Below are 59,646 nucleotides of genomic sequence, written 5' to 3' on the forward strand. Positions count from 1 at the left end.
TATTATGTTTTGGAACTAGGTCCATTTTACTGGCGGGAGACAAATCTAGCGACCGGTTACCACCATTAGGTGGTCCTTCATTTGAATTCTATGAAATGCTTTAGAATTTGTTTGGAGTATCACGTAAATAAATGTTGATGTATCAGGCATTGCATTCCCAGAATCCTCTTGCCATTGATAAGGGTGAAACTTGAACGCCCCACCCCCGACCCCACCATTCTCTTTGGTGGGGAGAAACTTGAACCTTGACAAACCTACTATGGAAACATGAATTTGTATTAATAGATGGTAGCTTCTGTTGCTGTTAGGAAATCAACAGACCGGAGAGTGGGGCTGTAGCCATTACAACCTATAGCTATCAACAACTTGATATCTGTCAGGTTATTTTGTTAGTAGATTAGATTTTGTTAAAATAGAATATGGTTCATCTGCAACCATGCTCTGAACCGGTGACAAGGCCCAACCACTAAGAAGGAAAGGTGACAGGTAGGGCCCTACTCGAGCAGCTTGGGCTTGACTTGTCAGAGCTCGGCTCAGTTAAGGAACAAGCTGAGCTTAGAATATTTCAGAAAAGCTTATCTTATGGTGAATTTGTATCTGTTTCTCCTATTTTGTATCAATATAACCACTAAAAATCACATACTACAATTAGTTGCTATTACAGAAATATTGAAAATATATTACATTTTAAGAAACCCAAGTATGATGGACATGAGAACAATCTATTAGAATGTTGCACAGCAGATTAATATAAAGAATAGAATCACTTCTAAATGATAATTCATCATGAATAGATAGACTGCATGCATATAAAGATAGATGTATAACTGCAAGGATGGCAGGGTAACAATGAGAGATGGCGAAGAAGATGAAAAGAGGGATCTCTATGTATCAGAGTACTTGCATCTGACAGGCCCTCCAAAAATTACCGAACTCCTCATCTCAATCTCCCTATTCTTCCTCCTCATCCTGTCTCTCTCTTAGGATTACCTACACATTTTCTTGCACACCTCTAGCCATGACACTCTTTTCTACCATATAATTTCTGTGATACCTCAACCATGTGCCACCTCCTCTATCTATAATAAGAGGAGCCACTGCCACCCTAGGGTAGAAACCCTAAGATATTTATGCTGCCACCGTAGATATAAACCCTAGTAGTTGCGGCCACCTAGGAAGACTAGGTTTGGCTGACCTGAGGCTTCTAGAAGCAATTAGCCACCTAAGGTTAGCCTTAGGAGTAGCTTACTCTAGTAAATCCTGGTGTAGGGTGAGTTTGGCTCCTTGTTTGAAATACCAACCTAATATTCTCCTTATGCTGGCTATATGAACCAATCTCTAGATTCTGTTGTTCAATTAAACTAAGTCTGAGTATGGGGAGAAAACAAGAGAGACTTGAGAAGGTTAAGATTGATGGATAAGCGTACGACTCCAAAGCCAACTTGGGTCGCCCATCTAACATGTCCCATGCATCTTACTGAATGGATGTGCTATAGTAACAATAAAATAAGGTAGATCAGCCTCCTGTTACATAGAATGTATAATTGTGCCTAATCTCTGGCGGATAGAGTGGATAGAGAAGTCTCCCTTCATGCATCACAACTGTTTCTAAAATTTATTGCCTCCACTAGAACTCTAGACAAAATAGACACCGCATAAAACGGATGCATGAACAAAACCAAGTTTAAATAATATTTTATTATATGCAAAATAAATAATGATTATATTATAAGAAAATGTTTAGCTAAAATATTGGTGGTATCAGGACTCCTATGTTTGATGTGTCCTTTTTCTAGTATGTATGAATTGCGGTAGGTGGATTTCTTGTTAGAACAATTCTTACTTTTTATAGTGACAATATAGAATAAACTACTATACTCCTTATCAAGGATATATTTCCAAAATATTATATTTGGACACAAATTTATTGAACCAAAATCGTAGTAAGTAGTCATGTCCTTGGGTTAAGGAACTACTTGCATGTTGTGCATATGAGAATAAAACCTCTAACTTTGAAAATGATTTTCTAAGATATGTCTTGTGGCTTTTGACCATTTAGTATGAACCATACCACCAATATAAAGTCAACTACTTTAATGACTATGGTGAAATGGTCACTCCAATACAATATCGGACACCATATACAATGGTAGCCATATAAGTGTGCTATCTAACCTCACTCATTGCTATGAACTATTTTCTAGTATCTAGAATGATCCAATTTTCTCCACAAAAAAATATTCTATTCACTTGGTCATTCTACCCAAACAGTGACACTAGTGGACTCTTCTCTAGCTTTAAGGCCGATGCATAATATGATCTAATACTATTTTATGACTGGGTAAAGGAGACTTCCATGATTTCTTAATACATTTTAATGTTAAATATACAAATAGTTTTTAAGTCAACCCTACTTCTAACAAAGTACAACCACAGAATATCAAAGCACAAGCAAAATTAACTATGATTACCTCTTAAGAAAGGGCATGAATTGCGAGATCGGAAGGGTTTGGGAGTTTCCACTAGTTATTTATGGCTTTAAAACCATAAAACTTGAAGAAAATCTACAAACCTCTCCTAGATAAGGTTGAAGGGTAATGTTAAGGAAGGTTTAAACAGTGAGGTAGTCCTACTAGCCCTAGACACAAAGATCTAGGCCCATACTTCCTTATGTTGAAGGGCCTAGGGTGCACCCGCCATTGACATGGATAGATGCATGACTGACATGGCTTAGAAATAATGAATTCTCGCCACCCATACACCATAAATTGTATAAAAAAGGCCTTCTAAAGGATAAAAAGGAGTACTGGACTTTATCAACAGATCTACATGCTTAGAATGAGATATCAAAGATCTACAATCAAATAAGTAAACATAAAAGAATTGAGCTAAAATAAGCTAAAGAACAAAGGACCAGTGTGTATAAGGGCCAAGATAGGAGTAGGTCCTTCCATAGGATTTGGTAACCATACACAGGAGACTTGTGCAAATTTAGTAACTGCACCAATAAATAAAAAGAGGCATGCAAAGCAGCAAATAAAGAGCTGACCCCATAATTATGGAGCAAGTTATTGGCAATTTTAAAAAAAATCCTAAAATTCCCACCTACATCTTATGCAATAAAGACCTAAGGTTCCTAATAATAAACCAAATCTCCTACATGATTAGTTAGAAAAGGTTTGTGAAAAGCACTTGCAGCAAATGGTCATGTGAACCAAAATCCTATTAATAAATATGAACAAATTCCCGCTTGTTCCTAAAAAATATGAATTTGCATCAAATTAGAATTAGGAACTAGTCCCAACATGGTAAGTATTGGCAAAATTTATATAAGCAAAAAATCTCAAATATCCTTGGTCTTAGGAGTTATTTCACAAAAGCTTGCTATGTTAATAGAGTAGGGGGAACATGCACACTTGAAGAGTGCAGTGCAATGAAGAGTTGTATGTTGCATTCATGAATGATGAATCACTATCAAAAAACAAGCCAATCTATCATCAAGAAACAAGAACTTTCACTGATCAATAGCAAACTGCAAATCTAGCATCAAGATTGTATGAATCAAAGCAACAATAAAGAAAAAGAGAGGGGGTGCGCTTCTCTAGGTTAGGTTGACTCACTTCTAGCATGCTCCTTTTTCTTGAAAGAGATTTCCTGGGAGATCTTTTCTAGCTTGTACTCTTTCTTATTTTAAGCCTCCTAGAATCTCATATGAATTTGCTCCTTGTGTTGGGGATCTAAATATAAGGAAATTAGGGAAGAGAAAAAATAGAAAGCAAAAAGGAAGAGCTAAGGCTAAGGGGAGACTAAAGGATCAATGAAAGGAACTTTAAAAATAGGAGAAGGATCCAATTCTTTCATTCAAGGAGCTATTTATTACTGAAGGAGAGAGAAATCAATGATAGAGTTTGAATTTTTTGAATTGGATAAGTATTGAGATGATGTCAAGCGGCATCCAATCATTAGCTTAAGGAGAGAGCCACAAATCAAGGCTTGGTTCAAATGGATAGGATAATATCTCATAGATCTGTGGCTAAATACTTTCCTCCTTTTAACTTTGAGAAGGAAAATTAGTTAGAGCTCAAAGTGTTTGATTTGTTTGAATTTCTCACCCCTTTCTATTTTTTTGCAATTTTTGGGTAGATTTTTAGATATTTTTGGGATGATTTTTTTATTAATGAGGGTAGAGATATTCAAAAGTATGAAACCTTAACTAGGGTACCTATTGTTATAGTCCCATATTGACTAATAAAAGAGATGCCACATGGGTTTATTAGCATAGACTGGTCCTCCTCTCAATTGCTTAAACTTTTGGGCTATGAATCCTTGACAAGTGGTATCAGAGTCAAATATGTTGTGCCTCGCAACTTTTATTAGTCACATGAGCTCCTCACTAGGGTATACTAAGGTCGAGGAGGACAATATATAGTGGCGTAGGGGGATTGAGATGTGGTGCGGCCTAGAGTATGCAGCAGAAATTTCTTACTCTATGTTTCCTTGTGTGATGGCTATGGTTTATGGTTATTGGATGTGAGAAGGAAGGGATGAAGGACCATGAATTAGATTTGAAACCCAAAGGATTATGGTGTGATGGTTGGCAGGTAAAAGAGGATTCAATGGTAGATGCTGCAGTTTGAAGAAATGAGATAAATATGATAAATATGAGCTGAATAGAAGAGTCTCACCTCTACCCAAAACCCAAGGGGTGTTCCTGACATCTCACTAAGAAAGAAGAATAAGAGCTTTTGGAGTCTCACCAAAGGGGAAGAAGAGAAGCCTCTCACTTCTAGATCACAAACAATTTGCAAGCCGAAATATTATGTGTTGATTTATTCATCATGTTCACCTCATTAAATAGATGAGTCGTGGGTTTACAATGAACCCGTTAAGATATGACTAAACTCTAAAGTTTAAGGCTAAATAGACTTCCTAAGTAACCTAGGATTCGGCCTAAGTCAAAACTTACTAAGGCTTCATGCCATGATCTCACACGTGGAGGGCTAAGGGAGGTCTCCATGCAGATTGGACCTAGTCAAGGGATTGCCACATGACGGATCAATTCCTTGGATCAAGTTAAAAAAATCCTTCAAGCCTTATCCTTCCATATGTGGGGACACATGGAAAAGCCTTGACCAAGTCAAGGATTTATCCCTTCTCCACGTCACAATCTTCATGGCGTGAAAAGGTTCAATCTAGGCTTTGACCAATTCAACTCCCTCTTCACACTATGACATGAACCCTATGATGATGCCACTTGGCATTCAATTACAAGGACTCAATTAGATGCTACTTAGCAACCAATTATATGGACTCAATTGAAGACTCAAATCAACAAATTTACAACTCAATTTAAGACTCAATTTAGGACCCAAATTCAAATTAAACTCCTAACCATACAAGGACTCCTTATGGCTCATGTGCCATACTCCTGCATCATTATAGGGTCAAGTAGGACTTGGGCCGACCGTGTACTCCTCTCTCTTGAGTACAAGCTAACCGTGATGAGAGCATCACAAGATTTGGTGGGGTAGATTATCATAGTCCCACACTGACTAATAAAAGAGGTCCCACATGGATTTATTAGCTTAGGTCGGTCCTTCTCCCAATAACCTATGAGCAAGTCCATGACATTATTCTATGAAAGGAGGTTATGCTTCAAATTTGAATCCAATCTGAACCCATTTGAGTAGGTTTCAAAAATCATAAGATTAAGGCTAAAAAGTGAATTGATTTGGGTTCAGTCAAACTGTATATGTAGAATTTGATCAAATTAGGCATAGAGAAGTTCAATAAGAACCTTAAATTATTAATTAATATAGAGGAAAGGTGAAACTATGGATAAATGGGAAGGAATTGTATTGAGTTGGTGAATTAGACTAAATTGAGTGAATTCGGGTTAACTTGTTCATATTATTTGATGAAATAAGTGGGAATCTTGTTTGATTGAGCCTATAATTGGTTAATTGGTGATAGAATTAGGCAGAAAAGTGCAACTTGGATTGACTCTAGGTTGGTAAAAATGGATCAAGAGGGGTTAATTAGGGTTCAAAATTTAAAAAAATGGATTAAGGTATAATTAACTTCAACTAAATGTGCAATTGACCATGTAGGAGTAGGATGAAATGGGATGTGAAGATCTAAGGCTACTAGAATTAAGAGAAGAGGGTTAGTAGGATGAAAATTCATCAAAATTACTAACTTTTTGATTTAGAAATATGATTACTTATTGATTTTAGACCATGAAGCTTGGAATATGATGCTCACAGATATTTATAAAAACTTATAACAATACTGATGGACCATGTAAAACACATATAAATTGATATTGTACATATCCATTAAATTTCGCAAACTATTCATAACTGTTATTGTAGTTTCACTCTTGCAACTGTATTGTTCTAATTATAGGTTGGATTTGTAATCATCTATTGAAAATACAAATACAAATATATGGAAACCTAGTACATTTGTGAAATGATCTAGTGCAAGAAAGTTTACTAGTATACTAGTAGATCTTGAATAATTACTAAAAATCACATACTACAATTACTTGTGGCTAGGAATATCTTTTCAATGATGAGGGACTTTAGGAAGCCACTATATAATAGTACAAGCTAAGAAACTAATGATGTTTGCTAAAGCATATTGGATAAGCATGTATAGATTCTGTACAATTACTAAAACATATCTAATTATTATTGTATAGATGGAACCATGAGGTAGTCAGAGATATTTTTAGGAGGCTGGAGGAGGTGGAGGAGTCCATAGTTGAGCTTCAAGAGAGGGAGAAGAGGTTGGGTGGGCTGCCAGAGGCCAATCTGGGCTTGCTGAGGCAGCATCTTGCCACACACCACTCCCTATTGAGGTAGCAAGAGGTGCTCTAGAGACAAAAGTTCTGGAACCAGTGGATGAAGGAGGGTGATAGGAACACCAGCTTTTTCTACCAATCGACCATCATCAAGAGGCAAAGGAGTATGATCTGCTCCTTGAGGGATAGGATTGGGCAGCAGGTGAAGGAGGAGGGGGTAATCCGTCGCGTACTGGTGGACTTCTTTAGATCCAGATGGATGGAGGATGGCGGAGTTCGGGGTGACACCCTGCTCTCACGGTTGGACACCACGGTGAGGGTGGTGAAGAATGTTGTCTTGGTTGGGGTGGTCTCCGAGGCTGAGATTAGAGGGGCAATTTGGGCCCTGAGGGAGTACAAAGCCCCAGAGCCTGATGGCTTTCGCTCCTTCTTGCGAAAGTACTGGGGTATTGTCGGGAGGGCAGTGGTGGAGGCCGTCCAATTATTCTTCAGTATGGTAGTGATGGCGGACGACTAGAAGGCCACTCTAGTTATCCTGATTCTGAAGCAGCGAGATGCGGCAGAACTTTGCCACTACATGCCTATCAGTCTGTGCACTATCCTTTATAAGGTGGTTGCAAAGATTCTGGTACGTAGGATGAAGCCCTTATTGTCTGGTCTCATCTTTCAGGAGTAGGAGGTTTTTGTTAGAGGGAGGAGTATCACCGACAATGTTAAGATCATCCAGGAGATGATGTGGGACTTACACCGAGCTCCAAGGCGGCACTGCTTTATGGCAGTCAAGGTTGAAATAGAGCGAGCATATGATAGAGTCCGTTGGTACTTCCTAAAGCGAGCGATGGAGAGCTTCGAGTTCCATGAGAAGTGGATTGATTGGGTGCTTGGTTGCATGCTAGGGCCGTCATTCTCGATTTTGGTTAATGCCACTCCATTGTCGTTCTGCCGGTCGACCATTGGGTTGCGCCAAAGATGTCTCTTATCTCTATACTTATTCATTATTTGTGCTGATGTTCTCTCTTGTGCTCTGTAGGCTGCTTGTAGAGCGCGAAAGCTAGAAGCTTATGTTCCATCCCCCCGGGCTCGCCTGATCTCCCATTTCTTATTTGTTGACGATTGTCTTCTTTTGTCTAGGGCTAGAATGTGGGATGCTCGAGCCCTTAAAAGGGTATTGGAGGATTACTGCGAGGTGTCTAGTCAGAGGTTGAACTTTCACAAGTCCACAGTCTGTTTCAGTCCAAGTATGGAGCTACGAGTTCGGCAAGAGATCCGTCCACCTTTTGCTATGAGGAAGCAGGAGGGGTTCTGGTCTTACTTGGGTGTCCCTATCTTTGGGAAGAGGCTATGAGTGTCCGAGTCCCTCGACGTGGTGCACATATCCAAAAGCGGTTGGAGGATGGAGAGCAACCTCGCTATCCATGATGAGTAGAGTGATCTTGGATAGGTCGGTCTTGTGCTCTATGTCGGCCTACCTCATGTCCTACACTGTTGTCCCAAAAATGGTGCTGGCAAGGATCGAGTGGCTCCTTAGGGAATTCCTCTGGGGATCCCTTGGTGGGGCCGCGGGGTGCACCTTATGGCTTGGGAGTCAATCTGTCAACTGATCCATGCTGGTGAACTAGGAGTACAGTCTCTCTTGATGAGGAGAGAGGCTTTTATCGCTCGAAATGCGGCCAGATTCATCTTAGAGCCCCAATCTTTTGGAGTTAGGTGATGGCAGTCTAGTATGGTCCGGCTCAGGCTGGTGAGATACTGACTAGGGTTCAGAGACGCTCTCTCTTATGGTGGGAAATCGGTAAGTATGTGCCTCTCATTTTGTCTAATTGCATGTGGCTTATCGGTGACGGGCAGAACATGGATGCAATGGAAGATGTCTGAGTGGATTTGCTCTCGATGAGGCATTGTCCGACCATGGTCAATTGCGGCGCCCCAGAAGGGCTGCGGGTTTGCGACCTCCTTCGTCCCGATGGGGCAGGTTGGGATACTACCCGCTAAGCCTAACTATTTGGAGACCAACTAGCTGAGAGGATCCGGTCAGTGCTAGTTCCAAGATATGCCAGCCTCGATGTGAGAGTGTGAAGCTCATCCTACAAATCCACAGTTAGGGTAGGCGATGTCTACAACCTTCTCCAAAGTGTGCAGCATTTGGGGGTTGATTGTGCCTGGGTCTGGCTCTTTGGTCTACATCTTAGGGTGCCCTTATTTCTCTAGAAGGGTGCCTGGGGCTGGCTCCCAACGAGGCTCGTCCTGAGTGCAAGGGGCCTAGATATCCATTTTCAGTACCCCTTGTACCAGGCGGTTGAGTCTGTAGACCATGCCTTATTCTAGTGCTAGCGTGCAAGGAGGATTTGGCAGTTTGCCATGATCACATCCGGGGTTTGGTGCGACACAACATCATTTCTGCAGGTGGTCAAACGATGGGTGATCACCCCACGATCCAGGCAGGTGGCTACTATGGTGACCTATATGGTATACCAGCTCTGGCTATTTAGGAATGCCTGGACGTTTGGTGAAAGCTGCCCCACACCAAAGTTCGTTGTCGAGAGGGCCCGGAGCTACGCAACTGAGCTTTGTCAGTCACATATGTTGGATGGACCCTTGATAGCTTGGGACAGTTGGGGCTCCTCTCTTGCTCGTGGAGCGTCTCGCACGGTGTTCTTCACCTGAGAGCCCACATTCCCAAGCTTTCTCAAGGTTAATTTTGACGGATGTGTACTGGACGACGGAAGCAGAGGAGGGGTTGTTTTCATCATCAAGGGTTCGGACTCCAGGATGATTGCGGCTGGTGGTTGCCAGATCTTTGACATTTCGATTTCAAGAGCAGAGTTGACGACAACTTGGACCGGCTTGAGGTATGCTTGGCACGTGTTGCAAGCCAATGTCATAGTGCTTGAGGGCGATTGGCTACAGTTATTGGCTGGATCCAGCAAAGTGTGGGAGGAGTGGGCGATTACTATCCGCTGCTTAGGGATATCCAGACTATGGTGAGAGATGGGATGACCTTGCAGGCTAAGCATGTATATCGAGAGGCCAACGAGGCAGCAGATTGGGTAGCTTCTTATGTGGCTAATCATTATGGGGAAACCTTTTGACTGAGGGAGAAGGGATTACCTAGTGCGCTCCAGGACTTGTTATTTTTTGACTTTTTTGAATGTATTCGTACCCGTTATGTATGATACATCCGTCTCAGCAAAAAAAAAAAGAAAGTGTAAACGACCCTAGTACCATAACAAAGCATCAAGCTAATAAAACTTATACCAAATATTAATGGATCTAGTAAAGGCACGCATAAACCTTGTTTGATTACTAAAAACCATGTACCACTATTTATTATTGTTGCATGGATATTAGAAATATATTTACAATATTAAGGGACCCTAGTACAACCAAAAAATATCATAGTATAAGCTAAGAGAACTTATAATATATACTAATGGACCTCACATAAGTAGTGGCTATCTACTGCAAACTTCTTCATGAGTCTCTTCTTGTGCTCTCACTCTATCTACTATAAACTTCTTCCCTTGCTCATATGGGTCGCCATTGAGCAAGCGAACGAATCGAGCGAGTAGGAGAGCAAGTAGGAGAGGTGATTCCGAGCAAAAGGCAAGCAAGGCCGATTGGCAGAATTTCTACCCTTGCTTTTCAGTTTTAAGTCATTTAACGAGCAAGATAGAGGTCCTTTTTTCCCACTTATCCCGGACAGGACATTCAAATCAAGGATAAGTGAGGGTAAAATTATCCCACTACCATTGATAAAACTATGGAAATTCTCCTTGCTTAATAAAAAGTAACCATAAAGTTAATGATAATTTTGTTTTTTTTCAACAAAACAAATTTATTGTTGCTGTTATACAAACTAATGGTCATGGAAATAAAATTTATTTATTCAAACAAAAAAAGAAACACCTATTATCTCATCTTATCCCAAGTTATCCTAGAATTAGATGTACCCATTGAGGATAACCTCGACTTATCCTCATTATGTGCCTCCTACCATTGAGATAGGATGGGATGTATCGGTCCAAGCGGACAAGGAGACGGGAAAAAGGAAAAACGCGCTGATGTTGTTTTCTGCGGCGGCCGGAAGCGGCGTCATCGCCCTCTGCAGGTTGGTCTTGGTGGGATCGCCACTGAGATCGTGGCCAAGCTGTGCTGCGCCTCGCTCTCGCTCGTCGTCGTCGATCGTCCATCGCTGCTCGGCGGCCCTCCAACCCTCAGATGTGCCTCGCCTTGCCGAAACCGCCCGCATCTCTCTCTCCTCGCAAGAGGTACTCTACTTCCCCGCCATTAACTCCTCAACTCTATCTCGCTCTCTCTCGATCCTCCATGCAAATTTCTCAACTTGCACATCCATTTTGCTTCAATGCTCAGATATTTGCCTCACCCTACGTCCGTTGTCTTTTCCTTATTGTAGGTAAAAGAGTTTGAACCCAAGATTAGACAAGTCATAGACTGGTATGTATGAGGATCTTAATAATACATATATATAATTGTGGAAATACACATGCAAGTGCAAATATTTGTTTAAGTTTTGATGATTAATAATGTCAGATTATATGCGCTCAGATAAACATAAATGGGTTGATACATTTTTGGGCTTGCTAATTTCTAATGACCATTTGCTTATCATGTAGGGATTCATTTATGCTAAATTACAGGTGATGCCCTAGGCCCCAGAAATAGCATTAAGTTGAAATTAAGACTATGTAGGAGCAAAATTGGGTTGATTTTGTTTCTCACATTTCAATTGTTGATTTTTGTTTAAAAAAAAATTCATTGCAAGAAGGTGAGAGGACCAATTTCTTAATCAATTTATTACATAAATCTAGTTATATGAGTTTTAGAGATATTATTTGTCAGTAAACATGTATGTTGTTATGTTAAAATATAAAAAATAATTTTAAAAATTAAGATTATAATATACAATGTGCAATCTACATACTTAAGATCGCAATACATGGAGGTCACGACGTGTAGCTTATGGATGCAGTACTGTTCATTGCAAAGGAAGTCTAGAATTGTAATCAAAACCATTAACATTGTTCGAGGTCCTTTATAGCATGTTGCTACTCTGATCCATGAATTCATCTAACCTTGTCACCGTTCCTAGGCCTTGCTGTAGTGTGCTCAAACTGTGGCCTTGTACCCTTGTGTATTGCTTGATATCACGATGTCATATTTGGAAGTTTTGCTATCTAAGTGTGGTTTTGGGGTGTAAATAAGTGTTAAAGAGTGGCATGGTGTTCCATATAGGTGTGCTGAGAGAAGTGGAAAAGAGCTTAAGGGGGGTGGGAAGCTTATTGGAAACTGTTTGTTTTTTTATATTTTTGCAGCCCAGAAAAAAAGGCAGGACATATTGGAGCATAGGATTAAGTTTATGAGTCCAAAAAAACTTGATTCTACCAAGTCCTATAGTTCTATATAACATCAGTGATATTTTTCAAATTTACTACTAATGCTTTACAGGCATCTCTTTTGTTGTATTGCTCATGGATCAATTTGTTAGAGGTACATATCACTTGATTCTTGTATTGTATTCTTTTCTTTATATAATAATCCTGGTGGGCTTTGTCTTTATGCTTTTTGAGGCTGCACTTGAGGGCAAAGATGAGGGAGAAAAAAGGAAGGGGTGGGGGGGGGGGGGGGGGGGGGGTACTTTCATACTAGAAAATATAGTGACTCTCCCTAATATCTAAAATGTCATCTTCACCCTGATGTGTTGAGGGAAACTTAACCCAAGGTGTTTCTTGCAATTTAGCTTAAATATTTTCTAGATTGGTTAATAAATGGCAATAAGGTGAGGAGTTGTATGTAATTTCGATAAATGATGGGTCCATATGCAAAAGACTCTAAATCAAAACTATTTTAAGAGAAAGGTTTATGTATCATTTGATGTATATTATGCACAATTTTAGTTTTTAGGACTTGCAGTGTTAGACAATCCTTTTGCGCTATTTTGGGTAGGGTCAACATGGTGGGTTATTGAGTCTTTAGCGATGACGTGAAAGTAAAATTAAGTTTCAGATTAATTGATTCTTGAAAGTTTTTTGTGTTTGAATTTCATAACCAACAAGATTCTGAGCACAGGTTGGATTATTTGAATAATCCAGGTATGAAACTACATGCTAATCTCATTTTCTTTACTATGAGCTACATCTTCAGAAAAAGATGACTCCTCATAAGGGTGCTATATCTAACATTAGAAAAGTTCATATGCATTGCACATATGCTAGATATGTAGATATCATGAAATAATGTTTGATTAAGAAATGGGGCCATGGATTCATTAGGTAAATGCTTAACTTAAGTTGAATTTAAAAAAAAAGCAAATTATGAAGACTATAATTCATCATAAGTCAACAATTTGTTAAAATAATGCTCTTTTGATTTTAGCATGCTAAATATATCTATGTGCCATCTTATTAACCTAACAAAACCACCATAATAGACATGAATCAAATACTTATAGTGTGATTACTTATGATAACTATCACATAGGAAGGTATCTAGAAGGCAGTTCATGCATAAATGAATGGACCGAAGGAAAGAATTGTGAACAGATGGGAGCATGAGGTTATTAAGGTTGACGGAAACAATTTAAATCGCTACATGAGGTACGGCACCCGATATTGGTTCAGCGGATCGTGGTTTCCATTAAGGTTGATATAGGAGGAAATCATGGTTTTCCTCCATTTGCTCAGAACTGAAACTTCATCTTTGTATATTTAAACAACAGAAAGTAGGGGAAAATGGGAAGGAGATGGGAATTGCATTGGAATCTAGTGTGGAAACATAAGTGGAAGAGGACCAGGAAACTTTGGAAGGCTGTTGCAAGATAGAGAGGTGAGGCAACATGCAGAACCCGATGAGTGTTGGGGTTGAGATTTTTTGAAAGAAGAGGATTGATATTTATGCATCTTTCAGATTATGTGTGCTTGAGGATCCAAGATAGGAACTGTATGTTGATGGATGTTATTTAGAAAGGATTATTACTTAGAGATAGGATTGGGATTAGGAGAGTAACTATTTGCCATCAGGCATGACAGGGCATGCCACTAATCCTATTTCATTACAACCATCAGAACATGACTTGGAGCATGAACATTAAACGCCGGTGTGGCTGCAGAGTTGATTTTCCTTCTTTTTTTTTGTGAATATTGCTAATCTGTTTGGCCTAGACTTCTATGGCTAGGGAGTTTTAAGGGTAGTAATTACCTAAATTCGTAGAAAAGGAAGAAAATCAACCATGAAGCCACCTAAGGTAAAGATTCCTAGATCTCCTTGATGGCCCTAACACACTAGCCTCACCTTTAACCCCTATCTCACAAAGGCCTTTCACAATTCCCCTCCTCTCTTGCACCTATGTTTCCCAGCTAGGTTTTGACAATTCCTACTTCTCATCCACAATTGTCCATGGTCCCATTCCTTGATCAAAATATGTATTTTGCATCACACAAGTCTTAAACTTATGTAATGACATTTTAAAAACTTATACCCTTAATCTACCCAAATTAAGTAATGCAGGGCCTATAATTAACTTTTTCTTTGGGGGGTGGGGGAGGGAAGCTTATCATTGATCGACCAAAATTAAGCTTGCTGAAACTAATTTAGTTTCCCCTAAAATCTTCCTACTCATGGGAATATCCCAGATATATGATGCTCTATTTGTAAGAGTGAATCGAGGTTCATAGTACCAGTGTGTACTATCCTATACCAAGTGTACTGTGCCATGTCGATACCAAACCGATACTTGGAACGAGAGGTGTACCGAGTGTTGATATGTCGAACCAACTAGGCATGCACATACACTGTACCAATATGGTACTGATATAGTGTCTAATACCGAGATTGCGAACCTTTGAAAAAAATTTTCCACCTACAATATGTTGATGCCCATTTTCGATGAAGATGTCCAAAATAAGTATACATATGCATTTCGCATACATGATGAGTCTTTTCGTGAAATTCGATAAGGTACCATATTAGAACTACTGTTACTGAAGATTTTTTTACGACTTGCTTAGAGGAGCTTATCTTTGGCAATATTAAATAGTATCTAGTATCTTGGTTTCTTCAAGGTTGGGAAGAGCCAATGACATGATTCCAGCCCCAGGTAGAGAGGTTGATGAAGATCAGCAAGATGGTGTAGTAGTTCTTATTGAATATTAATCTGGTTGATCAGAAATTTTTCATTGTATTACTTATCCACCTTTTACGTTGTAGGATTTATGCTTAGAAAGATTATGAGTAATTAAAAATGATTTTGTGGATGGTAGGTTGAAGAGCGAACCATATAAGTCTAGAGTGGGGGCAAAAGCAAGGATAGGAAAAATTTGTAAACTATATTCTCTTTGGTATTAAAGTTTACATAGGAAGTAGGACCAGAAAAAATGAGCAAAAGAACTATTCCAGAATTGGTTTGACACTATAATTAGCAAATTCTATATTGTCAATGGAGCTTACTTTGGCTGTCTCATCAAATGATGCAGATTTCGTAAGTCCAAATGGCATTAGAGAGCTTAGATATCTCTAGTCAGCTCATGTAGATGAGTAGATCTTCAGAATTAAGTTTCAGACTAAGAGTATGTGAATAAGATGGTTATAGATTGATAATATAGAAGAAAATAGTAATGCGGAGCAGACATTATTAGTGTGGTGTCTAAGATTTGAATGGTAATCTAAATGTGGGTCCTTTAATTGAGAATAGGACAGGATAATCAAGTTTAGATTTCCTGTAAATTGTAATTACATTCTCATCCATAGATTTTAGCTCGTCTAGAAATTTAATTATAATTTTATAAATATTTAAAATCAACTTTGAAAAAGTTGATTCAATAACATAGGGTTTAGATGCAAAATGACATGCTGACATTTCAACACGATGCCTATACTTTGCCATTCATAACTCTCAGTCAAATTGCAATGCTAATAACTGCAACCATAACAAGACTGCAAGAAGATAGGAATATATGCTCCATGATCTTACTGTGGTTTCTCTTGGAAATTAGTTTGACAACCATTTCTACTGTGTATAATTTCTCCAAAGAAAGATATATAGCGCTTCAATTGAGTTCTTTAACAAAGAATATAAAAATTGAGCTTTCATTAATTTCTGCATATGTTACTTACGATGAGAACTATGATGATGATCAATCATCTCTATAATAATATTTTTTCCTGTTCCTATACCTTATCCAAGTTAAAGACATTCTGATAATGAACTAGTTAAATATTTTCTGAAATAACAAAATTTGGATTCCATTAGAGCTCGATATGTGCAGACAACAAACTATTATAAAAGATAATCTTAATGACTAAAAACTTTTTTAGCTTAATGATTAACTAAAATATGTTTTACACACTAAAAAGTTAAAAGTGTGACCTTAATAACTGATGTTCCTATAGTAAATCCAGTATGGTTCTCTGGATTGGTTTTATTCTTCTTAGTCGTCGTCCTGTTACTCTTTCCCAAAACTTCGTCTAATCATAATTCCACAACAGTGCAATTTTGCATCTCATTTGGCATTTTCATGATTTTCTATATCATAAATATTATTAAGCAAATTTCTGTAACAATTTTCCAAATCTTAATTGGTATTTTAGCAGGACTTGGTGAATTTCGAACCAAACGAAGACATATCCAACAACTACCTTATGGTTGCTCTTTTAGATTTCTTTAATATAACTTCTTATTGAAGTCCTTATTCTGTTGCATCTGAAATTAACTTCTTTGTCTTACTCGTCTTGAACGATATAGATAATCATGACCATTAAAGCCTTGTCCCAGTTAAAATATTGTTTCTGGCCTTTTTTTATTTTTATTCATAATACAATGATAATATTGTAAAATTACTGAAGTCATATGTTTCCTTAGTAACAATGAAGAAAGTGTTAGTAATATATCACCAGAAAGAGTTTATCTGATTCTTCTCAGATTCTAACATCTCTGCAAAATCTTGTAAAGTATCAGGAATTTTTTCAGAAGACAGATTAGTTATTACAGTTTTTATAACCAAATTCTTTAAATTTTTCCTCCTTTTTGTTTGGTCTCTTATAAGCACATAAAGTTGATTCTCCATGTCATCATTGTATCGACAAATTTTCTACTCTTTGTAATTAATATTGCACACTTTTAAGTAAAGTGGGTCTTCACCCACTCCTTGCTCATCACGCACAATAGCCGCGTTATGTGATGTTATGTTGCTTATAGGGGATGCCCTAGTTAATTCTTGCCCATTTATCTGGGCAACTAGTTATATTATGGCTCCATTGATAAGTGGCAGCAATACTGATGATTGATGAATAATGTTCATTAATTCCCTCCAATAATTTGAGCTTCTGTTTGTGTTGGCTAGCAGCCTAACTTAAACTTTCCACCTGTTTCATCACATCTGAGCCAGCATTGGGACCTTTTTAAAAAAAAATCATTACAGAGACGTATTAAAGTTAGCATAGTCAATAAATGAAGTGATATTTTTGCACTAACAATGGTTTTGGTAATTTAATTTGCAACGGTGAAGCTGTGCATATTTTGCATTAATAATTTTGAAAGTTCATCTGTAGTTTTCTCTTTGTTTATATCATTCAGTCATTGTCTATATATAATATTAATGGTCATTCATGTTAATTTTGTTAGTTTCCATTTTAGTGTTCTTCTTCCTTAATTCACCATGCTAAAGCTTCAACTGGAATAAGTTGTTTTACTTTTTTTGAGAAAAAATGCATTGTTTTACATGAATAAAACATTTTTGGATTTTGGCATGTCAATATTTTGAACATAAATATGCAATTTGGAGTCGAAGTCCCTTAATTATTTTCACATTCTTCTAAAGATTCATATATAGTCAAGCATTATCTAACTATCTGGGTCCATTTAAGAAATCCTCATTTGCCGATTATTCCTATTAGATGCTACTTTTGGTGTTATTAGGAACTCTTCAAGTTTCTTTTATATCTACCACCCATCTTACCTGAGGGCTTTCCATCCTCTTTCTGAACTATTTATGATTGTATGTGAAAGACATGTGTTATTCAGAATAGATTGTTTTTTTTAGTCACAGTTGCTTATATATCTTTTAATTCCTCGTCCTTTTCTTTTAGGTCGGAAGTTCTTCTTCTAGTATACTGTTTCTTCAATTTCTTGTGATAATTGGAAAAATCTTATGCTTATTTTTGTTAAGTATTGTCAAAAACCTTCAACATTTTTCAGTTACTGATAAATTATGTTATTTTTGTTAAGTATTGACAAAAGTTGTGTATAATTCAAGAGCTGTTCTGATTAATTCTTGCCATGCTAAAACCAACTCCTGTTGTGTGTTCATGTTATGTAAGTACAACAAATGTAAACCACAACCCTAAGGGGATAACTGATGCATCATGTCATGCAAATTTCTATTGCTGCTGTCGTTGACTGATCCACACAAGTGACCTGGTGGACCTTATTATCTGAATGAATGTCATCCTTACTGGCTTAGTTCTTCTTTCATTTTCTTGAAAGTCGTTTGTCAGTTACCCACCTGGCACAACAGATGTGATGTTAGGTACCATGTCAGTAGGGACTGGCACTGTATGATACTTCGATCCATGCTTTTGTGTCTGCACGCATGTATGCAAGTGGCATGCATAGTTGTGCAAGTACAGGCTTACTTTCATGCGTCAATTTAGATGTCTTGCATATAGTTGCATTCCAATTGCTTCCTGTCCGCTTAATAGAGGCTTTCATGCAGACTGGCTGATGGTTGTGTTCTGAAGATTTCCACATTGATCATTTGTATGATCGCCATGTATTGCAGGACTATATGTCTATCTTAGTATATATTTTAAACCACTTATTTTCATGACAAATTAATTTTAAACTCTACAAATTAAAAAAAAATAATATCTGGAAATTATTCCTTGTTAACACTTCATGTATACTCTTTATGGACCCAATGCATCTCTTTCCTCTCTCTTCATAACAGGTTTGGACAACTTCAGGCTGTCAATCTGGAAAGCATTGACCCCTCGCTTCGAGCTGGTATGTAAAGATCTTTGATGCATTTATCATTTGCTGCAAGGAGTTGGTCAGTGTAAACCTTAAAACGAATCATCAGTTATGAAGTTTCTAGTAGTGAAGCCTAAACACTTTTGCTCAAATTTTAGGATACTTCGACCCATTTAGATTATATGGAGGTACAAATTACTTTGAAGCAAATTGTTCCTTTTGTCCTTTAACATTTTTTGGATCGCTGCATGTCTTCAAAGCTCATATGGAGCCTTCCAATCATCTCCAGGTGCTACAAATGATTTGCACTAACGTATTTTGCGGTTACATTTAAAGCATGCAAAGAATACAAACCCCCATTAAGCACGGATGCACACATCCTTAATCTAGCGTATGTTCCATGTGGTCTCTTTGGTTCACCCATACATCACATTTGCATCCTTTATTTGTTCTATCACAATATTTTGTTATTGCTACTTAGAAAGGGTTTTGCTCTCACCTTTTTTATGAATAATTATTGTGATGATATTAAATTACTACTACCCCCACCAGCCTCTCCCTTGAAAAGAAACACATGCATGAGAGAATTTACATTCAACTTGCATGCACATCATTTACTTGATCTGACCATAAATTACCCATGCTTTCAAGTGATGTGCTTGTGATTTTTCTCACCAAAGATTAAACGTGAAAATACAGGATATGGATGATGGCTAACACCTCTTGCAGTTATAAAAATAATGTTATATCATTATGTCAAGTGTAAGCAGTAGTATTTGGTGGCTTTGGCCTCCTTGTTCATAAAAAAAAAGGTGTAAGCAGTAGTAAATGATAGGTTATTGTTTATTCTCCTGAGAAAAGAGAACATAGAGAGTACAGCATTAGCAAAATACACTACGTAACTGTTTGTAAATTGTAGCATGCTTCCTCTGCAAAATGCCAAAGGCTGGCAATAAATCTGAATGATTTTAACATAAAAGAGGTGAATCTGTTTCTTGAAAGAACCAACAAAGTATTTAAAAATGCTCCTTGAGTATACTCATAACTTGTTATATGTCATCTCAAATTTTCTGCTGGAAGTTGGTCAACTTTTAGGATTTTCTATTAAAGAGGCATCAAGCTGAATTATGTGATGCATGCTGCAGCTGTTCTGGTAAAAGTACATGCAATCATTATAAAGCAGGATTCTAAAAAATTATCATACGGAGCAAAGGAACTCCTTAGAGTAATATATATTAGATATATCATGATCAAAGATTAAAATCTCAGTAAAGGATTATAATTTCAAGAGTTACAGTAGCCCTTTCCTTGCAATGATGATACTAAACTACTTGTCCTCTAACTTGATCAGTAATAAAACTTAAATATGCTTAATAAAGGATATCACAAGGAAAACAAATTATCCCTGCTATATTATTGTATAGGTTAAACATTAGATGCACTGGCATTATTCCAATCTTATGCATGAGTTCGCACTGGTAATTAGGTGTTTGGTCTTTTCTAATATGCTTTAGTTTTGAACACAGATACTGAAGTCAGTGCCAGTCCAAGAGAAGATTTTCCAGAAACATTTGAGAACAGGTAAGAAAGAACATGCTTTTAGCTGAACTTGCTTTTAGTTCTAATCGTACACTTCTCATCTTCGGAGGATGATATGCATCTACTGAAACCAACTCGTTGGCGTTCATGAATATAGGGAGGCATTAATATCTGCTGTTCCACGCTACAGTGATCCATATATTAAAGTTCCGAAAGTCATAAGCAAGGAGTGAAATTTAAAGCTTCTATTCTTTATAACATATATTTGCAAGCTGACTAGGAATTCATGAGTATTTTATCTGCTCATCTGACGTTTTCCATGAAAGCGTGGGGTGCAGCTACTGCAAAATTATGTGCTTGCCTCCATTAGCGTTCAATGTCAACTTGCCCCACTTACGTGCCATTATTGAACTTTTCCGTTTGATGTGAATATTGTAATTTCCTTGTCGTGTTTAATGGTTAAGACATTGGTATAAGCAGTTTATTTAATGTGATTTTGCTACACTTATTTGTAGGCCTCATAAAAGCGTACATGTAAATTCAAAGGATGACTCTAGATTTGAGCAACTTAGTGGAAATCTGGAAATGATGTGCCAGGACCATGATTTAGAAGGTCACGTACCTTGTTTATTAACTAGGCTGATCTCACAGCCCATAACTATTGGAAAATCTATTATTTAAATTGATGTTATATTTACGCGCTCTGCAGATTATATTTTAAGAGTACCATGGAAGGCTATCATTATAGTTATCGGTATCGGTAGGATGACTTGCAGAGTTTCAATTCTTCAGACATTTGAGTACATAGCATTTTGGATTTTTTGAGGCCCTTCAGGGAAAAAATTTACTAACATGCCAAGTTGATGACATGGAAAAATGAGGCAGTGTTCCTTGCAACTCTACAACAAATCTATCTATTTGAAAGTAATAGAAATCAAGTACAAGTGAGTGGTTAGCGCCCACGTCCAAGCCATGCATATCATGCATAAAAGTACAAATGACCTATGATTTGTAGTATTTTTTCTAACCTATTGAATCTCTTTTTATTGGGGATGTGGAGTCAAATTGCTAACCGCTAGGCAATCATAAAGTGTCCTTACACAGCTAAGATTCTGCAGGCATTTGTTTAGGAGTTGGGGTTCCATGTAGCAACTATCATTTCAGCCATCTCGAAAAGAAAATGTAGTAGGTAAAGTGAACCCTGTTGAGGCCCTCTCTGCATGCGCTGGTTGTATACTTAATCTAGTCTGTTGGTAGACATGTTGATATTGCACAAGGATAATTATCGGTAATCAAAGGGATTAAGCCAAGAGAAAATAGCCTTGGGGTATATTTGAGTACGATGGATAAAGATTTGGATTTTACCCATGCGAGCAAAGTGGTATGATAGCAACTTTATTTGGCAAGATATTCTCAATTCGTGGAGGGCATTATTTCTTTCATGCCATTGGTGGAAGAACATCCAAGTTTTCCTTTCAAAAAAATTGACATGTTGAGGTCAGGTACATATTATTTCTTTAATGAAAAGATGCAAAAGAAATCCAGTGAGAGAGTGAACATCCTGTTCGTCGTATGAGGTCATCCCATCTAGAGAAACAATAAAGGGAGAACAAAAGGCATTTCACAAATTTCGCCGAGGACGGCCACCATTCATCAAAATTCCCATTATGTAATTCGATTAGACCTGTCAATATCATCTCTTTCGTGTTCAAGCACGGAAACAGACCATTGATGACTTGCGTAGGCCTAGAGGAGGGAGTTTAGAGATAAACACGGAAGAACAAAATGCAGGAAGTTCTTGTTGCATCAACATAATCTCTCCATACACGACCTGTAGCTTATGGATTTTAAGGCCTGGGCAGTTTGTTTATTTATTTATTTAATGCACAAACCAAAACTTACATATCAAAAGACAGGATACTATATGCATGCTGAGGATAGTTTCCTCACTAATCCACATGGCCACATCCACCCTGAAGACAAGCTATACGCAGTTTGAAAGCGCAGCAGGGCATACCAGATCTGTATGCATCACATCGCCCCTCGCATCACCTCACAATTTGTATACCCAGTTTGAAAGAGCAGCAGGGTATACCAGATTTGTATGCATCACATCGCCCTTGCATCAACTCACAATTTGTTGATATGGGAACAAACGGCAAGGCACAGTACAGATCCGAGTTTGAAACAGTACGAACCGTTTGGTTTCTTCAAACCTTGAGAAGTTGATTTCACAACAATTTTGCCTCAACAACCTTCACTCTTATATTTCAATGGAAATGGAATAAATTAATTTAGAAAGATGATGGGAAGCCACCAGCAGAGATGATAATAACGCACTAAGGCCAAACTGCAGAGCGAAGTTCCATTTACATGGTTCTGAACCAGCGGACACCAGTCACCCCATTATACATTTCCCATTTTCCCTACATTATAAACTAAAACTAATATAAAAAGAGAATATAACAAGGCAGGAACAAACATGAAAAAGAAAGATGAAATCAAAAAACTATACCCTGTATACATCCCCTAATCCAAAATGTTGTTAATTACACTGGAACGGAGGTGACCTCTATCTGGGAGCCTTCACAAGAATAGAAAGGAACCAGAAAGATCATACTGTTAAAAAAAAAAAAGGAGAGAGAGAGACAGGATTATGCATTCTGTGAGAATTCCCATAGCTGGTGGCGTAATGAACTACAGAGCAACATATTAGGCTGTGAATCCTTGCAACCACATGTCACAGTTGATTCTCAGGTTAACTCTAATTTTTCATCCTCATTTTCCACCGAAGGCATCTGATACCAGGGTGCCTCGGTTGGAGGTGAAGTTATTCTCTAGTTGTAGATTTTTACAGGCTTCTCAAAAGTGTGACGGTTCTGCAGGCATTGAAAAGTCATCACAATTATACCAGAAAGCAAAAATTTGGCTGTGCGAAGTCAAAAAGGAAAATACAGAGAAAACATGCAATCTATAGTCGTCCGTGAAGGTACTAGAAAACCACTAAATATCCATCAGAGCAACCCATGACCCAAGACATCTACCATGGAACTCTGAACAGAAATAGGTAAACAGAGAGGCTGAAACATTCATCGCTTTACCTGATTAGCTGTATAAGTCCTTCTCGGAGTTGTGTCTGGGTGCTCCAACCCAAGATACTGTTCCCACGCTCCATAAACATCCCTTCTCTAGAACGTTAGGAATCAAGAAAAGCAAGTCATGAACTATAACATTTGGCATGAAATGAATTAAAACCAAGAGTGAACAGCATTGCGTACCTGAAACCGATTGGACACAATATCTGAATCTTGTAGGTATTCAGGGCGCCCAAGTGATAAAAATGCAAACTTCCACTAATCAAACAACAAATATGAATATTAGAATTCAAGATATGCTATATTCAGGTGAAGCAAGCAATGCATGTCATCGACTCAGCATAAAATGCAGCAAGTATAGGCAGGAGCAGTTATCAACAATGTTGATAGAAATTCTTTTGCAGCAATCCAAAATTTGACTACAACTATAAATTAGAATGTGACTATCCACAATATAATTATCTTAGATGTTTTGTTTCAGCAAATTCCAGGAACAAGGTCCAATGCATTCTGCAATTTGTATCTGATAACCATATGCAGGCATTTATTTGAATGGCTCCAAAATCAACACATTGTCATTTGTAATTGTGAGAATTTGATGCATACAGAGTAAAGCTAATATGTGGGGGCCCACACAACAGCTGAGGACAGTCCTGACTAGACGACCACAGCCTAGGCACCAATGATCTGAGTTGTTGGACATGATCCACTGTCACTAAACTGCTTACTATCTAAAAAATCATGCGATTTAGAGAACCCTGGCCTACGCGTCACCTATGGGTCTAGTGGTCACAAATGGATGGTTTAAATAAAATGAACGATGCATATTTCTTAACCATTGGATGCATAGACTAGAGATCTCCATATCACATGGTTTTTTAACAGCAAGCAGTTTAGAGATAGTAGATCATATCCAGTGCGAAACATTAATCGTCCCATCAAAACCAACCTTATTCAGACTATACTGTGGGTCGCCTACATATTATTAGCCATTCTCGCATAAGAACAGGTTTCCAAAACATATAACCTTCTGTAGAGCAGAGATTTAGTCTTCTAGATCATATTCAGTGGCTTATGACTTCAGTTTTTCAACCACCAACATTGAATTTCGCAAATGGGTGACATTTCTCTTTACAAAACAGGGATTATATCCACACCCTGACAAATATTTCAAAAGTGCAAATCTAGTACATAATACTTGGACCTCAATCTACAGGGACCTGTTCCAGCCCAAACTGCCAAGGAAATGGATCAGGTTTTAACAATCATATACCAGAAGCTGATTTGGGTCAGAGAAGTATTGAGTTGGACTGAAAACAAACACTACCCACCTACATCCAAAGATATCCAGATGTGAACTAATTTTGGTCATGTTAAATTAGGTCCAATCAGTCATGATCTGGTTGAGTTTAATTCTAACAATTCATATCCAAATGTGTTGAAGTCCAATTACATAATAGGATGCATAGATAACCCACTAATCTGAAACTGGGATGTGCACTAGATTCAAAATCAGAACAAATACGGGTCAACCAAATCAAATTGCTTTCTTATGTACAAATAATATTATTTCTGAGAGGTGAAAACAGAAATCAATATAAGCAGAAAATTTTTCCTGTTATCAGCCATAACTAGGTTCATTCAATTATACTAATTAAATCAGAAAGAAAATGGGGGGAAAAGAAGTATTTTTAACTTGTCAAACTAATCAACTATTATGAAATGTCAATAAAATAGTTTTTATTGTCTTTGAACATAGAAAAAAAACAGATTTAGATGGAAATAGTTAAAACAAAATTAGAAATGATTGAAGAAAGAAACAACCTTTGAAAATTCATCATCTGGAACCTGCAGTTTCTTCTGTATGCGGACTTTGACATCAGCTAGAGTCTCTCCTTCGCGTATAATCAAGAAAAAAGGATCTCCAAAGTTTTGAACTTGCTGATAAAAAGAAAAAGATGAAAATGTTAAAAAGGGATGCACAGGCAACATCAATATTATTCAAAGGAAGATTTATTGCAAGTAATTCAAAGTAAAAGAAAAAAAGTAAAAGCTGATAATTTGGGGAAAAAAAGGGGGACAAGCCCAAAAGGAAAGAAAGATGGATGAAGAAGCATACCCAAGAGCAAAAACGATAGGTAACAGCTAACAATGTAAAATAAAGCATTTCAAATAATAGCAATCATAGCAAAGTGTGCAATCAAGATTTTCTTTATATGAAATACTTATGCAAACTACCAAGAAAATAGAAGTGCCAAACCTGATTATTGTTCATAGAATATTATTTTCAGATATGAAACTCTTTCATTACTTCAAAGCACCAACAATTATTTTACTATATATAAGGAGGCTGCAAAAGCATTGACGTCTATTTTTCGAGGGAAAAAAGAGGATTAACAAGTCAATAAGCTTCAAGTCTGCATTTACCATCTGGTTCTGAGTAGGATCTCTAGTAAAGTGATAAACATGAATCAAGCGATCATGGGGACCAAGGTTCTTCTCTTCTTCAGGAATCTGCAATCATGGACAGATAATCACCTAAGTACATGCAAACTCTGAACGCCAGTATATATATATATATATATATATATATATATATATATATATATATATATATATATATATATATATATATATATATATATATATATATATGCCAATATCATCTAGTAACTATGCCTTGAGATGACAAGACCTGCTAGGTCATCACTCATCAGAAAATCCTCAATGTGTTAACAAAACCATTTATGTACAAGAAAATCTGCTTTTACAGTGAATACAGAAGAGTGGCAACTTACCTCTTCTGCACGCAACGTCCAGTATTGATCATTTATATTCTCTATCTTCTCATTAGGAGGGAATATCTGCAAAGATGCAAGTAAATATGAATAAAATGTTGGAATATACAACTGTAACTAGTAAAATGGTATTTACTCAGCCATAAGTGCTTGTAAAAGATTGTAGATTTCTATGGTTCAAACTTGCAGTACACCTGACAGGTAAATCAGCAAGACTAGTTTTTTAAACAAATATTTCACGCCACTAACAAAACTGAATTTTGACTGTGAAAAGCCATCAAAATGCAACATACATGCACAATCTCTATCAGAGATTGCATGTATGCAAATGATCTACTGAACCACCACTTATAAAATGAGTTGACTACCATGAGGCATAAGTTCCTTCATAGAATATCAATCCTGGAAGGAGTATTACATGTCACCCTTTATCAGTACCAGTGGTTAATCTCAACTCTGTTGAGTTCAAATATGCCTTTCAGGAAGCCTAACAGCATGATGAAAACCTAAAGTAGTAAGTGCATGTGCTTCGCACAATGTGTAAACGTGCTTGTCATACAAGTTCAAACTGGAATAGCACCATATATGAAAAATTTAAATGGCCAAAACAGTACCTTGTAGATCTTGTGATAGAACACCTCAAGCAATCTGAGTTCAGCATTAGGATGAGAAAGTTCAACCTAAAAATAAGAGCATGCAATAAGATATTTTACCAGATCTAGTCATAAAAGAAATTTTACACAAGTATCTGCAAGCAAGGCAAATATCAAATTCAAAGATTTTTTTTTCCTACAGTGACCAAAAGGTTCCCCAAGACACTTCAAAAAACCTAATTCAACGAATAATGATAAGAAAGTGCAAGCAATGTAAAATCACCTTTGTTTTCAGCTCATTGATCACATCACCTACAGTGCTATTTTTGGGGAGCCGGATACAATGAACTGCGACCTGATAACAGCCAAATATGCTTCTGACAAATAAGCCTAACCAAGCATAATGATAAGTACAGAAGGAATGATGGCCAGCAAACCAACCTCATCCTTTGTAGCATGATGGAATGCAACTTTTAAAGTTTTTAGACCTTGCAATTCCGGCAAAGGAATGTCCAGCACTTCATAATACAATATGTCAGTAGTCTGCTGCAGACGGAGTCATTAGAACTCAGAAATTCTCCACAACAGCTTCATATAAAAGAGATTTATTTCTAGGTTTGAAAATATTGTCAAAGGATGAAAACCTGGTTGTAATGAACAAGCATGTCTAAAAGATGCTCTGCACCACGGTACTTAATAGGCTGGGGTTTAGGCTGCTGAGAATAGCAGTTGTGAGAAGTAAGCCGAATTTTTGACGAATCATCAACACCAAGTTGACGAGCAACTCTCTCCACAACATCATCATAGGTGAAAAGCTTTGACCTTCAAAAAAATGAAAGAATTAGAATAAAAGAAATATTATATGGTACATGTAATTATTGACATGGACAACCTATAGTATTAGTTACCAAAAACAAAGTTTTTAAAATACTTACAGTTCCAAACAAAAATCATCCTCCTTTGGCTTCTCCAATGAGCGAAAATGGACAACCTATGTCATAACATCATACAAAAGCTCATATAAAATGCTTCCAGAGTCAAGATAGATGAGGAGAACTACAACAGGCAGAGAACAAGACTGAATAGAGAAGATTCCAACATAGATATGCAGTATCGAGATAACAAGTATTTTGAATAGTGCCTCTGAAAACCAGCAATTGTTTCAATAAAATTTCCATTATGAAATAGAAACATAAGAGCAAACTGTGAAAAGCAGAAGATTGTAAGTCAGCATGTTTTCAAATAATAAGTCCAGTAACTACAAGCCAAGTATTGCATATTGTGACCAACCTCAGAAGCAATTGCACGCTATTTCAAACAGTTTTAGTAAATTGCAACCATAAAAAACCATCTGACTTTTTGATTTTCAATTCTAGATTCCATGAATGTCACAAACAAGTGAACATGCAACAAATCTGTCTGCCTATCTTAATCCTCAAGTTGTAGCTGAGAGGTGCCAAGTTAGTAAAACATGATGAACTCACCATGCATATTAACACTAGCTTTTACACAGACTAGGTAGTTTATGACAATCTCTCAGCACCTCTGCATGCAAATTTGCAGCTAATAAAAGCACAAACAATCTGATTTTAGAAAGGGGGGAAAACAGACAGGCTGCTGAGCCCGCAGCATAAATCTCTTGCATCAACCATATTCAACTACAGGACTTGTCTAGCCATACCATGGATTTTCATATTGGACCGTGCCAATAAATTCCATGATCGCACTCGCTATCGGCCTTATAAAGAGGGTGAGCCCTGGAGCAACAGTAACATTGCTCCATTATGACCTGGAGATCATATTTCATAATATTGGAACAGCCTCTTCGGATGCAAGGGTATGACTGCATACATCTGAATTTTCCCAGACCCCACAATGGTGGGAGCCTCTTGCATTGGGCCGCCATATTGACCTTGTAGCAGGTTACTTGAGTTTGACACAATCGGCATGGACTGGCACAAACAGGTGTGTGGCATGTTTGACAAGCTTAAGGATTTCAAGCATTTGTTAGGGTTTTCTTTCAAAAAAGTCAAGTATGAGTTTTAGAGGAGGAAGGTATTCTCACTAAAGGAAGCCACTGTTTCATACTTGTACCATCTGCATCTCCTACTAATGAGGATGGTTTTGCAAAGATATTAATAACATTAAATAAAAAGACAAACTATCAAGATCTGCAATCTCAGTATCAGCGATTGTACCAGTCAGATGCTAGTATGGTAGGTACGGAGCCAAACCGTGCCAACACTCAATAAATAGATGCATAGCAGTTCAATACCAGTTCACTATTTCTTTTGCCCTTCTATGTTTTTTCAATTTTTGGGTCCAAAGAGACCATAGTTTAATGGATGCAATAATAGTAATTAAACATATATATGTATCTCAATATGCAGATACATATCACAGTATGCCCTACTTTTCGTCGTCTACGTCTTTCTTTCAACTACATACTAATGCATTACCATAGGTGCATGTCAAGGTTTTTGATGATAGATACAGTTTACCACTTCAGAACTTGTGCCTGTATGTGGGGAGGTGTGGTTGAAACAACACTTACAATCTATAGAAAGAATTCTAAAATAGTTTAAGTTTAACAAAGAACCCTTAAGCATATGTATGATCCAATTCCTTTTGTTCCTGTAAAAGGTGTCTATATGCATATGATATGCAAAACATAATGTTTTAAAACCAATATGCAAGCGATCAAGGGACCACAGTGCACATAAGGTATGTAGGCCACAAATAAAAATGCAATGCAGTTACTAATTTTTAGCTATCTAAAAATAAATAAAATATATTAAGTATGATAAAAACAATCCTGATGAAAATAACTTTTTATGGATCGATAATAGCAATATTAACAACAATAACAACTAACTTAACAGCAATAATTACAACATAATCAATATTTTAGTAGTATTAATACTCAGATCAGGACCACCTAAAACCATATCATACTTAACCATCAACTTGAACTTGAATTACCAACATGGGCACACATAAGAGCTGTACATGTAGCTTTAGAATGCTAAGTGGGCTCATATATGCAACTGTACGATAATAAGAATGCCACATATGCTTCCGTGCAATGCTGTGTGGACAGCCTTTTTGGTCCATGTGCAGTATGACCATGTATAATATTGTGTAGGCAATGCTAAAAGGTCAAGGGACCGGATACGCATATGCCGGTGCACATGCAGCAATATGCACTGCATTTTTAAATACTAGAAGGACATATTGTAATAATGCCAGCGGATCATGAATCATTACTCAATAACCCCCATCCATGAGATGCTGATAAACATTAATGCACAACTTGAGATATAATTTCAAAATCCTCTTTGTTCAGAGTTTTTTTACCTCACAACCCATCTAGATCCAAGAAAACTAGTATAATTGATGTCACAATACCTCAAAGCATAGTTTGGTTAACAGATACCAGTCAGGATTGGTTCTCATAATTTGTCTATATGTCCAGAACTTCAATACAATTTTTTTCATGTTACATTAAAGAACTGAGAATTCAGTAGACTACATAAGAAAAAATCTCTGATTTTTTTTGATGCAATAAGAAAACTGCAGAAAATGTTACAGATATATCTACTTCGGATGCGAAGGGGTAAACATGATCCATGTGTATGCCTTTTGTTTTCACACAGTCATCAAAAAGTGGACCGAAATTTTAGGATTCTTCAAGAAAATTTGATACGATCTCTCATAGTCTCTTCTTGAATTTTATTGAAAATGAAAAAATATTCCTTCTTAAATCTTTTGTTTTCCTTTATCAGCATCCAATGGCAATTAAGTATCCCATTTACAGACGCAAATGCCAGTCAGCATAGCTGACAAAGGCACAATACGCACAATGCCAGAGTCTCAATGGAAAGCCACATTGGGAGAGCAATGGCTGCGTGCCTGTGTTCAGCATGCTGCAATGCTTGTGCATTCCAAGAGCAAGCACAGACAGATAGGTACTGTAAGATACAGGCACAGGGTGGCAGACCACTGGTAAGCAATAATTACTAAAATGTCCCCAGAGCCATTGACCAAAGGAGAAAGATCGGTGACCATTTTTACTCCAAGAATATTAAAACTTCTTTAGTGCCTGCTGAATACATGTCTTTGCAATGGACATGAAGCTCAATTGCTCTACTCCTATGGAATGTGAACAACATTAATCAAGGGAATGAAGGAGAGTAAAATAACACCATTGGACATCATCTGTTGCAAAAAAATAAAATTTCAAATGGAGAGTAAAATAACACCGTTATTACATTGCAAAAACAAAAAAAAAGAATCATGAGTTATAATTTTGAAGCTACTTAACCTTGATGAAAGAAAAATAGGCATCCTACAACATATGCAAACAACAATTCCAAATACCATATGAATTTATCAGCAAGAAGCTGCATGAGCACTTCTTATGATAGCATATAAGGTACAAGAGCATTATTTGGAAAGATATATAATACTAGAAAGAAAAGAGGAAAAAACTGATCTGAAGAAAAATGATTACTCATGCAAGAAACAAGAGCATATTTGGAATCAAGTCTTAGAAAGACAGAAGAATTATAAATAGCATAAAAAATCGCATCAGACATATACCTGTCGATTATGAACATATTCCAGAAAAGTAGGAACATCTGGATAACGATACTGGTCTTCACTATCTAGCATAGAAGATTTTTCGTAGCAAATGATGTCCCCATCTTCAAGCTGTTAAAAAAAGGGTATGGTAATAACCAATACTATAGAACAAGATATGCCATAGCCATACTAATAAAAAATCATGCATCAGATACCTGGCTAGATCGAAATGGGATCCTCTTATCAATGTGTTCACACATCACACTTGGTTCAAACTTGATCTCCTAACCATTATTAAAGAAATGATCAGAACATTTCAATAGAATAATTATAAGAGCCACAAACTTGGACATGAAACAAGGACAAATTTCTTAGGGACAAAACAGGAATACTACGAAACAGCTCAAGACAAAAAATTAAAGCCAACCTCATAAAGTTCAATTTGTTCATTTTGGGGGAAACCAGCCATTTCATTCAATTTTGACAGAATCTCAGACGGCTTACCGAAAGCCTTCACAAAGAGCCTTCCCACATATCTACATTCATTTACAAGAAAAATTAAGATATTACATCGAAGTTTGTAACAAAAGATTACAAAGAACATGAGTTATAACAGAAACCAACAAATACCGCAGCTCTTCTTTTTCAGGGTCATAAAGTTTGAAAAAGAGCAGTATATCCTCCTTGGTCTTATCTGGCGGAGGAAGAGGGCGAAGATCCTAAATTATCAACAATGACACCCATCATGTTAAGCACATAAATCTATTGTTAGCATGACAACTTATGACATAGAAAACGAGAAATTCAGAGACTTGACTTAAGACTAAACCAAGTGTTTAATTGCAGCAAATCTGTGAAATAACTATTACCAGTCCAAGCTCTACTTCCAAGAAGAGCCTCAGTTCTGCATTATGTGCCTTGTTCGATATCTCCCTTAGCTGTCCGACCTACAAAGTGACAGTGTAGCATTAACCCAGTATTTCAAAAAAAGAAATGCATGATACAAAGTGTAACCACATCAATAGATATGCAAAATTCACATGGATAGGAAATAAAACGAATCCCCAAAGAACTATTCCAGAAAGCAATGCTTAGCATATAAATAGACTGCCGTGTGACATTATGTGATTCAATAATATTACGATTAGCTTGAAAAATAGTGCCAGGTCCACTAAATCCAAAATTGAGACATTAAATCACCTATAGAGCATGAAATCGTATCAGTAGATGAATGAACATGTAATTAGCGGACAAATTAAAACCGGCATCATCACACACACAAAACAGTATTAGAAAAAGAAATTTAATTAAGAAAATAACAGCTACAACATCCTCATGCAAAAGAGCAAGTTATAACCAAAAAGTTAATTAAAACCATATGGCAAGCATCAAATGAGCATGATTGCTTAGGAAATGTTATAGTAACTTCAGCAAGAAAGGAAGGTGAGAAATTGTCAAGCAAATTCAAATAGTTCTAAAACAAGAAATATGCTAACAGCCCATTCTATACAGGATGGATTAAGTTTGACAAGTATGTCCAGTTCTATCTAAGTAGTTTGAATTACTTACTTGGTTCTTTTCATTTAGGTCCGATAATGTCTCAACTTCGCTTAAACAAAGTCAGCAAACCATTTGCTTGCTTCATTTTAAGTTGGCAAAAAATGAAATCGACAAATGTTTGCTGACTTCTTAAGCGAAGTCAGTGAATCATTTGCCTACTTTAGTTCAAAATTGAGAGAAAAAGGTGGTACATCCCAAAACAGCACAATATAGATCCGTACTATATCGTACCGTAGTGCCAGCCGATCGACATACGGGTCCCACTACTGATTCGGCAAACCTTGATTCCAAGTAAGTGAAAAGAAGCATCCTCATTGTAAAACAGTTTAAATAGAGTCAGGTTATGAAAGGCATGATTTATAAGCAACATGCAATACATATTGGAAAAGCCTGTACCTCGATTCTCAAGCCCAGAGTCCAATGAAAATGTACGTCATATTCAAGACACCACATTTAACATGACAGTCATGGTCTGGTTTCAGGTAATTAGCATAATAGAAGTATACGTGTAACTACAGCATCATGATGGCTATTAAACATGCATAGAATATATGGACCATATCCCAACAATGTCATGTATAATTCATACAGCTTTTTTTTTAATTGGACTCCATAAAAATCAGAAGCAAAAACTATGGCAAAGTCATAAATTGAAAGCATGACTATCATTATAGAATGAGAAATAATTAACTACTAGTGGTCGAAGAAAATTTACTCACAGACTGTATTTCCTCTTGAGGCATCAAAGGCCGGTTGGGACGGTACGTATGGTTCTGCCGCTTAGCCCATAGCCAGAAACGCTGAAATTGAACTGGGATACCAAATTCTTTGGCGACCTCCTCCTGTAGATCCCTTTGTTATTCAAAAACTAGCAATACACCAAGAAAATTTTCAATAATGATAATGCTGCTATACTGAATGCATAGTAATGCTTTAACAAATACACGGGAGATGCTGGCACCAAATATTTGCATATTGCAGGAGGATTAAGTTACACCCAACAAAGCCAATAGAGTGGTCCTATAATAAGAGGTGAAAAGAATGCCAGCCTAACATGAGTAGTAGTTAAGATTGACCCATGGAGGATATTTTACATAATAAAAAAAATCTTACAATGGTAGAATGTTTTCATTTTGTTGATAACAAGGCATTGTGTCCATATGTTGCTTCTGTCCAAGAAGCTGAAAATGAAAAGAGAGGTTACCATCATGGTACCCTGTACTGGTTGGTATTAGGTGCACCGTACCATATTGGTATCGAATGGTATGCAGTACAAGAGGCATATTGACTGCCAATACGCTAAATCAACCTCCGTATCGGGTGTACCAACTCTGTACCAGGATGGTACATGTATAGGGTTCGGTAACGAGATATGAAACCTTAGTTACCATTTTCTAGCCAATGGAGAAGACAAGATTGATTTAGTCTTTGAAGTTTGACCATTTTTGGGTCACAATGCGGGATATCACTTTTCGAAATCATGACAACAGATATTCTTCTAAATAATCAAGATGAGAACAATAGTTTCATCTAAATCTGACATTGCCCGTCTTTGTTCCACTGCTGAACCATTTTAGAGCACACTAGATAACAAAGTTGACATATCCTATTTCACTAATAGATAACAATAAAAATTTACATGCAAAAATGGCTTGTGTCTTTCCTATTCTCTCAGTATTGTCCAAGATCTAAATTGTTCAGCTTCAAAGAAATTTGGCTAGAACTGGCCAGAAAGGAGGGAAGCATCTAAAATACACTGACCCTAAAGTCAATGAGTTCAAGTGGAAACTTCAGCCTTAAACAGCAGTATATTAATGGAAACTTCACAGAAGGAAAACAAAATCAAGAAAAATAATGAACTTTTGCTAACTACTTTCCCATACAACCATGCAGCACATGGAAACGCATGGCAGTAAACCAAATACACTGACAGATTAAAACTTTCAAATAAGAAAAGAAAACTAATTAATAAAGATAAGAAAATGATAGAACTGAGGCATCTTACATATACAGCATTTTGAAACTTCATATCACAGACTAGGTTGACAAACATTACCTTGAAATGGTTGAAAGGCAACTGTTTCTGGATACGAAAACTGCGGACTTTGTCATGATCCACAAGATCAAAATATATCTCAGTTCCAATTTGTTCTGCCAAATCCTCATCTCGAGCCACCTGGACGCACCAAAAAAAAAACATAGTAAAATCTCCTGGAGAGGGAAGCAGAGACACCTAGAAATTCAGTCTCAACTCAATGAGGAGAGAACTCATGTAAAGACCTTTATGATAGTATAAAGGTGAGCCTCAGCTTTCTCCTTTTTCTTCTGCTCCTTCTCTTCTTGTTCTTTCTTCAATCTTATCTGAAGAATGGTACTTATTTAAGTCTCAACTGATATTCAGCATCCAATGACTAAAAATATTCAGCAAATGCCTTACTCTAAGGTGTTCAGCTATGTCTTTCTCATCCACATTGCATATTATTTTCTCCTTGTCACTCTCACGAATATATACAAGCATATACGCATTTGAATACTTTGTAAATTTAAATGGAGTATTATTGAAGCCAGGATTTGTCTGAGGTAACTGTAGGACACAAGTAGGCAGTAAAATAGACAAAAGAGAAGGGTCAGAAGATGTGAAACAAAGAGGAAATAAAGTGAATGCTTGATATTGTTCCCATTGCATTATATAAACCTCTTCTTCACCACCATATTGTTCCTCTAATGCCCTTTTCATGTCTTCTTTTGTTACTCGCTCATCATCAAATTTAAACCTGAAAATAGATTAATTTTAAATTGTTGTATCGACTTAAAACAACTCCCCGCTGTTAGAAATTTATTCTATAATCAAACAAATAAGAAAGATGCACATAAAAGCAGTACTGAATATATATATATATATATATATATATATGAATAGAAAGGCTACTCATGATCAAACACATCACAAAACAGACCTAGGTGTTACACACACAGAGAGAAAAGAAATCCAAGGCAAAAATGTAAGAACTATTGTCAATAATATATGCTGGTTGGTCCCCAAGAACATCTTCATCCATGCACTTACTTCTACTAAAATAGTGAGGCTGCATAACTGGTAAAACACAACAAAGGAAATGATTATTCAAGAGCAAGGTTTAAGATACTGGAACTATAAAAGTATAGCATCGGCACACTCAGGATGGACCAAAACAGATAAGAAAACATAGAGAAGGAACCAGTATATATCAACTCCTGGGACTGTCAGTACACAACCAGTATGGTCGGTAGACCGGTTTTGGCATCCCACACCAGGTATTGGTGATGTTTCTTCATTGAAAAGGTATGGGGCTGGAAATGCCATCCCATTTTGATGTTACCTAAAATGGTGTTCAAGAACATCCTGAACATGGTTGCTGAAAACCTAACAGTTCAGAAAGAATACCATCCCTGATAACTTGGAGCCTTATACCTTTTTGAAAAAATTGAGTATGTTCAAGACCTGCACTGAAGACCAAACTACTGCTATAAAAGTTAAATTTTGTGGACAAGATGCACATACATCAGCTTAAAGTGGAGTAGACTCCCAACTCCTATGAGAAACATCAATATTCCTGGTCAAGGCCATTCTTCAACATGTTTTGATTGGATAAGAATGATTCTCTGCTTAGCATATGCATATTATTTATAGAATTAGACAAGTTAATCAAACAGCTCATATGGTGGCCTATTACTGTACAGCTACAACTGACACAGGATGTATTTGGTGCTGCTTAAAAGATCTTTTGCAACTTTTAAAGTACTCTACAAAAAATGAGTGTGGTAATATCATTTGAGAATGTTTCTACAAGAAGCAGGAAGTCGAAAACACACTTTTAGGAGAAGCTAAAAATAACTTCTAGATTCTTTTTTGTGAAATTGTCCTATACCTTTCAAATTTATTAAGCTCATCCATAAAAGGTAGTTTGTCCTCTGATTATGAAATATCATATATATATATATATATATATATATATATATATATATATATATATATATATATAATATCAACAAGTACTTCTAATTACTTAAATAAAATTATCTTTTGAAAATGACTTTTGAAAAAGCAAAATCAACACCAAATAGACTGAATGTGACATCTACTAAGACAATGAAATCAGATATTTTTCTGCCCCACAACTGTTGGAGGACATGTGCCTTTGAGATAAATGGATTGGACTTCAGCCTCCGCCAAATGTGTATGTCTAAACTAGTATTTGTCACATGCCATGAACATAAGTAGGTAATGGGCATGGATAGCTATGATTTCTCCAGTAGGCCACATGAAGCTGAATTCAAGGCCTTCAAATGGCAACGCATAGGGGATGTGAGCTCCATGCCTCCAGGTTTATATTTTTAATAATATGTCACCAAAAAATAATATGTTACAGGAGGCATCACAAAACTAAACAAGGCTCTTGAGTTGAAATTCTTTCTCTCTCTGATACTAAGGAAATACAGAGCCTTGAGGGTTCTTGTTATTAAAACAAGGTCTCTCATCAAAGATTTCAGAGACCATCTTCACTTGGCCGGACCAGGCCTTCACACCATTATAGTAAATATATAACATGTTGGCAGACTCTTCTCTCTCTCTATCTATCTCTTGGATATTTAAATGGTACAGGGCCTGTGAGGGTTCTTATTGTTAAAATAAGATAAGGCCTCGTGTCAAAGAGTTCAGAGGGCACCCTCACTTGGCCAGACTCCAAGGCATTCATATTATTATAACAAACATAACACATTGACCATGAAATTTGCAACTACATAACATGTGGCCCCTTTGGAGACTTTCCAGGAATGTGCAGAAAGTTTGAGGACGCCTGAAAAAATTTCCAGTATATGAAGAAAAGCAATTGAAAGAAGAAGAAGAAGAAGAAACGAGTGCAAGCTACATACCACTGATCAGAAAGAGTTGGTCGGATAAAAGCATAGTAATGTCCACCATGAACCCCACCACTATGGACGAGCACACTGCATGCAAAAGTAAACAAAAGAAGCAGTAATATATATTCAAAAAATAAGCCACATTATAAAATTTATGGGAAAAGCCACATGAAGTTGACCCTCATGACATTGACCTAAGTGGTAGAGGTTATCAGAACTCATTTTGACAACAGCATATTTCAAATTAGAAGCTGCTCAGCCACCAAATCTTGGACATACCAATAGAAAAATGCTTATAAGTTACAATTAGTGAAAGAACATAAAAGATCACAAGATTTTTCATAGCATTGAAATTCACCAGAACTTGCCATATGAATACAAGAAGTTAATTGCATAATCCTAATACCAGCCATAGGTAGAAAGATTTCAATCCAGCATCCCACACCAAAACCCTAAAATAAATCTTTTTAAGAGAAAAAAAGTGATGGTCATGCATTACCATGGTATTAGAGTTCATACATAAGCAAAATAAGATATATTTTGAAAAAAAAATTTATTTAATGTTACTTGGATGCTACTTTTGGTTCAGAGTTGCTCATATGCAGTGCCCAGTGATATTCTTCCACAAAACAACCACATATTCGAAAATGATTTGGCCCTAATGTATCAAAATTGAAAAAAAACATTCATATTAGGATTTAGAACATGGGAAACAATAATAAGAGCATCCATTAATAGCATATCCTTTATTATCAATGTGTTCCAAGTGCCTAACAACATCATCAACATGACACTTGCCAACTACTTGTTGATATGGGTATAATCATCACAAGTGGTTCACAATATTCCCTGATCATTAAAGATTTTTCAAATCTTGACTTTCAAGCACTTAAATACATGTTTTCCTCCACCAGTAGCCATATCAAACTACATATTAATACATGAAAATACCAATATTATATTTCTATATAGTGCTTTGGAAGGCTCAAGGCAGAGGTAAGGCAATTCAACAAATAAGTCTAGGTGAAAATATGGTGGTAGTTCAAGGCACAAAAGCCGCTAATTTTTTATTTGATTAGTTATAGAAAGCATGGCTGGTTGGAGGAGTAAGGCTCAAAAAAATCCCCACAGCACCAGTTGTATCTACCAAGAGCTAAAGAATAGGAGTCATCCATAGCATAACAGCTGTAAAAAAGTTCAGATTTGAGAGGACAGAAATGGAATGCAAAAGAATCTTTGGAGAGGACATCTTCGTCATACCAACAATATACCTTGTTAGTAGTGAATAATGACAGATATGAGGGGATATTATACAAGAATATTAAGCAGCAAATACCTCTTATCTACTAAGGAAATTAGCATCATGAACACTCTTCACTTCAAAAGTCTCAGAAGCAACCAAAAATATCTCACCTCGCTATCCATGAAGCATGGACATGAATATGACACAATACAGATACATCAATACAGCAAATCTTGGAAAACTAGGATATGATACTGCTAGGATACATCAATACATATATATATCTTATACATATATCCCTGCATAACGTTATATATGCATACATACACAACATACATATATGTACATATATGCATGGAAAAAAATATAAAAGTATGGTATGCAATCGCAATAACATAGACTATACTTCATACAATAACATCAACTTTTTAAGCTCATCATTTAGCTATCATTCAAATCCATAAACCCAAACCCATACTTTATATGTTAATATTAACATCATAGACTCCAAAATTGGCATCCGCCGTTAGTACACCTTTTAAACCCATATCCAAGAACTACCCAACGAGTATTGGTATTCGATATGGACCCGACATGTGATTTGAAGTATTTGTGCTATCTACGTCACTGTTAGTAAGCTTTTCAAGCTTCAAGGTACCTTAATAAAATGGGCTCACATATCTCCAACATGTAAAATGGTCGCACCACTCACAAGTGAGATGTTTAAGTTAGTATTTGCCACATCTCAAATATGTTTAGCAGTTCTATCGATCATTGTTCTCTTTCTTTACCACTTTCTTTTATATGTGGAGATAGGTAAGTACCTTTTAGTAGATTTAATTTTTTTTAAAAAAAGGTGAAGACAGAGAGAGAAAGGGGGAGGATGAAAACACCTCGTGCAATAAGAAATTATTTATCTTGCCTCCATGAAAGAACTAATATCCACATGCTCCATAACCAAAACCATGCTAAATCATTAACACCTATTTTATAATGGATCATATAAACCCATGCTCCATAGCACAAACAGTACCATAAGAAAAACTACAAAAACAAGGATGACAGAATTCATTCACTTATAATAGAAACATAAAAAGAATTTTCAAAAATAATATGTATTGCTGCAGGTGGATTGAGCAGGCTGGGGCCCAGAACTCACTTCAGGCCTAAGATTCAGACCAAAAGATTGACCGATCAATTGGTGGGTTCGGGTCAGCCCAGGTCTCCTTTCAGGTTGAGTCCATATCAAGTATAGGTATTTGGTGCTAGATCCAAATATTTTTAACTAATTTCTGTCAACCTGAATCGGATCTTTTTGGTCCAATTGGGTTAGATCCAACTTTGAGAAATCTATACCAAACTCCACTAGAGGTACTAATTTGAGAATACTGTCTAACTTGTGGGTCTTAGTTTCATGCATGGACAAAATAAAGGTTAAACTCCAATTTGTTTGTCCCGCATCACCTCTAAATTATGTGTGAATGTTTCCCCTAGACAGCATTGTATGTTTGGAAATGAGGACCACAAAATAAGCAAAAGCGTGCATACACAAGGAACCGCGAACACATTAGTGTGTAAACCGATTTTTTAGCCATTTGAACATTTAGCAGCTTTAAGTAGCTTTAATACTTAAGCGTCTATGCAGTAGGCTTACACTGAGGTCAATGAGTACATGGATGTAATATGGTGACACAAATACACCCTTAGAATTATTTTTTAAAAAATATCAAGATATAGATATAGAATACAAGGATGTATAACTGAAAGAAAATGTAAGTTAAAATTATATTTCTGTAATTAAAGTTTGTACATCATCTATAATTACACTAATTAGGTAAGCTATATTTACAATCATTTTTGCAGATCTTTTTCAGGGAAAAGGCGAAAAAGAAAAGTTATAATTTCATAATATATCATATAGTAAATTAATGGGTTAAACTATTCTGAAATGCGAGCACAATAGCACATGAATATTAATATCATCAGCCAAATATTTCTCAAAAAAGATGATCATCATCCTCGTCAACATAGGATATTACTATTCAAACATTAGATCATGCAAAGTATCTTTCTAATTTCATTGGCAACTCCAACATATGCCTCTTTCACTACCTAAAAAGTATGATTCTGTTAGAGGAACTACAAAATCACACATAAACAATCAGTTTACAAGGCCTTTCTAAGATTTATTATAGGCATGCTCAGATGGACATAAGTTGCAAAAGTAGCAAATTTTTTTTAAGTTACGCATAACATAATTTCTGTCACTCGTACTGCCAAAGCTGCTTTTTAGAAAAGAGACCCTATTATCCTTGCCTCTCAATAAAATGAAATTTCCTATCATAAAATCACCAAAATGGTTAGTTCCAACTCATCCAATATTTCGTTGGTTGTCTTCCAAGTATGGACTTAGCATTTCTATGCACCATGGTTTGCCGTACCGGCCCAAACCAAGCAGTACATGGCGTACCGTACCAGTTCGGTACCAGTATCCGGTACGTATGGTGTAACGACCCTCGATACGCTGAAAAGGCCCCGTACCATACCGTACTAACAGTGCTAGTATGGTACCGATACGGGTCCGGTACCGAGACAGCAATTTTTGAAAATATTACCTATGCTCATCTTTCATCTAAAGTATCTCCTATTATCTGAGCATGGATATAGCATTTTTATGCATTGCCTATGTTTTTCTCTTTATTTTTTATTTTTGAAAAGGTTAACAATGCCCATCTTTTATCTAAAAGATATCCTATTATATCCTCAGGCATACTATAGTTTTGAATCTTTTGATTCATTTTATTCAAAACCATTAGCCACAAGAGCAACTATAACTTAATTCCCCAGAAGGCAGGTTGAAGATATAACTTCAATAACTGTGGGAACAAAAACTACATTCAGTGATGATCAGCCAATCTCAAGTTGAAGATCTCTATGTTAACTCAATGCAGAATCATCCAATTAATCAACTTAAAAATATTAGCAGAAGCTTGTATGAATCCTTTCACGTAAAAAAAATTGAAAGAAAAATTATATGTTAGCGAAATTCAAAAAGAAGAGTATTAGACAGGATTATGCATACAACAGTCCAGCACTAGAGAGAAAGCACTAGTTTGAGAACCAGTTATCAACAGGGCCTTGAGTCCACAAAGAGGTAGTCTCGTCATATGCTTTCACAAGCTCATACCATTAAAAATCACTGTTGTATAAGTTGACAAACATACAAATGTGCAAATAAAATAAGTGCACAAATGAATTTACAGCATCCAATAGATGCTCGATCCTATAGCAATAAAAAAAATAACTCTTAGAAAATAAGTTAAAAAGAGTGCATAATTAGGATGACGTATGATAAGTTATGACAAATGGAAATAATGCAGTAATATGTTGAGAAAATGCTAGATTCCAACTTGTTTTAGTATAAAGATTGATGAAATATCACATGCAATTTTAGGCCAGTTACTTTAAGACCAAGCCACTAGACCAATGAAGTTGGATATGATCATGAAAAAAGAGAAGGAAAAGATTTACTTCATAGGCAAAATACATTAAACTATTTAGGACGGTTCGGCCAGCTAAACCCACCCCATATGCCCATCACAACCCACAGAGACCCACAAACCAACTGGTATATTTTTTCCTTTTGCTCCTCTGAGCCAGCAAATGCCGGGCCTCTGCTAACACTGTACAACAGACAGTTACTGGTATAGGTTCATGACACAATTTGTAAGTCCTTGGTAACAACAACTTTAAATCTCCATCACAACCATGCATGTCAAACATGTGGGAGGATGATAACATATTCACTGCAATATAGAGTAGAACTCTTTTATTCTAAGTTATGATAATATATCATGAAATAGATTGGGATGTATTTATGTTTGTGTTTAGTGTAGTTATTTGTTTAGTTGTGTAAATATCAGCATGCTAATGCACATACCACAAGCCCAACTTGACTGCGCCAGCAAGAAGAAATATCATGATCATCACCATTTAAATTTCATCAACAATATTTCCAACAACTAGAAACCATATAAGATAGAAAACAAGTCTAACTAAAAAATGCATAAGTCCAATGTTCACTTTAAATAAATGAAAATTCCTAATAAATATTACCTATGAAGAGTATAAAGGTTGCGAACTCTCCTGTCAGCTTCTGGAGAAAGATATTTGCCATTGTCTCTGTCAAGGTCTAGTTGTAGGGGGAACTCATAGCGGTCATTTATCTGCATAGTGATGGATTATACACAGAAAGAGGCATATTTTCATTTCCATGAAAAAATAATCAGCAGCAAGATAAAAGCTCAAAATCGCTGTCTGATATATAATAGGCCAGATTTTCAATGTTTAGAAAATGGAGAAAAAGAGCATTTTATCAACTGAATCACCATGAAGAATCAATCCTAGATCTTCACCTGAGTGTATATTCTAGGCTAAAAAGTCGCAGATAGAAAAACTATTTCACAGGGTTTAGCAGATTCTCGTCATTAATTTAAATCAATCAATCTGCCATAGCCTTAAAGAAGATTGAAGATTGCACGAGAATATATAAAAGAGCAGTTGATTCAGATATAAGTTAATTATGAACAAAACCGCTATTTTTGTACTTTTCTACCTTCGTAAACAAAAATTAAACTTCAAATTTATATTCAGATCTTAATTTCAAAGGGATCTAATGGACTACAGCAGAAACTCTGTCACAGTAATGGGGGAAATTATAAATAGAAGAGGAGATAATTAAAGAAGGAAGAAGAAGAATCAGAAGAACAGAAGAAAGAAAGAAACAGAAGAAAAGGGCCTGCAAACCTTCTTATTTCATTCACTAATAATTCACAAAGTTCAATACCCACAACAGCAGGGCACGAGTACCTCATATGATTATATCATTGATGATGACATATTAAAATTCATGATTTGGACACTACAATCTGACTTGCAGTGGCACCAAACAATCCAGATCACATTTTTTGACCAGGAACAGATGACGACACAAGATTTAGATCCATGTATCCATTACAAGTTCCATCAGATCACAGGATCTAACTCAATTATACTATTTACACGATAAACATGTCTAAATCCATTTTCTATAAATTATTTGAACTTGTAACTTTTTAATTAATTTTTGTCAATGGGTCCCGATGAGTTCATAGAGTTAACAAATAAGAGGCATTATTTTTTGCCTTTTACAGCCACGTGTTAAAGTTTTCCTGTATTTTTTCTAAAACATTCCACCAAAAAGATAATTGAATTGATAGATAGAATATGAATATCTTGACATGCCATACATATGGGCATATATTGGTGGAAACTAGACTTCTTGTTATATATGGCTTTTTATTCTCCGCTCATCAACTTTATGATTAACACATATTTCAACATTCACATTTCTTTTATATTTTAAAACACTTTGAAAGAAATTGAAAAAACCATAGGAAATGCAATCCAATCTGGTCTAATCCACTCTACGATACTTAATTTTTTAAAATATTAATATTTAAAAATTATTTTTAAATTCAAAAAATAATTAAAAATATATAAATAATACCAAAAGATATGAAAAATTAGTAGTACGTATTACATAATTCAGAAGTAATTTCTGAGGTAGAAATCATTTTTTTTTTGAATTTATGATATTTAACTATGTGCCAAAAATGCCAACAAAAGGTTCGGCAGTTGATAAAGAAGCACTTTGCTGATTTCAGAGTAGTGAAGAAAATAATTGCCAAGAAAAAGGCAAAGATGGACCGTCGAGCGGCAGAGCCACCTTTCTATCACTCCAGGAAGTCAAACGAGGTGTCCGTTCTAGATGACAAGGCACAGATTCAAGCTGCCATGCAGGCGAGCCTGAATGATCAGTGGCAGCAGAATGAGGTGGCCAAGCACAAAACTCGATTAGGGCCCTCCTACGAGTCGAGCACTGGTTCTGCAAGCAGCAAGCCAGATCCAGAGTTTAGAAGGACCACCTCAATCAGAAAGGCCATCAACAGAGACGGTGGCCAGATTGCAACTATGCTGGAGACTTTTGGTAGTAGAAAAAAATCATCCAGAGAGATTCCACCGGTAATAGAGATTCGAAGAAGCAGAGGATTGACTCAATGCTGAAAAAGAATAAGAAGTATATGCGGCGAGCTATTGGATTCTAGTTCCACTTCAGCCACATCGCAGCGAATGTGGCAGACAATATATACTACAGGTTTGCCATTTCCGTCATACAAGTTGTCGGTCCCTATGTAGATCCTCCAGGTCCGAAGGATATCTACGGTGAGCTTCTTGACAGTAATAAGGAGCTAGAAAAATGAATTGCCTCCTACAAAAGCAAATGACCCATATATGGATTAACTGTGAGGTGTGAGGTTGAATCGGTCCTACCAGACGGAGCATCATCAACTTTGATATACTATGATACAAAGACTTTCTTCCACAAGTCGGTTGATGCTTCTGATCAGGTGCATGACGCCGCGTATATCCTCAAACTGATGGAGGTGATTAATCAAGTAGAAGAGAAGAATGTCATACAAGCATCACTAATACTGAGCTACAATATAAGACCGTCGAGGAGATCTTGATGGAGCGGCGGCCACATATTTTCTGAACCATGTGTGTTGCACATTATATCGACCTCATGTTGATGAACATTGCGAAGATTCGTCGGATGCAGCAGTTAGTGGAGACAGCCCAAACCATCACCATATATATTTATTATCACACGTGGGTCCTTTCTCTAATGAGGACCTATGCAACAGAGATCTTGAGACCAGGAGTCACACGGTTTGCTACCAACTACGTTGCACTTGATAACCTTCTTGAGAAAAAAGCAGCCCTATGTTAGAATGTTTGTCAGTTCCAAGCGGCAGAAAAGTAGATATGCGAGGATCGGCACTAAAGAAAACAGTATCGAGGACTTGAAGACAAGACAAACATTCTGGCAGCGAGCCATTGTGATAGTGAAAGCTATCAGACCATTGTATGAAATACTTCGGACCGTGGACAACGAGAGATACCCCCAGATGGGCCTCCTGTATCACATAATGGAGGCAAAGACTCAGATCATCGAAGTAGATCTAGCATATGTCCAGAAGTACATCGACATTATTGAGCGGCGGTAGGATTACTAGATGGGCAGGGACTTGCATCCAGCAGATTAGCAAGAATATTAAAAATTAGACTGCTCCTATACTTGTATAATTTTACTCAGATAATAACGAACTCTATCTGCAGCATACTACCTGAACCCTCGATTCCAGTACAGTGTATCTGGAATCGATATGGATGACAACTTCTGATTGCTCCGTAATGTGATTTACAAGATGGAGCCAGATCCAGAAGTTGTGGCCCTATGTCTTAACAACCAACCCAATTACTCTTAACTACTCTTAACAACCAACCCAATTAGTGCTTCCCTTGTTAGTTATGCACATTCGGCCAAGTAAAGAGGATCCAGGGTTGGACATCCAATAAGTACACAGAGAGAGGAGGAAATTTTACTGGACTGGCCAAAAAGGTGATGAATCATGAATATGTTTTCTACTCCAGTTACTTTTTTTGTCCCTCTTATACATGAATTACAAGGCCTTCCTAGCCATCCAAACTAAGCCTTGACTAGGGTCTTGTGGTGAGCTTTAGGGGTTTTCCCAACCCATGATGGTCTATCAAGTATCAAGCCCAAGTCTGAAGTAAAACCATTTATAATCACATTGGCATGGCATAACCCAAACTAGACCTGATTCTGGGCTAATTCAATGGCCTAGCAAGTCTCAAGCCCAAGACTGACGTAGAGGCATTTATAACCCAGTTGGTATTGCATATAATCCAAACCCGACCGGATTTTTTGCTGGTGATTGCATCGAGTAGGGGTTGGCCACATAGTGAGCCATCGGGAAGCTGCATAGGCCCAAATCGCTTGCATATGTGACCTTGAAGTATATGAATTGTAATAATAATAGCTGTTTGTTTGATAATTCATTTACTAAGGAACAAGTTTAACTTTTGAGTGCCTTTCTGAAGATTACTATCTTAGAAAGCATATGCAATGTATATTACAGGGTTTTAATCCCTATGGGACAGGGAGCATATTGATTGTCCCATTCTTGTCAGAAAGTGGCAACTAGGATGGGAACAGTACTTCGAAACATAGGGAAAGAAGAAGAAAGAGGAAATGAAAGAAAGGAAAAGAAAAGGTTGAAAAAGGAATAAAAGAACAAGAAAAAGAAAGTAAGGAAGAAAGGGAGAAGAAAAGGAAAGAAAAGAAAGAAAGAAGGAAGAAAGGAAAGAAAGCCAAGAAGGGAGAGAAAAAGAATGGATGGAAGGAAAGAAGGAAGAAGGAAAAGAAGGAAGAAAAAGAAAAGAAAAAAAGTAAAGAGGAAGAACAAAAAGAAAGGAAAGAAAGAATGGAGAAAGCAAAAAAGAGAAAAAGAAACAAAAAAAAAAGAGAAAGGAGAGAGATAGAGGGTACCTAACAGGATGCTCAATAGGGATAGGGTGGGACAATGGAGCATCCCATTTTGTGGAAAAACTAGGATGTCCCCGTCCCATGGAATTCAAAATCTAGTCATTTTGAATAGCTACATAAAATCTAGCTATAATGCGTGCATCACTACTACTTTCTTATATTTTTCATTGTTTGACGGATCATTAGATTTATTCCCTGCATTAGGATATCTAATATTTGAGCATATTTATAGAAAAAATTTGGTATTTTTAGGGTTAACATGTCATGACATATCAAGATCGTATATCAAATAAAGCAAACTTGTATTCTTAAATTTTTTTATTTTTCTGAATTTAATTTATTTATTTCTGATTTTTCACTTATCTTTACCTGTTTTTAGGAATTTTATTGCCTTTCAAATATTCTTAATATAGTCGCCCACATGTGCACCTGCAAATTGTATATGCAATTTGCATTGCCTCAACAACTTGCACACCACAATGCTTTCGAAAACCTCACAGCTACCAATGCAAGGTGCAACAATGTTTCATGGTGCTAAGGCAAGCTCCTTAATGGATACAAAATATATATACATATATATATAAAAGCAAGAAACGAAAAACAAATCGAATAAACAAAAAATGTATGGAAAAAGCAGTGTATTTGTTTAAGAATATGTTTCAGTGTAATTGTAAAAGGATCACTAGTTCGAGGACATTTTTCATAACAAGTTACATGATAATATTAATTTATCGTCTTATTCAAGTTAAAACAATAACTGACTCAGCCAAATGTACACTTAATTAAAAGATGGAGGAAAACTAGATAAAGGTTTGCAACTTGCCAGCCTAAACCACTCAATAGTTGTCCTACACAAAAAGATGATCCAAGCCTGACCTGCCTTAGGAAGCCCAAAAGGAAGTTGTTCGAGGTCTGCTAAGTGACAACTTGCAAACAGGGGGTGCTTTGCTGGCTAAACTTAAGAAATGATAACCATAAGCTCGAATAAGCCAAGGTAGCTGTGTAAGTACCCCACGTTACAAGGTTCCAAAAGTTGGGAGAAAAACTTCCCTTACATATCCAAATTTTAGAAACTACTCTCTACAACGATAACCATCCAGCCTTGTCCAACTATTTGAGGTTTTAAAACTTATACTCAATAACCATAACCATCAAGCCTTGTTCCAACTATTTGAGGAACAAGCATGAACTAGTGAATATTCCCTTCCTTTATTTTCTTATTTACAAGAGTTCTCCCAAAAGTCGGAAATCAGTAACCACCAACATATCACCTCACCAAACATCTCTCTCACTCATGCTCTTTATTCACTTGATTGTAAGCAATTGAGAAACAATAACTTTAAAAAAAAAAAAAAATCTATTCATGTCACTTTTCTGATTAGAATCTCACAATGTTATTCCCTCTACTCTGTGATCTATAAACATTGAAGCAGGCAAACTTTAAACAGATTCTCCCCATATCCCAAACATCAGGTTATCAGTCTTTCTCCACCATCTATCATAAATCATGTTCGTTGTTGTCTGATCTCCAAGCCATTTGCTCACAACTGCTCACAACTGCTCTATCCATTTCCTTCAAACCTAAACAACATATCTACACACTATTCATTACCTTTAAACCTATAATATGCAAACATTCATGCTCCCAAAACTTGGAATAACAATCACTGATCTACTAACAAAAGTCTTCATCATTCTTGAGAACGCTTTCCTCTCAGGCTGCTTAGGCTAATATCAGGTTGGATGCAAGCATTGACATGGCACTAGAATGTCAAAACAGACAAGTCATAAACAGGCCAGTCATAAACTGACAACATAGAGAATACCATGCACACAATAGTAACCTTACTACTTGAAAAATCAACTAATGCTTCCAATCCAATAACCTTTATCTGCTCTCCACAATTAAGGTTCCAAATTTTGTATAATAGGTTGTAGTTGATAAATAAAATCAAATATTAAAATGGCATCTTACTAAATTGGAAATCTAGTACACCTGCTTGCCTGTAGATGATAGATCTATTTGCTTCCTAGTCGCAGACCCAATTAACAACCTTAACCACCAAGATCAGTTACAATCCCATAAACCATTCAAAGCAGATGAGACAAAAGCTAAGAATGGCAAGTGAAATAAGCTAACCTCACCAAACAAAAGAGTAAAAAGAGCACAAATTCCAAGATTACATTACAGATGCACAATATAAAGAGTGAGTAGAAGTGCTAGCTTAAAAAGGTTGCCTTCTATGATGTTTGAAAGGAAAATAAGCATGCAGGACAATTAGCAAAATCTAAAGCAACATAAAGAATAACTATTTTCTTTCAAAGTCAGAACACAATTATAGTGAACTGTTCAGTAAAACTAAAAGAAACAAGGGCACTAGACAGATATGAACTAAAAGGCAAGTAACCACATGTAGAGATGATAAAGTACTTTCCAGCAATACCAACCTTTACCATTGTATCCCTCATGAAGTCATATTCAAAGCGCTTTAGCTGGAGTTGCAAAACAGGGGGAAAATCAATAAACAAAACCCCCTTCTTCGCATCCTGAAATAATCAGAAAATATAGATTCCTCTTTAAGCAGACTGTCCTGCTCAACTATGCTTGAAAAGACAAAAGGACATGTTTTTCATGGAGTCAAGCAATATATTTTTATTTTCTATTATGCCAAAATTTTGCAATGTTCCAAGGCAAATTGCAAAGTGACATCTACTATATACTAAAATGATTGCCATTTTTGGAGCATTGGTAATCATATATGACGTCTTGTTCAACATGGCCATCAGATGAGTTTAAAGTTTGATAAAAAGTGATGCCTAAGAAAATAAAGCTCAAATTAGTTAAGCCCATTGAAGAAGAACAACGTGAGCATTTATACATGAAAGCATCTGATATTTGTATTTATGTTCATGTATATGCATGTTTGTGGGTGTAGGTGTACATATATATAGATACATAGATACACACATAGACATACTTGATTACAATTATGTTTATGTATAATATGTATATGGGTGGGTGTGGCCGTGTGGGTGAACACACACACACATACAAGTACATACATAAACTTACACTCGTTTGTTCACATGCATACATCCATCCATCCATCATCCATCCATACATACATACATGTGCCCACACATGAGCATACGTGTCTATGCATTAGGGCTGCAAATAGGTGAGTCAACCCATGACCCGACCTAGTTCCAACCCAATTAGACCCAACCCATCTTTGAAGCCCCGTGGGTTGGGTCAAGTTTAAAAAATTGAAGCAGACCTAGATTCCGGGTAGAATCTAGGTCTCACTTTTCAACCCGACACGACCCAAACCAGCTCGTATATCATCCGGGTCTAATATAGGTCAACAGAAAATGAGCTTGACCTGACCTGACCCCAATTCCATCGACCCAAAAACCCGAATCATGTAAATCTCCTTTTCCTTCACTCTAAATATCTTTTCCCATTGAATAAATGAACTCTCATTTAAACTATTTCCTTGTTTTCATCTCAACAACTACATCTCCTCTTATCTATTTTCACTTAAATTATTTAAACATTCATATTTCATTATTTGCTTTGGTGGATTCTTATTTATAATGCTTTCAAGTATAACAATATATAAAAATAAATATATATATATATATATATATTAAAATCATAGTCAATAAATTTATGAATGACCAATTACTTGGATGAAATTAATTTTTTTTGATGAAAACTCAAGTTTATGTTGGCACCTTTAAATTTTATTTTTTAATGATTTTGTATTTACATACAAATTATTATATTTTAGCTATAAAAGAATAGCCAAATGTGTGACTCAAACAGCAAATCTGCGATCTAGACCTGAACCCCAACATTTCTGGTTGAGTCCAGGTCATCTTGACCCTAAACCAACCCAAATGACCCGGTAGGTCTACAATCCTTTCCATGAACCCAACCCAACCCAACCTGATAAACTAATGAGTTGGTTTGAGTCCAAAATCATGATCCGAATATGAAATCGGGTCATGTCAAGATCAAACATGTTGTAGTCCAACCCAACCTATTTGTAGTCCTAGTATGTATGCATATACATATATACATATACATATATATGTATGTATACATTAAGACACGCATGCGCGCCTACACACACACATACGCATGAACCTGCATTTATGTATTTACATACATACATACAGATAGATAGATAGATAGATACATGGATGGATAGATGGTATATATGTAAACAGTGTCTATTTGCACTTTTGTATTTATGTATGATGATAGGTCAAAAGATTTAGTGGGTATATACGTGTATTTGTGTGCATTAAGGTTTCAAGTTTCAGATGAAACCTATCATTTCCAGCTGAAAGTAAACAATTTTGGCCAAGACTTGACCGAAACTAAACCCCAGTTTCAGGATTCCGTTAGTTTGAAAGGTTCCGGTCAATTACAGCTATAACTCAGCAAAACTACATACAAACCTTTTTCTTCAATTTTGTTTTGTTGTTCGTTACCATGTTGTAATCACTTATCTATTTATTTATTCACACATGCTATATAATCCCAATTTTTAGTGGTTTTTCTTTCTTTTTCTTCAGTTAAATGAAAGGTTAAATAATAAAGAAAACTTTGGTGACCGAGACCAACAACATGGCACTAATTATAGTACTGTACAAAGATTATTGCAAAAACTAAACACAAAATATTTAACAAAAATAAAGTTTTCACCAGAAAAGGTTAATGACTACTAAATATAATGAATGTTTGAATAACTGAGGTTTCAAGTAAGCAGTATACGCAATCCTAGTTACAAAGAATCAGTAAACATGATGATTTCACTTATATGTAGGATCAAGTTCAGCCTACGATTAACAAAACTAACACAACTAAAGAACCCATATAACATAAACCACTCTAGAATGTCACGTAATAACCTTTTTTCCTTTTTTATTTTCTTTTTTTTATTTTTTAATATTTTGTTATTTTTGACCAAAATGCTAAAACACCGTGCAAAACATCAAAAAAAACCAAAACTGGCAAAACTGAAACTCCATAAAGCCAGTAAAAACCAATTTCACAAACCTTGGCATGTATATACACATATAAGAATCTTCATAAATGCATGTGCAAATGTATCTGTATCCATGTATGTGTACATATGTACATATATATGTACATAAGCACATATATGCATATCTAATATATCTATCCTATATAAAAGAGGAATTTGAAATTGCGGAACATTCCTTTCCTTATTCAATCCATCATATGTTGTTCCAAAAATATCATCAATATTTTGTTTTGATTTTTATAATCTCAATATTATTCTCCACGATCCAAAAGATCCACCTTCCACAATCTCTCTCCCTCATGCATGCTCCATGCACCTCCCCCTCCCTCCACCCACCCTCTTTAGAAATCTCTCCCTCCTTTTTCCATCAAACCTATTCTTAAACCTCTTTCATAAAGACTACATATGTTATTTTATTTTTCTAATAATTTAAACTTTCAGCATATACATACATGTTGTATTAAATATGATATTAATTTGATTTTATATCTTGTATGTTAAGTGAGTAATTTTGTTTGTTCTTTCTTATTTTCACTTTCTATTTTGTATTTTTAGTTTGAATTTTCTAGTTCTATTTATCTTGTCTTGTGTCTTTTAGTTTTATTATTTAGTCTTGTATTTCATTATTTTATTTATTCCATTCCTTTTTTCTACTTCAATTAATCTTATATTTTTATTTTACTTAATTTCTTATAGTTTATAATTTGATTTTGTTAATGTTATTTAAATTTTTGTTTTGTGTCTGTTATTTATTTTTCCAAATTCATTCTGTAATTTTCTTTTTTGACTTGTTTACTTGCTTTTTAGATTTTGTTTTGCATTTTCAGTTTTATTTTTCAGCTATTTTCCTTTTTTAAATTTTATTTCCATTTATGATTGTTTTTATTTTGTATTTTCAGTTTTATAGGCTTCTTACATTTTCCTTTTCAATTACTTAATATGTTTCATCATTCCTAGCCTGTTATTAATATTTTGTTCTCTATTTTTTATATTCTACTTTCTATGTTGTGTTATAATATTTATTTTACGTTAGATTTATCTAACTGTTTTTCTTTGATTATTTAGTTTAAAATTTTTAATCTGTTATCTTTAGTTTGGAAGTCATTATTTTTTTTCTAGAAAATGTGCATTGCACATGCCCAATTGCTAGTGTGCATTTATATGTGTTTGTGTGTACATGCATGTGTGCATAGCCAGCTCGCAAGCTAGCTAGACAGCTGTCTACATGTACTAGGTGCCCAACTCGAATTGGAGGGCATATATGTTACATACATACACAAGTATTGATGTAGATATACATCTAACCATACACACATATTTGCATTTGGCTGCTTGTGTATAGATAGGCAAGTGTTTCCATAATTGTGTATGCATAGAGGTAGGTAGGTGGGCAGAGTTGGAGGAAGTTATATGCTTAGTTTTGTAAATGTTCTACATGCTATGGTAGACATGCATCTAGGGAAACAGAGTTGGAGTATGGTATCTAACATACACACATTATGTGCCCACATGTTTGAAGGTGTTAGTGATGTTTCAGGTCAAGATATAGGTAGGTTGTAGGAAGGCAAGTAGTAGAGATGAAGAGACTATGTAACATTGAGAGTAACTGGATATATAGCACCGAAGTCTGAAATGGGAACTAACACTACATTTATGGAGGTCAACTTATACATCTAGGGAAACAGAGTTAGAGTACAGTATCTAACACACACATTATGCGCCCACATGTTTGAAGGTGTTAGTGATGTTTCAGGTCAAGATATAGGGAGGTTGTAGGAAGGCAAGTGGTAGAGATGATGAGATACATGTAACATTGAGAGTAACTAGATATATAGCACCGTAGTCTGAAATGGGAACTAACACTACATTTATGGAGGTCAATTTATACAAGCAAGAGGAGAAAAAATGATATGCATCAAAAAAAACAAAATTAAGAATTATTGATGATGTTTTGCTGCCATTATAATATTGAATTACAGTATCGCATTTGTTCAACAAGAATGATTTGGGAATTCTCACCAATCCAAGGAATCTTAAAATCCACTATTGGTACTTTCATTTTTATATGATACACCAAAAATGGTTATAAAATTCTATAAAACGTGAAGCCAAAGGCTAGGATCATAAGTCACGATTTTTATTCTAATTATTCAAGCCCTCATCCAATTACTTGGGGTCTCAATGGAGTATAGCTAAACATGAAAATTTTCATATGGTTCAAATTTGTTTATGTATTAGGTCTGTAATTGTTTGTTCTTTTATTAGTCATGGTTCTTGGGTTGCTTAGCCCTGAACTTGGGCCTTCCTTGGTCATCAAGTTACTTGGGCCCCAGGTCATCTTTTCATAATATATTTAATCATTTGGTTTTCACTTATTAAGAAAGTGTTTTCTCTCAACACCTCTCTATATATCTTCTTTCTCTACTCTTCTCCAAATCAATTTAATTTATTGTCTCTCTTTTTTCTTTATCAAATCCCTATTTATACAGCAAAATATGTAGAGTGGTTTAAAGTTTGATCTTAAGTCAATATTGAACCCACAACTTTAACCTTAAACCATAAGAACCGTCTTCCTAACATCAAACCCTATTCTCTAATCCCTAGGAAGAACCTAGAAAGCCTACTCTCTTACCTTCAATCAACTAAAATGCTCACTTTTGTCCTGTTTTCTATGGTAGGACAGCAAGGTAGCAAGTTACTTATTCCCTAATTTCTCTGTGACCACTTAGGCCCATCAATGAATAAGCATGTATTCTGACTTTATGGGCTGCACCCACACCCGTTGTGTGTGAGTCGCCGATGTACAAAAAAAAAAAAATGCATAAGCATGTATCTCTAAGGTGTCATGAATCAGTGAACCTTTTGCCGTGACACACACATGCCCACAACCACACCCATCCATGCTCCCACTCACCCACACAAATACAAATATATGTATGTGTAGATAACAAAATGTAGCTTTTTTAAGCTAGGAACCCCAAAAAAGACAGAATGAACAAATTTTAATTAAAAGGTAAGATCTAGAGCCATGAATACCCTGCCCATCCCTGCCCTTGTTAAAATCTAAATATGAATGTATAGCGTTTCAAATTTTAATTAAAATGTAACTCTAAAAGCTATACAGCTAACCTACAACATAATAATCTGCAGGATACCTGTTATCACCTTCAAGCCACTTGACTTTAGAAAACTTATCTTATAAAGCATAGACATCCGATCTGTATATATAATGCATATATACATACAAATATCATGCAACTTTTCAAGTTCATCTCCCCCAAAAAGACAGAATGCCCCATGTTAAAATATACATCCATGAGATGCATAGCCTTTTGAATTTTACATAAGTAGTGGCTTTAAAAGCCACAAAATTTAAATTCAACTAACCTGTAGACCATATTGTTCTGCATGATACTTGTTATCACCTTCAAGGCGCTCGACTTCAACATACTTATCAAATGAAGCATAAACATCACGACAGCCCTTAACATCAAGCTGAAGGTCTGCAAAGAAAGCAGTCAAGATAATGCATATTAGAACAAAAGAATGGCAGGGTCCAAAACTTGCAGATGCCAGGAGATGCCCTGCAGTTACATACCATAGAATGACTCTTTTCTTGTGGATTTATAGTCAACATTAATACACTCAATATAATTCATGTGGTGCCCTTCAAATAACTGTTGTATTGTGCCTTCTACAACAGTTCCCTGGGACAATGTCAAGAAGTTATGATTATTTAAGTAGAACAGACCATGGAAAATGAGAAACATATTAGTATAAAAGTCATACCTTCATCTTATCTTCTAACTTTTCAGAAAGAACCCTATTAAGTTCTTGCACATCATGCTGCATAAAAGAATCATATGTGTCCCATCCAAAAGACTTGGTTAGCTCTTTTGTAGCAACACTACAGTCACTATACTGAAGCTTATAAAATAGGCTCTGCAGAGCCAAAGGAATGCTTCCAGATGGCATATCATTCTCCGTTGTAGGCATGTGGTACACAGCCTGAAATTCACAATCCACAATAATCAGCATTTTCAGCATCTTGTGAAATGGGCATATGTTGTGGGTTATACCTTTCTGAAGTAAGGAATATGGTACAGAGTCTGAAGAAGAGAATTCATATAGCAAGTAGCTCCTTGATTCTTAAGACCAACATAACCTGTCTCTTTTTTTGAGTCATAACTCCAGTAATCAACCACCCGGCGAACAGCAACCTCCGCTTCGATTATACATGTATCATTCACAAGATATCCTCTACTTGGGTCATAGAGTTCACTTAAAGGCATAAATGAAGTGAAACCCCAATCACTTTCCCGTGCATTAAATTGGTGATGTGTGTCTGCAGAGGAAAAGAATAGAGGTCAAGAACATTCACAAATAAACCGCTATAGGAGAAAGTGTTTCTCCTATAGGAGAAAGTGTGTGCAAGCCCATAGTAACCTCCTCTTACAGTAAAGTTCCATGGAGACTTGCAGCACATACAGTTTTAAAAAGTATTGGACCATGTTTTCCCTTTTATGTTGACAGCAACAACTCAATGCAGCCTCAAAGTTTAAAGTTCCTATTACATTGCAAACACAATGTTTTATGAATTAATCAAAAGGATCATTTTGTCCCATGTGGCAATTGCCGTTTGACCTCTTGTTTTGGTTGCTTCCTTAAAGTTGCATCTTAAAAAATTTATAAGCAATGAACAGGAAGGGAAAACATTTTATTTCAAGAACCCAACAGAGCACTTTTCTCTTGTCCATTCCTTATCATGTGGTCCAAGTCAATAGAAATGCAAGCTTAAATGGATCAGTATAATTAGATTAGCAATACATTGGAATTTGGAGAAACATTGGAAGGCTCTACTATGATAAGACAGCAACCGCAAACTCCAGTATTGCATTAACCAGTTTAACATACATATGAAAAAAAGGTCACCATAATCTAAGCAATTCAACAATAGAAATATCATGGGAAAAACAAGGCATACCTTTTCTTATTGAGTACTTGCTGTGGATTTGATTAATAATAGCAAGGTTGAACTGTGCATATCTGCTCCACCCATATGGCAGGGTGGCTGAATCAGCAACATCCAGGTACATAGACAAGTGGTCTACATTATTTCCCTTGGGAAAAATCAGCACCCGCCTATATTAAGCAATGCAAACATCAGAACTTACATCAGTCGACGTCCTAACTAGGTTAGTCTGTACCATGTGCAGAGAACAAGATAATCAACAGGCAGGAAAGAGTTCAGATTCTTACCACTTGTATCCCCCGACAAAGAAAATTTCGGAGTAGTGCTTTTTGGTGTTCAACCTGGAGAAATTCTCGATCCTCCAAGTGAATCTATATGCAGCAGGATCCTCCACTGGCTGATTCTCCGCCGGCGTGGCAGTTTCCGTTTGCAGTGCTAGAGCAAAAACACGATCAGAGGCGCAAAAAAAAAAACAACCAAACAAAGAAACAAAGTAAAACCCTAAATCATCCCTCGTTAAAAACAACAAAAAAAACAAAAACAGGAAACAGTTTTTTTGATCATAACACACAGAAAACTAAAAAATTCCGGTGCAACAGGAACTCGATTCAACCACCAGACCGAGCAAATTAAAGATAAGAGTTTCGTTACCTTCCATGGGCTGGGGTCCTTCAGTGAGCGCCGGATGGGGAACCAGCATCTCCTCGTCCTCCTGCTGCCAAACCGAAGCACAAATCAGCGCTCAGATCCAGGAAACCCACACTCATTCCCTCAACAAAAGAAAAAAGGAAAAAAACTAGAAATCGAACACATGCGAAATCGATAGATATCCCAGTTCAACCGAATCCCGTGCCCCGAAACCGACCCCAAACCCTAGAAAACCAGGAAGAATCACCACGGAACGCAGAAGAAACACAGCGTATAAAGAAAGACCAAAGGATCTAGAGGCCATGGTAAATGGGTTTCTTAGGTTAAAAATTTACACGAGGGGAGGGGAGGGATAGGGATTCGGGAACGGATACCTCGAGAGGGGGAGGGGTCACCATAGTCATGGATGGATGCGCCGACTGGCGCTGGAGAAGCCGATCCGGCAGGAGGATCGCCGGCGGAGGACGGGAAAAGGGGGTAGGGGAAGGCAGCGGAGGGTACGAAGAGAAGGAGCTCTCCGAGAGCGAGAGCGAGCGACGACACAGAGACGAGCGTTCGGTGAAAGGCCGCGGGGTTTTATATGGAGCAGGGGCATTCAGGGAATTCCCGGCGGGGCTCGCATCCACAGTAGAAGTCCAAAGTCCGGACGGTAGCGTGGATTAAAATAAACATTCTAGTGTTTATCCGGAGGATTTTTCCGAAATGACAAACGGGAAATTTTTCGATAGGAATGGTCGGTTAATTACGGCGTTCTGTGGAAACGAATTCAGTTCCAGCCCTGTTTTTGTTTTCAAAGCCGTGATTTCGCTTGTCTTGGTGGAAGGAAGCCAAAGATGACCAGGGATCTCGATTTATTGGCTAGAATGGAAGGTGGGGATATTTTGGAGAGTGCCAAAATATTATAATATCTGTTGGGGGAAAAACCCCAAGTCATACCGCCACGGAGGCGCTCGGCTAGAGAACGCCGACCGAAAAAGCGCTCGACTAAAGGACGCCGACCAGAGAGAGCGCCAAGAGGCGCCCAACCAAAATAACCAAGTAGGGATGCTCGGCTAGAAAGAGCCGACCAGAAGAACGCCGACCAGAGAAGCGCTCGAACTAGGAAGCGCCGACCAGAGACAAAGCGCCAAATAGAGGCGCTCGGCTAGAAGGTGCTCGCCCAAAGGGCGTCGACCAGAAGTACTAGAAGCAACCCCGCCATAGGGCGCCCCTCTGGGCGACCAGCTCGGCTCGGCACTCTTGCCGAGCCGATGCCTTAACTAATACTCCTCCCCGCCTAACTTTCTCGAAAGGTCCGACGGCTATACACGCGACTCTACTACAACCTGCCACTATCTCCAAGCCATCAAGGCATAAGATCTCCGCAGGCATTCGGCACGACCTGCCATTAATGCATGAGGCTCCCTCAA

At 36.7% G+C, this 59,646-nt stretch overlaps 2 protein-coding genes across 43 annotated transcripts; one reads left to right on the top strand and one right to left on the bottom strand.

Annotated features, from left to right (window-relative positions):
• The first annotated feature begins 10,737 nt into the window (after nucleotides 1–10,737).
• LOC103720601 (glutamyl-tRNA(Gln) amidotransferase subunit C) lies at nucleotides 10,738–21,021 on the top strand. 2 transcript variants are annotated; one of them, XM_026809814.2, is made up of 5 exons: nucleotides 10,738–11,076; nucleotides 11,223–11,263; nucleotides 18,769–18,824; nucleotides 20,318–20,372; nucleotides 20,846–21,021. In XM_026809814.2, the coding sequence occupies exons 1-5, from the start codon at nucleotides 10,753–10,755 to the stop codon at nucleotides 21,009–21,011; spliced, it is 642 nt and encodes a 213-aa protein (XP_026665615.1). In that variant the 5' UTR covers nucleotides 10,738–10,752; the 3' UTR covers nucleotides 21,012–21,021. The 2 variants fall into 2 exon arrangements, with proteins under 2 accessions (XP_026665615.1, XP_008808609.2); XM_008810387.3 differs by lacking the exon at nucleotides 20,846–21,021 and adding an exon at nucleotides 20,488–20,819.
• Nucleotides 21,022–22,656: 1,635 nt separating this feature from the next.
• Nucleotides 22,657–58,993, bottom strand: LOC103720599 (ubiquitin C-terminal hydrolase 12-like). 41 transcript variants are annotated; one of them, XR_015984817.1, is made up of 33 exons: nucleotides 58,612–58,786; nucleotides 58,241–58,304; nucleotides 57,877–58,024; nucleotides 57,602–57,759; nucleotides 56,697–56,962; nucleotides 56,407–56,625; nucleotides 56,216–56,324; nucleotides 56,005–56,120; nucleotides 50,006–50,104; nucleotides 43,222–43,331; nucleotides 37,875–37,949; nucleotides 35,656–35,734; nucleotides 35,398–35,544; nucleotides 35,241–35,321; nucleotides 35,017–35,136; nucleotides 33,680–33,802; nucleotides 32,270–32,347; nucleotides 32,031–32,119; nucleotides 31,828–31,936; nucleotides 31,616–31,684; nucleotides 31,419–31,529; nucleotides 27,752–27,807; nucleotides 27,461–27,638; nucleotides 27,258–27,359; nucleotides 27,100–27,171; nucleotides 26,838–26,903; nucleotides 26,224–26,289; nucleotides 25,853–25,939; nucleotides 25,250–25,366; nucleotides 23,609–23,683; nucleotides 23,432–23,518; nucleotides 22,846–22,914; nucleotides 22,657–22,768 (listed from the first exon to the last, which is right to left on the bottom strand). XR_015984817.1 is itself a non-coding variant. In XM_088721090.1 (32 exons), the coding sequence occupies exons 1-32, from the start codon at nucleotides 58,639–58,641 to the stop codon at nucleotides 23,168–23,170; spliced, it is 3,348 nt and encodes a 1,115-aa protein (XP_088577216.1). In that variant the 5' UTR covers nucleotides 58,642–58,993; the 3' UTR covers nucleotides 22,657–23,167. The 41 variants fall into 41 exon arrangements, 23 of the variants coding, with proteins under 23 accessions (XP_088577216.1, XP_008808604.1, XP_088577215.1 ...); XR_606200.5 differs by having other exon boundaries at nucleotides 22,657–22,756; nucleotides 27,258–27,362; XR_015984896.1 differs by having other exon boundaries at nucleotides 22,657–22,756; nucleotides 58,241–58,301; nucleotides 58,612–58,784.
• Nucleotides 58,994–59,646: the final 653 nt, after the last annotated feature.

The sequence above is a fragment of the Phoenix dactylifera genome, chromosome 1, assembly GCF_051530095.1.
Source record: "Phoenix dactylifera cultivar Ajwa chromosome 1, Ajwa_hap1_PhDact_Kaust_v1.1, whole genome shotgun sequence".
Classification (NCBI taxonomy): Eukaryota; Viridiplantae; Streptophyta; class Magnoliopsida; order Arecales; family Arecaceae; genus Phoenix; species Phoenix dactylifera.

Coding starts and splice junctions, on each gene's coding strand:
- LOC103720599 (XM_088721101.1), bottom strand. CDS start 58,641: ATGACTATGGTGACCCCTCCCCCTCTCGAG. Junction 58,025..58,240: donor AGGACCCCAGCCCATGGAAG/GTAACGAAACTC, acceptor TTTTTGCTCTAG/CACTGCAAACGGAAACTGCC. Junction 25,367..25,852: donor ATCCTACTCAGAACCAGATG/GTAAATGCAGAC, acceptor TCTTTTTATCAG/CAAGTTCAAAACTTTGGAGA.
- LOC103720601 (XM_026809814.2), top strand. CDS start 10,753: ATGTACCCATTGAGGATAACCTCGACTTATCCTCATTATGTGCCTCCT. Junction 11,264..18,768: donor ATTAGACAAGTCATAGACTG/GTATGTATGAGG, acceptor TCTTCATAACAG/GTTTGGACAACTTCAGGCTG. Junction 20,373..20,845: donor CCAGAAACATTTGAGAACAG/GTAAGAAAGAAC, acceptor ACTTATTTGTAG/GCCTCATAAAAGCGTACATG.